The sequence below is a fragment of the Populus trichocarpa genome, chromosome 6, assembly GCF_000002775.5.
Source record: "Populus trichocarpa isolate Nisqually-1 chromosome 6, P.trichocarpa_v4.1, whole genome shotgun sequence".
Lineage (NCBI taxonomy): Eukaryota > Viridiplantae > Streptophyta > Magnoliopsida > Malpighiales > Salicaceae > Populus > Populus trichocarpa.
In genome coordinates this window covers 10,459,838-10,531,421 of record NC_037290.2, presented here as the reverse complement: position 1 = coordinate 10,531,421, position 71,584 = coordinate 10,459,838, and the positions used below count along the sequence as shown (strand labels likewise).

The 71,584-nt window shown below is 32.5% G+C and overlaps 7 protein-coding genes across 9 annotated transcripts; 3 read left to right on the top strand and 4 right to left on the bottom strand.

Moving 5' to 3' along the window:
• Positions 1-2,933: 2,933 nt before the first annotated feature.
• LOC18100211 (polyubiquitin 3) lies at positions 2,934-4,250 on the bottom strand. The gene has a single exon (XM_006381411.3). It carries the CDS (start codon positions 3,928-3,930, stop codon positions 3,010-3,012), a length of 921 nt encoding a protein of 306 aa, XP_006381473.3. The 5' UTR covers positions 3,931-4,250; the 3' UTR covers positions 2,934-3,009.
• Positions 4,251-4,796: 546 nt separating this feature from the next.
• On the top strand, positions 4,797-9,129 carry LOC18100210 (syntaxin-71). Of its 2 annotated transcripts, none has more exons than XM_052453807.1 (9): positions 4,797-5,135; positions 5,320-5,445; positions 5,629-5,788; positions 5,912-5,997; positions 6,100-6,168; positions 6,298-6,342; positions 6,432-6,494; positions 6,600-6,676; positions 8,306-8,823. In XM_052453807.1, exons 1-9 carry the CDS (start codon positions 4,980-4,982, stop codon positions 8,310-8,312), a joined length of 789 nt encoding a protein of 262 aa, XP_052309767.1. In that variant the 5' UTR covers positions 4,797-4,979; the 3' UTR covers positions 8,313-8,823. The 2 variants fall into 2 exon arrangements, with proteins under 2 accessions (XP_052309767.1, XP_006381472.1); XM_006381410.3 differs by lacking the exon at positions 8,306-8,823 and adding an exon at positions 8,838-9,129 and having other exon boundaries at positions 4,798-5,135.
• A 1,741-nt stretch (positions 9,130-10,870) lies between these two features.
• On the bottom strand, positions 10,871-12,310 carry LOC127905462 (NAC transcription factor 56-like). Its single transcript, XM_052453806.1, has 3 exons — positions 12,063-12,310; positions 11,677-11,966; positions 10,871-11,583 (listed from the first exon to the last, which is right to left on the bottom strand). Exons 1-3 carry the CDS (start codon positions 12,232-12,234, stop codon positions 11,032-11,034), a joined length of 1,014 nt encoding a protein of 337 aa, XP_052309766.1. The 5' UTR covers positions 12,235-12,310; the 3' UTR covers positions 10,871-11,031.
• A 26,739-nt stretch (positions 12,311-39,049) lies between these two features.
• On the top strand, positions 39,050-41,563 carry LOC18100208 (zinc finger protein JACKDAW). The gene is made up of 3 exons (XM_006381408.3): positions 39,050-39,576; positions 39,703-40,099; positions 40,297-41,563. The coding sequence occupies exons 1-3, from the start codon at positions 39,435-39,437 to the stop codon at positions 41,294-41,296; spliced, it is 1,539 nt and encodes a 512-aa protein (XP_006381470.1). The 5' UTR covers positions 39,050-39,434; the 3' UTR covers positions 41,297-41,563.
• Positions 41,564-48,994: 7,431 nt separating this feature from the next.
• On the bottom strand, positions 48,995-50,046 carry LOC18100207 (fasciclin-like arabinogalactan protein 11). Its single transcript, XM_024602960.2, has one exon. The coding sequence runs from the start codon at positions 49,920-49,922 to the stop codon at positions 49,203-49,205; it is 720 nt and encodes a 239-aa protein (XP_024458728.1). The 5' UTR covers positions 49,923-50,046; the 3' UTR covers positions 48,995-49,202.
• A 3,599-nt stretch (positions 50,047-53,645) lies between these two features.
• Positions 53,646-61,724, top strand: LOC18100206 (uncharacterized). Of its 2 annotated transcripts, XR_002982349.2 has the most exons (12): positions 53,646-54,067; positions 54,969-55,286; positions 55,366-55,474; positions 55,567-55,660; positions 56,446-56,533; positions 56,643-56,726; positions 58,154-58,250; positions 58,349-58,436; positions 58,668-58,773; positions 58,858-58,950; positions 60,663-61,288; positions 61,453-61,724. XR_002982349.2 is itself a non-coding variant. In XM_024602980.2 (11 exons), exons 1-11 carry the CDS (start codon positions 53,897-53,899, stop codon positions 61,059-61,061), a joined length of 1,647 nt encoding a protein of 548 aa, XP_024458748.2. In that variant the 5' UTR covers positions 53,646-53,896; the 3' UTR covers positions 61,062-61,442. The 2 variants fall into 2 exon arrangements, 1 of the variants encoding a protein (XP_024458748.2); XM_024602980.2 differs by lacking the exon at positions 61,453-61,724 and having other exon boundaries at positions 60,663-61,442.
• Positions 61,725-62,216: 492 nt separating this feature from the next.
• On the bottom strand, positions 62,217-67,161 carry LOC18100205 (uncharacterized). Its single transcript, XM_024602981.2, has 8 exons — positions 66,858-67,161; positions 65,453-65,953; positions 64,457-64,628; positions 63,895-64,189; positions 63,381-63,453; positions 63,222-63,312; positions 63,051-63,130; positions 62,217-62,803 (listed from the first exon to the last, which is right to left on the bottom strand). Exons 1-8 carry the CDS (start codon positions 66,930-66,932, stop codon positions 62,585-62,587), a joined length of 1,506 nt encoding a protein of 501 aa, XP_024458749.2. The 5' UTR covers positions 66,933-67,161; the 3' UTR covers positions 62,217-62,584.
• Between the last annotated feature and the right edge of the window lie 4,423 nt (positions 67,162-71,584).

Here is a 71,584-nt window from a genome sequence, read left to right as displayed (position 1 = left end):
TATGGGGCAACTTGCTTGGTTTTTGAAACCTAGTTTCGCTCCTCTGTGTGTGTGTATAATTACTTAAAATCAAGTTTTGATCGTATTATTATTTAAAAATATGAAGATTCATTAAAAATCCTCTTTTATATATGCAAAATTAATATCTTTAATTAGTATTTTCAAGAACTAGTTAAACTAAAAAGAAATCATAGAAATAATTTTTAAATAAATAAATAAATTTACCAAAATTAAATAGTGAGTTTAATATTGTTCATCTACAAAACCGATAATCATGTCTACAAATATGGAGGGTTTTGTTATATCTAAAAGACTTTTGATCGGTCTCTCCAACTTTATGATATTTCAAAAGTGTTTTATATTATAATTTATGCATAGCTTATCTATATAATCAATGGTGGAGTCTAACGGTTATTTTAAAAAATATTTTTTAATTTAATAAGAATGTTAATTTTTTTAAAATTATTTTAGTATTCTCGTTACAATTTTATTGGATATTTAGCATTAACAATATCGCTTACATATTTTTTAATCAGAAAAACTTTAATTATTAATAAATAATGTTTTTTTTTTTATTTTTTGTCAAAGCTCAATTATATTTTCTCCCCTCTTAAACTAAATTTCTCTCTCTATCACAGATTCACAGCACGCAATGGAAGCGTTCAGAATATCCTGCGATGCAATAAATGGACAGGAAAAAAATCGCGTGCCTCAATAATCTTTCTTTCGACGTAAAATAATTGACACGAGAAATAAACAGGATTTTCTCTATTTTTTTATTATTATTATTGGATTAGACAACGGAGATTTTCCGTGAAGTTTCACCTTAATTTCCTCCTATACACGCGTAGTGAGTGGAAATTAATGATTTTATACAACGGTCAATGCAGCCCAAAGAAACGTCGCCGTCCCTTGACAAGCTTGTAAAGAATGCATGGCTTTGCGAGAACCATCAATTTCCATTCATAATCATATGATTATGATGGGTATATTGGTTGCTTTCATCATTTATTATAATTTCAGGCCAGTAAGCAAAGTATCTATATATCTGACCTTAAGTAATAGCATCCAAAGAAAATTTATATGAGTCGGACTTGAATCATCGTTCATGGATAAAAATGGGTATTTACAAATCAGGTTTTTCTATATTTATTTTTTAGAAATCTGACAATGTTAGATTAGCCTAAAATTATAACTCAATATAAAAAAATTAAGAAATTTTTGATAGAATTTCAGCTCGATCCAATATTCAGATAAAAAATTATGTTTGTTAGTATAAAACTGTGTATTAGTAAAATAAGTCCAAACAAATTTTTGATAAAATTTCAGTTCGATCCAACATTCAGATAAAAAATTATGTTTTTTAATATAAAACTGTGTATTAGTAAAAATAAATCCAAATCACATCTTACTCTCCTTGAATGATAATAAAACCTTACCAACAAGAAAATCAACAAAAAAAAAAAAGAACACAAGTTGATGACATGAAAATCCTTCCCAAAATAATCCTAATTTCTACTGGTTATTTTTTTTTTGGAGAAAAAGAATCTTTGCTGAATAAAAAATCCACAAATTATAAAAAAACAAATAGCAAACCTCATCCAACAACTTATGGCCCGGCTTCAAATACATTATTTTTTATTGTTTGGAGGAATTACTAATTCTACCATATATTAATGAAAAACTTGATATGTTTAATTTCCATCCTAACTAGAGTGGCAACAAAAATCTACCTATAGCTCTATATATGGCTCTAAACAATACACGAAGATCTAGTTTATCATATTTGTAACTAGTTAGTCCAAATATTCATTATCAGTCTGATCAATTTATCTTGAATCATTTTAGTTTCAAATCTTATAATAAGTCCAAATAGTATCTCTAATGGATAATTTAGTGATGTTATTTGATTAATATTGTTTTTGTTCTTTGTTAACTCTGGTCATTATTAATATTGTTTTTGTTCTTTGTTAACTCTGGTCATTATTAATATTGTTTTTTCATATGATCTTCCTATAGTTTCAGTATTACAAAATTATAAAGCAATTATGTCCATATTATGAAATCAGATGGGTTCAACCATGAGGTCAACAATCTTCAATGAGTGACTTGCCAAGGCAATAAGAAACTGGCACAACACCGCAAGAAAACACATAAAACAGAACCGACACCCGAGCACTATAACACCAGCAACGAGTGCACCAGGCATCCCAACGCATGCCATGTCCCCTGTTCATTTACTGCCTAACTACAGAGGCGAGACCGATGGCCTCCAAGCATCACCAAGAAAGCCCTGTGTTGAAAATAGCGGCCGGGAGACAGACAGCCCCAGTATTCCAAGTTCTCACAAAAACAGAAAACATGTTGTAGAAAAAGAGGACAGGGATGCTCTTGAACCGACCACCACTCCCACTCCTCCAATTCAACAGGCCAATATTTTTTGAGCGTGCCATTGACATGGAAGATTTCTACTTCGAAAAACAACAGAGGATGGAAGATTTTGAGTTTGGGCATTATTGTGTTGATTTGGTTATGCAATTCCTATTTTTGTATTTTTCCTTGTAGTTGTGAGCAGTGAACCTTCGTTAGGTGAAAAATGCAAGCCCGATTCCAAGTCACCTTCCCCAGTACCGGTGTAGGCAAAGAAGATCAAACTTGGAATATTATGAATCCTGAAACAGAACACGCCGCTAACAAAAGCAGAGCAGAGGAACACTGGACTCCACATCATGCCCACTTGGCTCTTAAAGCATTCAGCCAGATTCAAGAAGCAACGGGTTGCTAGTTAATTGTTGAATGGCAATTTAAGATCCAGGACCCTTTCACATGTTTTTCTGATCCTATGCTAAATAGAATTAATCGGTGCTTCGAATTTATATAATTAAAAGGTATTGAGATATATAAAATTTAACAAGACGAATTTCAGAGAATAATTTCGAACAAAATATTAATAATTTTTTATTGATAAAAAAGAAAAGAAGAGACATAACCACCAAATTTAAGTTCCGCTTAGAAATCACCACCTCGAAGACGGAGCACGAGATGGAGAGTAGACTCCTTCTGAATATTGTAATCCGCAAGAGTCCTCCCATCCTCTAATTGCTTCCCAGCAAATATAAGCCTCTGCTGGTCCGGTGGAATACCTTCCTTATCCTGAATCTTGGCTTTCACGTTGTCTATCGTATCAGAGCTCTCAACTTCAAGAGTGATGGTCTTCCCTGTGAGAGTCTTGACAAAGATCTGCATCCCGCCTCTCAAACGCAGTACCAGATGCAGAGTAGACTCCTTTTGAATGTTATAATCTGCAAGAGTCCTCCCATCTTCCAACTGCTTCCCTGCAAAGATGAGCCTCTGCTGATCCGGGGGAATCCCTTCCTTGTCCTGAATCTTGGCTTTAACGTTATCAATTGTATCAGAGCTTTCAACCTCAAGCGTGATTGTATTTCCAGTTAAAGTCTTAACGAAGATTTGCATCCCACCGCGAAGCCTGAGGACAAGGTGAAGGGTGGACTCCTTTTGGATATTATAATCCGCAAGGGTCCTACCATCCTCTAATTGTTTCCCAGCAAAAATTAGCCTCTGTTGATCCGGAGGGATACCTTCTTTGTCTTGAATCTTGGCCTTTACGTTGTCAATAGTATCGGAACTCTCGACTTCAAGAGTTATGGTTTTGCCGGTTAGGGTTTTGACGAAGATTTGCATACCGCCGCGAAGCCTCAGAACAAGGTGGAGTGTGGATTCCTTTTGGATGTTGTAATCGGCAAGGGTACGGCCGTCCTCGAGTTGTTTGCCAGCGAAAATCAGGCGTTGCTGATCAGGAGGGATACCTTCTTTGTCTTGGATTTTGACTTTGACGTTGTCGATTGTATCAGAATTCTCGACTTCAAGAGTTATGGTTTTGCCTGTCAGGGTTTTCACGAAGATCTGCATGCTTGCAGGGATTTAAGAAAATATCTGAGATTCTGATAGAACAAAAGAAAAGCAGGCTTCAGATCGAATGAATGTGTGCTAGGATCGCTGATGATGGGAAAGATCAAGGGTGCGGTGCTGTGTCTTTATAAGAGGAGGTAGCCGCCTTAATGCCTTCATGGAATGGAGTCGAATTCTTCAGAAATAAGGCAAGATGGGTCGGTGGAATACTCCGAGGTCTTTCTACACCACGCAAGAACATTCTAGGGAAAAAAACAAAGGAAAACGAAAAGGAAGAAAGAGAAGACAATTTCGCAAAGTCACCGCTTTTTTTTTTTTTTGTTTGCTAAAGAAAAGAAACTTGTTAACAGCCTTTGACTCTTTATAGCCAATTTTTCAGAATGAAATTGAAATTGCATTGATCAGTTGAAATTATTTTTCCAGTTGAAATTATTTTTCTAATATATATATAAATTAAAAGGATATAATTGATCTGGTTATAGTATTTTACTTGATTTTCCACTCATGTAATGTCGCGGGCAATTAATGTTTAAAACTAATTTTTTTATTTAATTTTGCTATAATTAAAATAAATATCCACAAAAGTTTATAGGATTGAAATTATGAAGGAAAAAATATATTTCTTAAATCGAAGCTTATATTTTTTATGAAATATTTTATTTTTTATTTAAAATGTTGTGTTTAATAAAAACTGAAAGTAATTAAGATAATCTCAATAATATAAATGAAGGAGAGAAAAAAAATTATTTCTCGGTTGAAAACTCTCATTTCCTTATTACTTCTTTTTTACATATGGGGTAATGTGATTAGCATTATATTTCACATTCTGTATTGTATTTAATTTATTACTATATTTTAAATAAGAGTATGTGTATAATTTGTGTTTTGGGTCACTGGGAAACCGTTTCGTGCTAAATTATTATCCAAAGCCTCAAAATTGAAACGATTCAACTCAAAATTCTTCTCTTCTCTCTTCCATTCGTTCAAACCTCCACCAACATTCAGTAATTTGAACAACAGCTAATAATTAGATATAATAATAATAAAAAATGAGCGTGATTGACATCTTAACTCGCGTAGACGCGATCTGCAACAAATACGACAAATACGACGTCGAGAAGCAAAAAGATCTCAATGTCTCCGGCGACGACGCCTTCGCTCGCCTCTACGCCGCCGTCGATGCTGACATTGAAGCCGCTCTTCAGGTCTCTTCGATCTCTTTGAAATCAGATGGATTTGTTTCATGTTTCAAAATTAGTGTCTGCTTGTTGATTTGGACTCCTGTTAAGTCCATTTATAGACTTGGAGTGTTAGTTTTTGTTGATTGGAAGGTCAGTTAGCTGTATTTCTGCTTGCATTATTGAATTTGGAGTGATTTGATCTATAAAGAAAGCAGAGCTTGCGTCCAAGGAGAAAAGTAAGGCCTCTGCTGTTGCAATAAACGCAGAGCTTCGTCGAACTAAAGCTAGATTGCTTGAGGAAGTCCCTAAGTTGCAGAGGTTAGCAATAAAGAAGGTTAGTTTTTGATAACTCTTTTAAGTGATTTTTGACTGACTTGGTAGATAAATTAGCTACAGAAAGTGAAATCACTCGCTAATATACTTGGATTTCTCTTTGATCTTCACGGTTTTCTATCATGAATTGGTATTTAGGGTCCAGAGTATAGAATTGACAGCATCAGGGTTGGTGTATTGACAGGTTAAAGGGCTCTCTATAGAAGAACTTGCTGCACGAAATGATTTGGTCCATGCATTGCCAGATAGGATTCAAGCTATACCAGATGGAAGTTCAGCTGCACTCAAACAAACTGGAGGTTGGGGGTCTTCGGCTCCCCGAACCGAAATCAAATTTGATTCAGGTGATTTGTGAATCGTTTGTAGCTTATTTCAATATTTAGAGTGATGTTTGATTTTTCTCCTTGTTAGCTCATGGTTCGTGGATAATTAGTGTATTCTAATTATGTATTTCCTTTGGGTAATAGATGGGCAGTTTGATAATGAATACTTTCAAGAAAGTGAGACATCTAGTCAATTCAGGCAGGAGTATGAAATGCGTAAAATGAAGCAGGCAAGACTGATAAAGTGGCACTCTGTTTGTCTTTCATCCTGTAATTGAAGCAAGCTATTGGGCCCATGGTTTCCCTTGTTATTAACTTTCACATTCCTCCAGGATCAAGGTTTGAGTATGATTTCAGAAGGTTTGGACACTCTGAAGAATATGGCTCATGACATGAATGAGGTACTTATCGTGTGCTGGAAAATATGTTTGAAATGTGGGATATGTAAGAAAAGCTGTTTGTATGTGACTATTGGCAGATATGTAATTGACCATGGCATTTGAATTCAGTGTGTTATGTGATATGTGCAGGAGTTGGACAGGCAAGTTCCTTTGATGGATGAAATTGACACTAAGGTGAGAAGCATTGCTGTATCCTCTAATTTTCAATGCCACTCATATGGAATTTAGAGTTGATATGAAGTGCTCTCTATGCTTCCTTACAGGTGGACAAGGCAGCTGCTGACCTTAAGAATACCAATGTTAGACTTAAAGACACTGTTAACCAGGTGATTGAACTTTCAACTTTACAAAGTTTAAACTTTTATTCTTTTAAGAAGCATCCAGATTTAGGCTTCTTTCTGAATCTGACACAAGTTTCCATTCTATTCCAGTTGAGATCTAGTCGGAATTTCTGTATTGATATTGTTTTGTTGATCATAATCCTCGGAATAGCTGCCTACTTGTACAAGTAAGTTCCTACTTCTTTCATAAGTAGCTTACATGTCTATCATCATTTATATGCAATCAAGTGTTATGCTGCCATTTTCGGCATGTCCCCATTATGTTTGGGTGAGCTTTCTTTGTTTTCTAATTCCACATGAGCGTCGAGCTTAATGGGGCTTTCCTCCATTCCTCGTACAGAGTTAGATCAAGCTCTTTTGTAGGATTCATTTGACAATATAACTCATCGAAGCAATTCTTAAATCAGGATTAGTTATTGTAAGTGAGCAATCTTGTCTCATTGAGTACTTTATTCCACTGTGAATCGATACTATGAGAATCCTTTTTCTGGTAGTTCACATAGTATAGCTAGGATGAACTAACTTTAAAAGCAACATTATACTGGGAAATTTCTCAAAATGGGGGCCAAGGAAGAAGAGTGAAATTTTTTAATTTCACGAGCAAACTTAATTTGACTCCGCTTTACCACACACTTGGGGAGCTACATGAAGTTGCTTCATTTAATTCTGTTGTGGGTGCTCTTTTGGGAATCTGTTGTCATACTAGATCAATTTTTATTACTTCAGCTCATGTCATTTTTTCTCGCACTTGTACCCTCTTGCATCCCAATGTTTTAAGTTGATGTCTTCCTTACCATTGTATTCATAGGTTTATGTTTCATATGGCTACACCATCGCAGACCTCATCCTTAATAGCTGCCATCTTCATCTTCACCCGATGGACTCATTTCTTGACTAATCCTTTCTTTTGTGTACAAACATCTGGTTTAACATCTTCACCTTAGCTGTGTTTATGAGCATGTTATTTCTTCACCTGCAACTCTCACTACTTTGTAGAAGTGAAATAAACAAGAGGAATCCACTGCCTAAATAAGAGCACATAAGAAATCCACCTCAAACGTACATGGAAATCTACCTTTGGTAGCAACTCAAGTTCTCATTTTCCATAAAAAGTAGCTGTCCAAATAAAAAATGCATTTTAATGGGCACACCAAAACTCTAGTTTTATACAAAATATACATGCAATAGGAAAGAAACAAAACAAAATCTTTAGTGAAACTTGAAATATAGTTATAATAATGAATTGAACTTCCTAATGTCAATTCAGTTGGCCCTCCACCAGAAGCTTTATAATTTAATACTACTTTCTTTTATGTGAGTTCTGTTGATCCTACTTCTTCTTTTCCTTTTCTTTTTTGAGGTTTGCACTGGAGACAATTTGATGTACAGGCTGTTAAAATTATGATTACCCATTGAATTCTATTGGTTTTCGTGCTTGTATTTCCAAATCTTTTGAGTGCATTTTGTTCATCTTACCTATCTTCAAGGTTTATAGTTGTGGAGGCTCTAATACCATTAGTTCTTGAGTTATAAGTCTATTAAATGAAAGTATTGGATTTGCGATAAAGGACTGACAAAAAAGGGTATGTTCAAGAATCAGATCAACAAATTCTTAAGAATTTGTGAGATAACTGCCTTCTTGAGGGGGCTTTGCCACTTGGCACAGACGATTTCATGTATATTTTTGTCAAAAATACAATTACCTTGCCATTGAACTCTAAACTTTTAAAGAACACATTGTATTTCAAATGCTTAATTTGGTCTTCATTGTTCTACTGCATGCAAAATCTACACAGTTGTTGACTGGGCCATCTAGCATCTTGTTCTACTGTCCACGCAAAATCTATATAGTTGTTGACTGGGGTCATCTGGCATCTTGAATGCCATGTAACAATTTTGAAGTGTGAACTGTAGAAAGGAGATGGTCCAACATTTACTTATTTTAATATCTAAACATTTTGTATGCCTTTATATGATGAAAACTGGAATTTGGCGTCGAATGAAAAATAAGCCTGGAGAGTGGAATTTGTTTGTCGGGACTTCAGTGTTGGTTTCTGACTTTGAGTGGTGGGGCCGTCAAGCTATTGATTTACCTAGAAAACCTAGGAAAGAATTTGTGCTTGGTTCTTCTAACCCAAGGCAAATTTTTTTGGTAAGGACTTGCTAAATTACTAGTGGTCTCCTCCCCCTTAATTTTCCCTCAAAAGTGAGATGACCGATCATCTTCTTGCATCTCCCTGAAACTTACAGTGATGAATCAGCCGATGCTCTTATTTTTGTTGTTTTTTCAATTGGGAAGTTTCTCTGACAAAGCTTCTTCCTTTGCAGTGTGCTGAAGAAGTGAAGAACATGAAAAATCTACCCTAATCTATTTCCATGGTGTGTTAGTGTTGGCATTTTCTGTATAATTTTGTATTTTGAGGACTTCATATGGTGCTTGCTTTTGCATTTGATTTGTTTCTCATGCTGGGAGTAACTTCTCACACATGGAAATGGATGTTTGTCGTTCATGTATCTTGCAATGGTCAGTCAATTGTTTGGGTCCAAAAAAAATGGCATATTAAGATTGGACCCAAGTACATATAAATCAAATTTTACAAGTTTTTTTTTTTTTTTTTAATTAAGATATGCAACATCCTGTTTACCTTTAATAAATCAAGTTAAAAAAATAAATGAACAATAAACTGAAAAAGAATTATTAATGCTAAATAAATATTAAAATAGAAAGTTAATTTTTCAAAAGACATTTTATTTATTTCATCTTTGAAATTATTTTTTCCAAGAATAAATGAATTTTATTTTTATAAATTCATCATATAAATAAAATTTATTTATATAAAACATAAAAGGAAAAAAAATAAAGATAAATTACACAAACTTCGTTGAAAGATTATAAATTTAAAACACAATTAAAAAATAACTATTGAAATAAAACAAACAATGATTTAAAAATATAATAATATGAGAGATGGTATTAATTAAAATTACCAAAACAAAAGGCCCAAGCGATGAGGCCCTGCTAGGCTAGCGCGCCAGCAACTCAAAAGCTTAAATGCGCCTAGGCTGCACTTTTTTTAATGGAGCATCATCCGCCCATGCTTCTTTTACACGAATAATAGGTCGTCTGCTTTAACAGATGACTTGTCATCCTTTGCAATATTTCTCAAGCACTTATATAGATGAAAAATCATGTCTCAAGTCTTGAAATTCCAAAATCCTATCTTTTCAACTTGTTTTAACTTTAAATTATAAATATATAACACAAATACAAATATAATTTCTTTGAAGCATTGCAGAGTTAAAGAATTAAAAAAATAAAAACTATTTAAAAAAGATAAACTAAACAATTAAAAAGAATAAGAGAGGGAGTGTGAAGTAAAATTTAAATAAAGAATTTTATGCAAAGTAGAAAAACATAAATAAAAAAGAGGGAGAGTATTAAATTTTAAAAAAAAAAACAAAAGAGGTGGTGTTGTTGGGGCATGTAGGCTAATTTAATTCAACAATTTTTTTTTGGTTTATCGGTTCATGTATATTTTTTATCTTGTTTTATTTAATCAATATGTTTGAGGTCTTAATTAAAAAAAATATGATATTTAAAATGCATTTACAATATTAAAATATTTTTATTATTATATTCAAAATTAACCTAAAATTATACTTGTGGTGTGAGAGCGCATAGCTAGGATATTTACGAGGTTTGGGATAGCTAAAATATTGATTCATGTGTGTTTTCATTGTTTGATTTATATGTATAGGATAAAATAAGTTGGAAACAAACTAAGTTTGTAGAGAACAAAAAAGTGGTCATAAAATCAGGCTGAGATTTTTGAGAACTAAAAATTTATTTTTCATTATATTTTCATCTAATAAACATCTTTATTGTGCGATAAACCAATTTTTCAACTCAAATCACTTTAAAATTTTAAAAAAAATCTTTCTCAATCTTGATCTCTTTTTTCTAGCACGTCAAAAATAAAAAATACCTCAATAAAACTTCTCTTATTAAATAAAAATATTTAACACTAAGATAGTTTTTTTTTTTGTTAGAATATAGCCAACAAATAATTTTATTTTTTTTTCTTTATTTTTTAGCAAGTTTCACTTTTTTTTCTCCCAAACTCTAGAAATGAACAAAGTAAACTTTTTGATCAAATAATTTTTGCGTGAATTTCATATTGGTCATGTAGGTTTCTCATGTTTTATGTTTTGGTACAATTTTATTGAATTTTATTTTTCTTTTATTTATTTTAAACCATAACTCATTAAATTAGCCATAAATAGATGCAATCGGAGAAAGAAAAGCTTAAGAATGAAAATGAAAAAAAAAAATGTTACTGTTCACATAACCATAACACCCCAAGTCTTTTAGTGTATTTAGTAGTAATTTATACAAGCTATCCACTAGGAATGAATCACCATATTTGCTAAGATCCTTATACTATACAAATCACCGTACCTAGCTATCTGAATGTATAAATAGCCACCGTGATATTTACAAATATAAACTCTTGATACTGTTCTAATCAAGAGTTAGGTGATTTCCTGTGAAGGTTAGGTGATTACACTCTTGATATTGCATGGGAGAATTCCATTGCTCAGTGCTGAAATTGCCACTCTCAGACTGATCTGTTCCGCTGAAATTCTCATCAGTGCCATCGTTTCTGATAGATACAACGTCCTCCTCTATATCTGCCTTTGTTCTAAGCATCTTGCCGGGTGGAAAACAATTCCCTCGCTGTTGGTTTGTTTCCGCAGGTTTTCTTTTCAGTAGGTTTAACAAATTGTGAAAAGAAGTGCAAGATTTGTCGCTACTTAGGAAGTTTATGCTTGAGGCTCTTTCAGTTGATGGAAAATTCTGGGGAGAAAAGATACAAGGTAACATTGGGCAATCATCGTAAAAATAATTCGTGACCATCTCAGTGTTGGGGTTGATGTTCATTTGCTGTAGCTCATTCACTTTTGGGAACAAGCCGGTGGGTGCAGATGCACAACTTGGAATATTTTGATCTTGCCATGTGTTTCTGGGGATGCTGTTCTTCTGCCTAACTCGACACAGCACCCAATCATCCAACTGCAGCACGCAGAATTGTTGTTAACAATCCGAAAATCGTTATCAAATATAACTGGCAGTTGAATTAGACATGGGTTCGACCCTTCCACTTACCCTCATAGATCCTTTTCTCTTGGAATTGTTCCAAATCATGGCATCTAGCAATCTGTATTCATGCATGTTCCAGTCTGTCTTTAGTCCTTTGGGAGGGCGTCCTTCGTAGAACACGAGAGTCTTCTTGACGCCTATTTTGGCTGTTCCGAAGGAATTAAAAATCGATTTATCTGTCCCTGTTGCCTTCCAATAACCTGAAGCTGCTGCCCTGTTAGGCCGGGCTCCATTGGGGTACTTCCTATCCCTTGGTGTAAAGAAATACCATTCATCCACGCCAAACAAAGCTTTCTCTATTTTGAAAGAAAAGGTGTCTGTCAGTAGGCAATTACTATACAAAAGATGCATGTAAGAAAAATGGAACCAATAGAAACGCAATATATACAGACTTGGTAGCTCCCATGGGTTATACTTATAGAGATCTATCTCAGCAATAATAGATGCAGGAAGTGGACTTGAACTGACTCTGTTCTTCAAATAGTGCACTATGAGCTCCTCATCAGATGGATGGAATCTAAATCCTGGAGGAAGTTGAATGCCTGAGCTGGCTTTGGCCTCCATGTTAAAGAGGCTTTGTTTCTTGATGATGGAACAACCTAGGGAGAAGGAATCAATATTTAGGCCAACGATATAAACGATAAAAAATGGTTTGAAGGTTGGGTAGCAACACTGTGCTAAGTTTATATAGGGCGATGCTCAAGCATGCAGGCGTATAGACATGAATTATGTTTATAAAACAATAATTAAGCTTTGATTATTGCTTGGTGCAGATTCATAGAAAGGAGAGTAGAAAGCAACGCTTTTGTCTTATCTTTTGATTTTGAGGTTTTCTTAATTTTGAGGACAATATTGTTGTATTTTAAATGTCCTTTTCTTTTGATTTTCATATACAAGGCGAGTCCTTTTCAGGAGGAGCAACATCAATGGAAATTGAGCATCACAGTGGATTTGATTCGATAATAACTACATAAAAAGATGATATAATATCCGCTATGGATGCTGTTCTTGGTTCTATTGGATCCTTCCATGCGTTTTCCCATCCCCCATCTGTGAAAAGCTCCGAGATTTGTACAGAATATACAAGTGTTGAGGAACATAAGAAGGCCAACCTGATAGCTTAGGGAATCGGCTGCTTCTTGTTTTCTTCTCGGGGGATCTCTTCATAACCAATTTGTCCGAAATTCCTGATTCATCGTGGATGTCAATTAATCCTAACACCGAATTCTTGGAAGTTCGCTCTTTAGACCTCAACGCTTAGGATAGCATTATCTTCGAACAGACCACCCCACCTACCACCCATTGACAAGCAAGTGGAGGAGGGATCCTGGATTCTTTGTCAAAAGAAGAGAAACAATAAAACCTCATGTGAGTATGAACTTTATCTTTCTTTTCTTGTTTTGAGCTGCATTCTCTCTATCTTTCCTTTCTTGTTTTTATCTCCTACATTTCTTCTAAAACTACACTGTTTTGTTAAGAAAGTTCTTAACAAATTGGTATTGGAGCCTAAAATCCTTGACCAATAATAGAATCTTGCATATTAAACAATTCTAGAGGTAAACCATGATGAGAAATAACAAGATTAAGGCATTGGAAGAGCACAACAGAAGGCTTGATGAACAAATGCAAAGCATGCAACAAGAACTCCAAGATTCCATAGCTGAAAATCAGAAGCAATGACAAGAACCAACCAAAAAGGCTGAGCACAGTATCAATATGCAAATGGAAGCTATGATGGCCACTTTGAAGTCATTCATGGCCATCCAGAGAGAAAGAAGAAATGAACAACTCAGTTTTTGATGGAATAATTCATAACCATGGAGGTTACAGGAAACCATTGGAAATTAACCTTGACATTCATAAAATGGGGTGTAACGTGACACCACACCTTAGGTATAACTACTTACTTTCTGGAAAGAAAATCTAAGAGGACAGATTAGGAAGTACGAGAAACTTTTCAAGATAACACTTTACACTGGTATATCAATGGGTGGGAAATAGAAAGAAAAACAAAAATATGGTATAAAGGTTTTTTATTGGGAGGAGATGATTTCGCTAAGTAGAAAATATTTACAAGGCTCATTTACATGATTTTGTAGTAGAAAAAAATATAGTGGAGGAGCTTAACAAATTAATGTAAGGTATAAAAAAAGTAACAAGGTCGAGGAGCTTAATAAATTAGTGTATATATGATAAGGATGTAAAAAAATTATAGGGAAAGATTTGAAAAACTCGAATCTTTAATGAATGTTTTAAATCTATTATTATAACTTGATTTTGATCTTATTTTATTAATAATGTTTTTTTAAAATAAAAAATAGTTAAAAAATAAAAATATATGTATTTTTGATGCATTTGTATTATTTTCAGCTTTTTTTAAAAGAATTGAAAATTAAAAAATTATATATATATATAGACACACAAGAGGACCAAAAAACAAAAAAAGAGAGATTAAAAAACAAAGTGATTTTTTAGTTGCTTGAAACCGAGTAACCGAGAGAGGAAACTGATAATTTTTTTTTAAAAAAAAAAAAACAGAGAGAGAGAAGGGGGAATTTTGGGGGCATTAAAAAAAGAAAGAAAGAAACGTCATAAATGAGAAAAAAAGGAAGAGAAGCAATAAAAAATAATTAACTCTCCCAGCCTCCATTGATAGTTCTTCTCTGCACAGCACCGTGAGCACCACCATTTCTCACATTACTAATTAACCTCCACACCAGGAATCTCCTCTCAACTCCACCATGAGCTTCAGTCCTGACAGCAGTCCTTGGATACAACCCGTGAGCAGACTTCTCCAGAGGCAACGGTGAGCCCTGTGGTGTTCCTCAGTCAATCCGACCAACTGTCAGCCAAGCACCATAAACACCTCAGCCATGGCAGCCAACAACAACAACAACATTCATCTCATCTTCAATCGACTATAGCAGTGAAAGATTTTCCAACAGCAACTTCAACCGTTACCTTCCAAGCAGCGTCATCAATTCCTCTTTCACTCCCACGGTTGATTGATCCTCAAAACTAGACCAGTACCTCCCAAAACAGAAAAGAAAAACATGACTAATTAACACCAGGGAAGAGAAGATGAATTATTTCTTTGAAAGCAAAGATTTGTGGTGACTGGCTTGGAAGGGAAGAACATATCGTGACCAACAACTCAGCCTCAACCATTCCTGTTCATTAACCGTCAGCCTTTACCAGAAGCTTCAACCGTCACCATCAGTGGAAGCTTCCTCTTTCCAGCTGCGTCGGTTTCTTTGCACCGTGATCTTAGTCGTGAACAACAGCTCCTCCTGTAGCAACAGTTTGAAGAAGCAACAGCAGTGTAGGGTTACATCTGTCCCTCTCAGCAGTGTGGCAACTGACATCTTCCTCAGCTGTTCTTGGTTTCCATTGAAGCATCACAGAAGAGCAGCTCTGCACCAGCAATAGCTTTTCTTCTGCGCAGCCAAGAGCTCCAGTATTCTAGCAGCTGTGTTTCAATTCTAGTAGCCTGCCCCTCCTGTGTTTTTGGCCATTTGAAACAGCTGGAGTCTTCATCAGCAGCAGTTGAAGTCTTTAACAGAGAAACTACTTCTTCTTCATCGAGCAGCGCAGCTTCACTCCAGCAGCAGCAGTGTGCATCGTCATCCTTCAGCACCGCACTAGCTTCAACAGAGCAGCAACTTCTTCCTTCTCCAACAACCACCATGAGCCACCATCATCTCCAGCAGCGCCACCAACCGACGGTCATCACTCTCCTCTCGCCTAGGTAACGTTTCCTTCTTCCTTTCATCATTCATGTATGGTGATAATTGCATGGGGATAACTTGAATCATCCCTTCACGTTGCTGACATTTTTGCCAGAAAATGGAAGCCATTTGGTCGGGCCTGTGTCAGAGTAATTGGGCCCTACCCAAGCCCAGCCCGTGTAGCTGGGCTGGGTTTCATTTAAAACAAAAAAAATAAAGAAAGAAGAAGCATGTTGGGCCGCTTGCTGGCCCAACAAATTCAGGTTGGGTTGGGCCAAGCCCAACCCATACCTAAGGGCGTGTTTGACACATTCTATTTGTGTCCTAGGAAAAGTGCCTTGTTTTGGTTCTTAAAGTGTGTTTGTCAAACATTGTCTTAAATTATTTTTCATGCCTCTAATTTGAAGCTAAGGGTGTGCTTGCCAAACACACCCTACTGCATTCCCATTAGATTTTATTTGTTATTATTTTACTGTTTAGCCAAACAGACTCTAAAATAGTTATAAAAAATTTAGGGATCATTTTTAAATTATTTATGGGTCTTTCGTGTGTTATTTTAATAATTTTACCTAATATCAGGCTATAGACTGACACTGTAAGATACAGATCCAATATTAAAAATATCTGATTTCTCTTTGAAATTTCAAAAAATTCCAAAAATATTTTTTTATTTTTGTGCATACGATCAAATTCTAAAGGTTTTTCGGGCATATTTTCTAAAAAAAATAAAAATACATTTTTATTATGTTTTAAAAATACCAAAATGAATATCATAACTGGTTTATGATTATCTATTAGAATTTGACTAAAATTTCAAAAATACCACAAATTAATTTGTTCAATTAATATTCGGGGTATGAATTTTACAGCATATGTAATGCATACTTTTGGTATTAAATTAAATGAATTAATACAAATAAATATTAGAAACTAATTATAGACTTTATTATTTGAGGATATAAAATTACATTGTAAAATATATCCTCATGTATTAAAGATACAAAGTAGGAAATAAGTGCAATGCTAAAGTTTAGGTCCTAGAATGATTAAAATTTAACCTGATATAGAGACTTCCTTATAAAGAAAGATCTGCCTTGAACCTTAGATGAACCAACAAATAGAAATACAACTTAAAATAACAATCAAGCAACAATGGAACCTTACACGGTCTCTCGCAGACCATTAGATTTTCTAGTGATCATAATACTAGGTGGAAACTCCTGAACCCTATTAATCATATTTTTATGATTATTTCCTAACATTTCCAAAACCCCCATGATCCAGGAGTCATACCCTTTGTCTGATCCTATGTACAACACGACATCCATCGCTACCAAAATCCTATTATATTTCTAGCTTTATAAGTGAACTCAATGATAACATCAAGCCAATGCTCAAGATTCCCAAGCTAATAGTTCTAATGTAGACTTATTTTATTAAGCTAAATGGCAAGAGGAGTCTACTAATACCTTGGCCAAGAAGAACAAACTCATTCAAATAAATGTTCTTTAATATAGCATGACTTGACAACCAGGTAATCCACCATCAAAATCTTTTAACAATTCTAGAATAGAACTACCTCATAGTTCAAAATACCTTTCTGAGACCATATATGAGTGAAGAAGAAGGTTGGGGCAATGTTTTAGATGTGGGGAAAAATACACACTTAGACATCAATGCAGAATAAAAGGAATACATATGATAAAAGAGTTGGAAGAGGATAAGAAAGAGTTTGTGGATATGAAATAATATAATAGTAATGGAATTAATGTTAAAGAAGATAATATTGAGGACCATGACCTACATTTTAATACACTAGTTGAAAGTTATGCACATAACATTATCCGGATCGAAGGAATTTGTCAAGAATGATACATTATCATTTTAATTGATAGTGGTAGTACATATAGTTTCATTGATGAACAAGTGACTAAATAAATTAAAATAGTTATTGAGAAGACCATCATGCTTATTGTAACAGTAGCTAATAAAATTATAATGAAATATAATTCTCGCAGTCCTAGATTCATATGGTTTATGCATGGATTTGAGTTTTAAGCAAATTTGAGAGTGTTGAAACTAGAAAGATGTGATAAGGATTTACCCACTAATTCTATTTGAACATATTAAAATAAAATTATCATTAAAAAAATGGAAGGATGATTGAGTTAAAGGGAATTATAGTAGAATATAAATTACAAATGATCACTAAAATAAAGACACTTAAAAGCTTGAAGGACGTAGTGTATGGTTTTGTGATGCAATTTTTTTTATAAAAGTATGTGAAGAACATAAACAATTAGTGAAAAAATTAAAAGTGAAGGCATTTCTAGAAGAATATAAGTTAGTATTTGTAGAACCTAAACACCTTTCACCTGTTAAAAAGTTTGATCATAGGATTCCTCTCATACCTAAAGCCAAACCATTCAATATTAGGCTTTATAAGAGCTCACTTGTGCACGATAAAGATATAAAAAGTTGTTAAAGAAGTTATAGAATGAAATTATTCAACACATTTACAATATATTTGCTTCTGCATTGTTGTTGGTTAAAAAAAAGGTAACACATAGAGGTAATATGTTGATTACAAATAATTCAATAATTTGACTATTAGCAAGAAGCTTTCCATTCCATTAATTGATGACTTGATGGATGAATTACATGGTTATCAGTTCTTATCAAAGCTAGATCTAAGATCTGGGTATCTCCAAGTAAGAATATATGAAGAAGATGTGGAGAAATAACTTTTAAAACTCATCATAGACACTATGAGTTCAAAGTTATGCCATTTGGCTTGACTAATACACCAACTACATTTCAATCCTAAATGAACAATATATTGAAACCAATTTTTATAAGGTTTATATTGTTGTTCTTTGATGATATTATTATATATAGTTCTACTTTAGAACTTTAGAACTACACATTAATCATCTAAGGATAATACTGGAAACACTAAAGGATAATTAAATATTTTTAAAGCAATCAAAATGTTCCTTTTATGAGCAATAAGTTGAGTATCCTAGGCATATAATCTCAATAGATGGTATGGCAACTAATCCAAGAAAGATAAAGGTTATGAAGAGAAGGCTAACCCCCTCCTCCCCTAGTTAAAGAATTAAGAGGTTTCCTGTGAGTGACAAGATATTGCAGGAAGTTTATTAGAGGATTTAGAGTCATCATCAAACCCTTTACTAAATTGTTAAAAAAAAACAATTTTAGTTGGAATGGAAAACCTTGAGAAGCTTTTAACAAGCTAAAAAATGTCTTATGTAAAACTTTAATACTAGTATTGCCAAATTTTAACAATAATTTTATGCTGGAGATGAATGCATATGTAAATAGATTGGGTATTGTTTTAAGTCATGATGGGAGATCATTAACCTTTTTTAGCAAAGCATTGAGTCTAAGGCATCTTGGACTATTAATTTATAATAAGGAATATGTGGCTATACTAATTGCAATAGAAAGATAAAGACACTACCTGGAGCATGATTTAGTTCATCATTAAAACTAATCATGAGAGTTTAAAGCATATTTTCCAATATCAGAAAGAACATGGATAACTATGGATTTCATAAAAGGACCACCACAATCATGGGGGGAAGATACAATACTGATAATAGTTGGCAGATTCACCAAGTATTGACACTTCAAAGTACTAACATACTCATTTACAACCCATGATATAACTCAAGTGCTTCTAAATTATTTTTACAAACCCCATGCAATAACTATTATAACAAATAGGGATAAGGTTTTAACTGGATTATTTTGAAATGAGTTGTTTAAGTTGTTATAGGTGGAGCTGTTAATGAGTTCATCATATAACTCACATACTAATAGCGAAATGTATGGCAATATACAATATAAATAAATGACATTGTTGGTTGTCATTGGCTCAATGATGATACAATTCAAGATTTTATTTTTTCTATTAAGATGAGTTATTTTCAACCTTTATATGAATACCCTCCACCAAACAAAGAATTAACTATATAAAAAACTACAATATTGTCTATATTCAAAAAGGTAATTCATAAAATGGCTAAAATAGATCAATTATTAAACAAACAATCAAAAACGGCCAGACATGAAATGAAACATATGTTACAAACAAAGAAAGAACAAAAAAGAGAATTTGAGATAGAGGATTCAGTGTACCTCAAACTTCAACCTTATAAGTAGACCAATGTGACTTAAAAAAAAAATATTAAGTTGAATCTCAAGTTTTATGGTCATCCAAAATTATACAAAGAATTAGATTAATAGCATACAAGTTATAGCTGCAGTGGGACCTATCATCCATTTTTTTTTATGCATCTTTGCTTAACAAGAAAGTGGAAAATAATGTAGCATTATCTTCATTATTACCCAAGGTAGATGAGTATAGGAGAGTTAAGGTTAATCCAGTGGCTATTTTTGGACAGAAAGATTATGAAAAAAAGGTAGGTTCTCATGGGGCTCATCCATTGGTCCAATCTGTTTAAGAAATATTCTACTGGAGAAGTTTTGGACTAATCAATTTCCTAACTTTTGTCTTGATTCTTAAAGACAAGAATCTAATAAGAAGAGAGTATGATTACAAGTTTATGTAATCTTGGCTTTGGTTGGCATTAAAAAAGTATCATAAGCTGAGTTATTTCAATTTCTTTCTCGTGAATTTTCAAAATGCTGAGTTATTTGTTGCCTTCATTAATTAACTAAGGTTCTTCTTCAACAAATTCATGGAGAAGTCGAGCAGAGTTTAGAGAAATTTTAAGAGATAATGGTATGTCAACTCCTATCTACGGTGGATTAGGATCATTGAAATAGTCATCTTTGTGCCCCCCCTAAAAAAAAAACTGAAGTTACCATGGAGAAGATCAAGTGGAATTGTTGTAATTTAAAACCATTAATGAACATTCCCTAATCTATCTTCACCTCACCCCTCATATTTCAATTTTCAGGTAACATTCATCGCAACAGGATGATTTTATAGACCGACAGCTGCAAGCCAATTTCATATAGGCCAAGATTCATTAACAGACACCAAGCACTAGAAATAAACTTGGAATCACCAGGTATATTTATTTATGTATAGGTACATGAATGTGCTTACAAGTAATTAATTTCAAATTCAAAATTAAGTGGATTAGGATTGTAGAAATCATAAATCCTCGTTTAGCCTTAAATCTTATGCGGGGGTTACTCCCCAAGCAAAGCTTTGTTTTTACATAGACATAGGTTAATGTGTTTGTGCACTCTCACGCGTCTTTGTGATTCATTAAGGAAGTGGTAAACTCGGAAAAGATTTCGTGTCTTTTTTTGCTCTTTTCAGTGAAAGGGACAATGCCCCCGAAAATTAAGCAAAACTGGGCGAGAGAACATGGTCTCAGTAAAATCATAGTACAGAAATGGAAGCAAATTAACCTGCTCGGGAGCTAGATCATCCATGAAAGGCTCTTAAAAATGAAGAATAGCCGAATTTTGCTGGGACACAGAGCACAGCACAGAACCGAAATAAAAAGAAGACAACTCCACTCGTGACAGACGGACATACACAGCTCTAGCATTCATTCATTTGACGAGACATCTCTCTTTTGTCTTTCTCTTCATTCAATTAGTTTCGTGTGAGGTACCATCATCTGTGTGATAGAGAATTCTTTTCTTTCTTTTTAACGTGAATTATGTGTATTTTGGATGATGAATTATTTTGCTGTTGTTTTAGCTGACAGGGTTTCTTTTGAAAGTCAAGTTTGGATTGGAGAATGGGAGGTGGGGCAAATAAAGTGTTGCTTACTTCAAATGGAGATGAGATTTCACAGAATATTGCCTTCCATTTGGTTAAACAAGGATGCAGGTTAAGAATATGTTTCTTTCTTTCTTTCTTTCAAGTTGTATAGTTTGGTTTGTTGTTCTTAATTTCTTAAAAGCCCTGGCCTATCTGCACGTGAACATTCCACTCTATAGCAAACAAGTCTCTAGTTCTAGTTACCAAAGCCAAAACCGCAACAGCTTGGACTACAGGTGCTTTAAAAATATGGAGCACCACTTAATTTAGAATCTGTATCAAGAACCAATTTCCTGCAATCACATAGCCAATCTTTGGTTACTATTGATCGTTGATCAAACACTACGTAGAATTGCACAACAAATTATAGAGGGGATTTGCCAAAGTGTTGATTTGGTTAATTCCCTGGAATAAAAGCTATAATATCATAAGTCTTGAGTTATAAATAATTAAGAAATACTTGGTTAAGCCTGTGGCGCGATGAGCTTTAGGTTATACTAGTCATTTAACAACTTTAGGTAATACTATCTCCTGAGTTTTGTTGTAGGTTATAAATTAAAAAAAAAAAAAAAACGTTGGATATGTAGGTTGTTTCAATGTTTTTTTTATATAAAAAAAATTCGAAGTGTAAATTGAAAAGCCTATGCAAGCAAGATTAAAATATTTAATGAATTTTTTTATTTAAATAAATAAAAGATAAATCCACACCCTAAAACCAATTACTTAAAAAATAAATACAAATAAAATTGATTAAATAAACTCACGTAATAAGAAATATTACGCAAGGCCGAACACAAAAGCAATATATTTTAAAAACAAATATTTTTTATTTAAAAAAATAAACTTTGTTTGTAAAAAAACAAATATAGATGAATTAGAATAATACATTGAAAAATGAAATAGAAATAGAACAACTAAAAAAAAACTTATATTCAAAAAAGACATGCAAAAATCATGACCTGTGTCATAAAACCGAGATAAACTCATAGAAAAAACTTGAAGATAATCACAAAATCAATATTAAAAACAAACTAATGCAGAACAATAAGATCAAACAAAGTCGAATTCCAAACAATTTAAATGTTGAAAGATAAAACTAGAAAAAAAAATTAATTACACAAAATGATCGAAAAAATGAGAGTGAGAAAAAACATTAATTAGAGGGATGAAAAATTTAATTTGGAGGGTTCAATTGAATTGAAAAATAGCTTAATAAAAGGAAAAAACTCAAAAGAATGAAAATTAAACTGAAAAAAAAATAAAACAACAAAATATTTGTTTAAAGGATGAAATTGAAAGAAAACAAACTTCAACAAAAGTGTCAAAGATAAAATTAGAAATTTAAAAATACAAGGACTAAAATGAAAAATCAAACATATGAGAAATTGCAATTGAAGGACTAAATTGAAAATAATAAAAACTTCTATAAATTGCAAAAGGAACGAAATAAAAAATTAATAGAATGGGGACTGAAATTGAAAAGTAAGAACAAAGAGGATAATAGAGTATATTACATGTCGGGAGAGACAAAAGAAGGAAAAAAAAATCAAACGACCACGAGTGACAATCCGATCACCGTAATTTGCCATACACCACTCTAAACAGAAGATGTACACAACAACCCATCTAGGAAGATGACAGAAGGCCAATTATGTTCACCAGGTGGTGCGACACGGACGCCACACATGCGTTGGGACGTGTCGAGGATGCTGAAACAGATTTAAGCCTTAAAGTTTTTTTTAAAAAATATGAAAATACAAAAATGCCCCCCCAACCCCTGTAATTACACAAAATGTCCATATGAAAGTAAAAAAAATATTCTCAAATGTTAAGCTTATGTTTTGTCTCTTTCAAGGTTAAATATGTAATTGCACTATGCATTAAAAATTGAAAACCCCAAAACACCCTTATCCAATAGCACAATAATTTTTTGACTATGGGGGCAAGTACGTACTTTTATTGTAAAGAAGCTTATGAAAATTTAAAAAAGCTCTTAGTCAACAGTTTTATATTTTGTTGATTTTAGGGGCGAAATAGTATTTTTATTGTGAAAAAAAAAAAAAGATATCAACACCACCACCCAAATCTAAGACACATTTTATTGTGGATTAGGTTACAATAAAACACCAATGCCATTTAGTTTTTTAGGTAATAGGTAATCGTAATGAAGAATGCTCTACTTTATTTGTATTCCTAAATCTCATATTGAACTTGATCAAACTTTAAAAAAATGATTTAATTTTGGAAAATGATTTACAAACAAATTTTTAATATTAATTCATATAAATTGACATGTCAATTTATAAGCTATAAGGTGTAAATATGAGTCCCATTTATTTTAAATGATTGGTCTTTCATGAGAAAGAATATCGATCACATATGTTTGGATGTAAGAAGATTTTTATATAAAAAGTTTATTTGTATAACTTTCTTCCTTAAATTTTGATTATTGGTTTTTCTTTTAGGAGAAACATTATTTAATTAAGTTTTAGAACGTGATGGCATTTGCTTAAATTTGTATAATTAAATCTAAGCTAGTACAAAAATATTTGACCGGACTCCTTTCAAGTTTAGGCTAACATAATGTAACATATTAATTTAATATTTTCTCTTAGTTAACTAAATTGACTTCCTTTTATAATTCAAATTAGCAAACTCTATTTCTTTTTATATCTTAAATGCATATCTTATAAAGATAAAAATATGTCCCTCTCATCTCCCGAGATCATAAAGGAAAAAGAAAAAAGAAGAAGAACTAATCTCTCTCTCAATTTTCCATCAATAGAATCATTAAAATTAAGATCAAGATATATAAAATGTCAAGTAATAGATCAAAGCAAAACTATATGATTTTAGGTGTACAAACCTAGAAAGATAAGAAATTTATCTATCAAAGAGCTTTAGAGAACTTTTTGAATCATTTCAAGACATCCTTTCTTTATCAATAATCACTACCAAAAAATTAGCAAATACAAATGAAAATACTGACAAAAATAATTTCATCGATAAATTACAGTGAAATTTACTAACGAAATATTTCATCGCTATGTCCCTCGGTATACACCAACAAAAATATTTTATTTATCAATAATCATTTTTGACATATCTAGATTGATGAATTTAGAGAATGATAGATTGTATGGAATGAATAGTCATGATTATCATATATTTATGCAAACACTCATTCCACTTGTTTACCGAGATTTATTGCCAAAAGAGATATGAGATGTCTTCACAGAGATCAGTCACTTTTTTAGAGATATATACTCTAACAAGTTACATACCCAACACATGGAGAAACTTGAAATGAATATCATCTAGACAATCTATAAACTTGAGATATATTCCCTCCATCATTTTTCAATTTAATAAAACATCTACCCATACATCTATCATACAAGAAAAAAGTTGGAGGCCTTATCCAGTATAGATAGATGTATTCATTTGAGAGGTTAGGTATTACACATTCATCCTAATTAAATTTCTATTGTCTTTTTTTTTTAATTTTAGAAATTCATTTAATTTCATTCGGATACTTGTTCAGCTTAAAAAAAGAGCATATTGAGGCTTTGATATACAAGGCTTATATTGTGGAAGAAATCTCAGCATTTATTTTGTATAATTTTGACCCTCACTTGAGAACAAGAATAAGTCGCATTCCAAAACACGATGATAGCAGGGAACTACCTTTAAGTATAAATTTGTCAATACTTTCCAATCATGGATGACCTGTATCAAAAAATGCAGTGAGGGGGAAGACACTTGACAGAAATCGAGTTTAGACATGTATATAATTATGTGCTATTTAACTACAATGAATTGAGATATTTTATTCAGTACGTAAAATATTTAAATGTTGTTATTTTCAAATAATTTGTCTCTTATACTCTCATAAACTAATACATTAAATACTTCATTATAGACAACATCATCAATTTTCACTATCTCAAAATTCAAATCTTACTAAATCTAAATTTTCTAGTTACAAGATAAACAATTTACAACGTGGTTCAGAATACACCTTTCTCTTAATAATTCTTATGTCTCGTAATATTTAATTTGATTACACCTTTCTTTTTAACTGTTAATGGTTATAATTATGTACTAAGTTTATCAATTGAGAAGGAATACTAGTGGCAGTTTGAATTTACTATGTTTGGATCTTGAAAGAAAGGTAAAGTGCTCTAATAGGTATTTTATCAATAGAAAATTTTTTCATACTAAAGAGTATGGTTAGGGTAAAAAGATATATAACAATGGATTTTGTGTTAAGTGATGATCAACTTATAATGAGTTTGAAGTTGATTATGTAGGAAGTTAGAAGATGTGATTGAGTTTATTTATTCAAATTTTATTGGTAAGATATCATTGATAGAATAATCATAATAGATCCTTGTTATAAACTAATTTTGACCTCACCTAATTTTAGAAGAAAAAAAATAATAAACTATTTTTTTCTGTAATTTTAGTTAATTTTAATCATTTCATCATTTTCTTTATTTTTATTTATTTTTTTTGTGTCAAAAAATCTTGAAAATAATAAAATATACAAAATGAAAAAAAAATAAAAAAAAATAGTTGGGGTTTGAAATTGCACTAATAATCAAGTATCATAGGGAAAAAATGAGGTTTAGGAAAAACATTTGGGTCATAATTGAAGAGAAAATTTAGAAAATGGCTTAATTTGATTTAATTTTGCTAAGAATGAAAGAAACTTGAAGTTCAAGGATGATTTTGAAAAAAAAAGCCAAGTTAAAAGTCAATTAAGAACCTAATAAAAAAAGTAACTTGAAATTAGGAGTCAATTTGGTTTAAAAATAAAGATTGGAAAAACCAAGGATAATTTTGCAACAAATGGTTAAATCTCGAGGAATAAATTGATTCAATTAGGGACACAATAAAAAAGAAAAATTAGATTAAGGATTTTTAGGGAAACTAAGAACTAAATCAAAATTGAAAAGATCAATTAATTCAATATAGAGCTTAAATTGAAAGAAATTTCAAAATTAAACATCTTAATTGAATGAAATTGAAAATTTCAAGGACCAATTAATCCATTTACATTACTTCAATATTTCAGTCCTAAGATGCATAATTCTGGTAGTGAATCTTGAAAAAAGTGACTAGTTAAGATTTTTGGATAAAGAAATATAGCATTGAATCTTGTTTTTGTTTTAAAAAAAACAAACAAACTAGAGTTGTTTTGACTTGTGTGGGATTATATAAATTTAGAATCTTTTTTAACACCCATAATAAGTTAGATTTAAATGGAAAGAGACTTATATTTAGTATAAATATTATGTGATTAATTAAATTAAATAGTTAAATTAATTTTAAAATCAATAACTATATGAAATAGTACTAATCATCTATTAAACTTTAAGAGATTAAACTAGCATGTTAATTAGCTCAATTAATTAGACAATATAAACCAACATTGTTATTTAGTGAAAACCCATAGCCTTTCATATTAATAGTAAAAATACATTAACATACTAGCTTTTACGAGATATATAGGTGAAGTGATCAAGAAGATTTGCTATTAATTTCTCGACTTCTTAAGTTTAAATATTGAAACAAACATGAAATAAAAGTTATTCTCTTGACTGTATTATAAATCGTACTTGGATGGGGATATGTTCTTAAGATTATTAAAAAATATATATATAAATATAATCTTAATTAATGTGCAAACTTATTTGAGAATACCACTAAGCCAAAATAATAATAATATAACAACAACAACAACAACATTACGATGTAGAGTTTCATTATTGGAGTGTTTTGCGGTGATTCTAGATTACCTAAAACCCTCGGCCCAAAGAGCACAATAATCCAAAGACACTTTTCTTCAACAAATCCCCGTAGTTCAAGATTTCTTTAAATAATATTTTATTAATTTTAATATTCGTAGACAAAACCGAGGAGGAGATTAGAGAATAAAGAAAAGAGGGCGGGCCATTCTCTACGTGCATTACGAAGGGCTATATACGCCTGTACGCAATGGGTAGATGCTGAAAATTTCGTATCTGGTTGCCCACATAATTAATATATCAAGTCATAAACTCATTCTCTTCCTGATCACCTTGGAATTAGCTTGCCTTAATTTTATTCGTATATATTGCCAACTAACACATGGTGTTTTGTTCTCAGTTCAGACTTTAGCATGTGTAGTAGCTAGGAATATATTTTGGTGAGTGTGTGTGTGTGTCTAGAGAGAGAGAGAGAGAGAGAGAGCTTTGGATGCCAAAATGGGGAATGAGGATGGAGGAAGCATCAATGGCTTTGAAGGAAACTCCGTATGCATGGGGCCAAAACACAGGAACATAAAATAATTTGTTCTGAATTAATCTTATCATCCTCGTCAGTATTATTGAATCATGAAAAACGAAACAATGAGTCTGCTCAAAGTCAGTTCAGATTAAGACATCAATATCAAGCAATATCAAGCATGTGGGGTACTTCTGACAAGCATTTGAACCTTTATTTCATCTATAGCTCCAGTTAATGTTCGAGTTTAATTTCTAATCAAGTTAAATTGACATATCATCAATAATAATAATAAAGAAAAACATGAAAATGCCCGCCCTCTAAAGGGTAAATATAATCATTCTGCCTCTACAGGGTAGAATGAATGTTTTTTTGCCCTTTTCTTTTTAACGAACACTGATTTTTCTCCAAAGTTCTTCTCTCTTTTTTTACAGAATTAAACCAGTTTGAAAAGAAAAAAAAAAACTATATGGGTAATTAAATAATTGTTGAAATTAGCTGTGTACTATTTATAGAGTACATGCCGAATGAAAATGCACGTGATGATGGTGTTTACGTACAGATGTTTGCTAGATTTTTCACATTGTAAACTGTACTTCGAAGTTTTAGCTTTGCCAAGCATTAGAAAATCACGTGGTCCGAGCTAATTGAATATATAGCAGAATCCAGATTTACAGTGTATATTTCAAGATTAGTTTGCTAACTAGCTAGACTAAATTTATCTTCGGAAGCCTACCCTTGTAATTTCTTTTAAATATATTCACAGATAGAAGAAGATATATTATCTAGCCGTTTAAAAGGTTCGAATATTATAAATATTAATGCACAATTGCAGGACAACTTGGACCAGAATACAGATAATTTTATGAAAAATCTGGTTAAGTGATCATTTTAATTCAATAATTTAAATATTTTAATGAGGTTTTAAAATATAATTTATATTATTTTATAACATATCTCCTCAACTGAAAGTTTTTAAACTTAAAATTTATACAAACTGATATTATCTTATATTTTATTTTTATTTAAAAAAAAATTAAACTTACTACTAATGAATATTAAGATTATTCTTGAAGAAATCTTTTGGCAACCAAAAATCAAGAACAAAAGCAATTTGTACTTGTCATATATAATATACCTATGGTTAGGTAAAGCTAGGAAATATATGTAGATTGGAAATTAAGTGAAATCAGGAATCATATTATACTGCAAGGGGATGTCCATGTGTTTAACATTGGTTGGCTATCAGATAGGACATAACATTCAACAACAACAACAATTACTTTAAAATATAATTGAAGAATACCTTTATTGTACCAGCTAAGGGATGGGTCTAGAAATTAATGACATGTTTAATACCGTGTAATGCATTATAATATAATATAATTAATTGTGTAATATAATAAGAAATGTATTGGAATGGTTGATTATAAATATTCATAGCAATGTAATAGAAGCATTTTACAAAAATTTACTTCATTCCTTGGATTTTCCAAAGCAATTAGGTTAGTCCCTATATTTTATTTTTGTTTATAAAGCAGTCTTTTTAAAAACATTTTTATCTTTTTTAAAAAAAAATTATAGTTTAGTGATTATGATAAAAAAAAATTATAATTAAATCCTAATATGATTGCTAATACACTACTAGAAAATTAAAAAAGAAAAACAAAATATTCCATTGGAGAGTAAACACTATTCCATCAGCAATTTATATCATTGACAAATTTAACAACGAAAATATGTTGAACAAATTTTTATCAGAGATTTGCTATCCGTCGTTATTTTTATCAATAATTGGTAATGTCAACAGAAATGTCGGTAGAATATTGGTGCTAGAAAATAAAATACACCGACCAGTTTCTATCAACAATTCCATCGGTAAATAAATTATCGATGAAATATTTTGCCGCTTGTTCTGTTGAAAAAAACTAAATGTTGTTGACGGTATCTACAATGGAATATTGTCGATTGAATTTACATCGCTACTTCTATCTAAGAGTTCTAAACCATTCTATAACTTTTTAATGAAATGACACCCATATTGCCGATGGAAACACCAATGAACTTTTTTTTTTCCATCAATGATTTCGTCAAAAGTTAAGTAATTTTATTTTAGTTATGTAGTTGTTAATTACAAAAATAACAAATATCAAAATAAAACCAAACACTATCAATTTTATTGAACATCAAGATTTTATTAATTTTAATATTCATTCAAAAATAATTTTACAACAATAAATATAACGCTACACGGATAAAGGTGGGGGTGGAGGGGGAAATCTTGAGACAAAATGACCAGTATGAGGAGTAGGATAATGTGAAACCATATATTCCATCATTTTCTCTCAATTCTTTCTATTATCTTCTTCTAATATGGCTTTCATTTCTTCTTCTAATTTGGTTATTCACTCTTTAACCTGTTTTAGGACATTCGCTTCAAATTTCAGCATCAACTAGTTTGGGTTGGACTGTTGTGTGCTTAGAGTAGAAGCAATATGGCTCGACCTTATTTTTCTAGCTGATTTTATAGGCATTCCATAAACCTGATTCCTATCGGGTCTATTTGTTACTCCAACCGCAACTGAGGATCGTGAGGAGGATGGGAGGAAACATCTTCTTTATATTTTTCAAATATTGTGGCATTAAATGTTTTCTACAAAACAAAGAAAAAAAACAAGTCCATTATAATTAAAAAAAAATGCAAGAATTAAAAACAAAGACTTACAACGAATGCTTATATATTCTCTACTATCTACAAACTTCTTCACCATTTTTCCCCTATTTATTTTTCTTATATGAGTTTCCTCATATAACTCTATCAGAGTAGGCTTGCACCCAAATTGTTACTGATGCAAAATAAATAAATTGTTAAAAAGTCTAACAAATAAATAGTAAATTAAAATATTGAAGAATACATAATTTGAAAATTGTTGTTATGAGCTTTGCATGGTTGACAAATAAGAGCGATCCACCGATGTTCTTGCTCACCAAACCATTTGTTTCTTTGTTTTGGTCTGTGACTTGAATCGCGAACGCCATTTAAATTCTTCAAATTTTGCCCTAATATCCTCTATGACATGACTCAGTTTATACTTTATTCATGCATCAACATCATCGGAGTCAGCTTGATTTTTTGTATATTTATAGGCATCAATCACAAACCATGCATTAGGGTACAATGTTTTTGTTAAATATACATGTGATTTGAAAATTTAAGGTTATAATTTCAAATATAAAATTTGTCAATTGCTTGATACTTAATTGCATTGTGGTTTTTCCACACTTTCCTGACCACCCCTTCATTTTCCTTTTCCACCATAATTTCCCTAACATTGTTAATTCGTACATTAATTAGATTTTTGAAATAAAAAACTATATATATATTATCTTACCTTAAACAATCCCCAACAAATATCTACATATTCATCCATTCAGATGATCTTGAAGTTGATTCCATTGAAAATGTGGTTCCTTGAACAATGATTTCATTACATTTGTGTTATAACATTCAACTTCAATATATGTAAACCTGCAAAACAAATTCATACAAAGTCAGTCATTTTTATTTAATGTAAATCTTAAAATAACCCAATCAAAATAAATAACCTCAATACATAACTTATATTGAGTGGTCAATCTTCTATTTTACAATAATTTTATCAAGATATGGATCTCTTGAAGATGGGATTCCACCTTTGCTACCCGAAGTGAACAAGCCTTGGTTGGTATCATGTGCATTAGATGTCTCTTCATGTTTGACGCCTAAATTAAAAACATGATCACCGACATCACCAACACTACTGTTGGTTGAACTGGAAGTAACAATAGCTCTCTTTAAACTTCTTTCTCAACATCTCTGAAATATAACACAAGTTAATTTCAGGTTCAATAATATTGTAAAGAATAGGACCGAACAAGTTCAAACAATACAAGCTCAAGCTTAGAAAAAGTTTGAAAATACTAATTATGCAAAATACAAGACAACAACTAATAAACATATAAAACAAAGGGTTTCCATAAAGAGAAATATGGGTGTGATTTTTATATGCAAGGAGCGATTTAATGTACATACATACAAACATTAATAGCACAAATCCCTTATAAAAAATCAATTTACAACCATTAACAACCCTTCATTTCTAAAATCAGCAACCACTAACAACATAAATCTCTTATCAAATAAAATAATCAACAATCAAAATTGATAACCCAATCAATAATCAAAATTTTCTATTCTATTAACACACAAAACAAATACCACAACACTAAAAATAAGAACCCAAAACACCAAACCCACTCTGAAACTAAACACCCTAAACACAAACCATCATAAAAAGATAAAACAAGAAATGACTTTGTAGGGATTAAGAAACTTACCCTTGAAGATTTTGAGAGAGAGATGGGCTAGGCGACTACGAGAAAAAGGGGTTGGGTGGTAAAAGCTGGCCAGCAGAGAGAGAGAGAGAGAGAGGAGAAGAAGAAGAAGAAGACGCTGGGGGTGGCAGGGAGAGAGAAAGGCAGTAACATTTTGTTTATTTTGAGTAGCTGAGATGAAATAGGGAGAAAAAGGGGAATTGTTAGGTTAATACCTGGATTTGCTAATGAAAATTCCATCAGCATATTGACATGTCAACAAATACCGATAAAATTACCAACAAAAATTCAATTATTTTTTTAATATTTTTAATTCCATCAACAATTCCATCACCGTTTCTCTAACCTATTGTAATTTCCTGATGAAATTGCATGTCCATCAACAATTTCATCACCATTTCATAAACTTACTATAATTGTTTTGATGAAATTCCATGTTTGTCGACAATTCCATCACCATTACACTAAACCTGTTGTAATTCTCCAATTAAATTGCATGTCCATCGTCAATGTCATCGGCAATATTTGATGAAATGTAAATATTTGCCAACATTAAACCACAACTACAAAATAAAAAAAATACACTTTAAAAATGTAAAAAATATAATGCATTAGAAAGTTGCAACAAATGTGTTATTCAATGTTAATTTTATTATATAATGATTGTTTTACATTTAAATCAATGCAACACTTTTTAATCATAATCCTTCTTGTAATTTTCATCATCATCTTCGTTGAATTCAAGCTGGTCGATCTCATAATCTTCACCTTATTTTCTATGTCCACTAGTACTCAACATTATATTTAACTCATTAACATCAACATAAATATTTTCAGTGACATGAAAATTTGGATTATTTAACTTAGTAGATGAAGCAACTCGATATGAATCAATTAGCTCATCCATTTGAAATACATTGTCTCCCTTCATTTACTTTATTGTTACCATGTTCAACAACTTCAACTTAGACATGACTTATCGGTTTGGTTTTCACAACAGATAACCAATCGACTTTATTGTGATCTTTTTTAAAGAAAAGAATGTATGTATAATACACTTATTGACATTGTTTGATAAAAACAAAAACATCATTGATATTGCAAAGTGGACCTCTTTTATTTATTTTGATCATACCATAGTGAGGATCTACTCTAATTTATCTATTGATATCATACCAATAATATTTGAATAAAACCAACATATATTGTTCACTGTGATATCGCAATTCAATAACCTTTAGTAACTTGCCATAATAATTAACTTTCAACTCATTGGAAGTTGAACATTTACACAAACCTCACTATTGTATGTCTTTTTATCATCACCATACTTTTCAGTATGAAATACATATTCATTAATGAAAAACTCATTATAACACTGAACTTTTTTTTCAAGACCCAAAGATAGGAATCTCAATCTATCAGTGTTGTCTCTCATGTTAAAAACATGGTTAAAGTTAATTAACAAGCATTAACAATCCAAGAAAAATACAATTAAATCTATTATTAGGATTTATAAATTATTAAATACTTAAATATTTACAAATTGTTCATCTTGTAATTGAAAAATTTAAGCTTTAATAGCATTTGAATTTTGGGATAACAATAATTGATGATGTTACCTATAAGAAAGTTACAGGATTGAATCTATATGAGTTATAAGCAAAAAAGGTTTAAAACTATATAATTGTAAAAATTGACTTATCAAATAAAAGGTTTCAATTCATTACAGTTGAATAACATATAATTATGTACTTGTTTGAATTCAATGTCTATTAAATTTCTTCTCTTTACTACTTTATTTGATAATGGTTGTTTAGGATGGCAAAATATTGACAAATTTTTCCTTGAAGGTGGTTCACCACCATTATCATGTTATAAAATACAGTTGGTTCTTGTTCTCAAATAAGGCTCAAAATAAAATGAGGTAAATGTTTAAAAAAATTTAACAATATAAGTCTTACATGTTGTAGACTTAACACATGCATTTTTTTTTGTTTTTTTTAAGGTTGAATAAGTATTTACATGTAAGTAATTAGAGATAACTGAATGTTTACAAAAAGACAATGGACAATTACTTATAATGCATGCAATCCCTAACCTTTTAAATTGATACATCCATCTGTATTATATAGGCCGTCTAAATTTTGCCTTATACGATAAATGTATAGGCAAATGCTTTATTGAGTTAAAGAAGGGAAAAAAACTCATTTTAAATTTGCAGATTGTATTAATAATATTTGTTTCAAATTGCTCCATGTGGTAGGTATGTAACTTGCTCGAATAAATATCTATAAAAAGGTGACTAATCTCTATTAGTATATCCTATACCTTTTTTGGTAATAAATCCTTATCAATAATTGGAATGAGTGTTTACATAGACACATGACAATCATGACTCTTCATTCTATACATTATATATTCTCCTAAACTTACCAATCTAACTATGTTTGAAGCATATCCATTAGAAAATCATAGTCTCTTAATTCATTCGTAGATAAGAAACTATGCATCATTGTCAAAGGAAAATGTGGCTTTGAGCTTTACAACACATAAGTCATCATTAAGCAACTCTATATTTTGACAATCATAATATAAAGCTAGATCTATTATTGCTTTTATATTGTATTTTATTTTTCATTTTACATCCATAACCGTGTTAAAAATATTATCAAACATATTCTTCTTGATATACATGATATCTAAATTTTTATGGATGGCATAAATCTTGCAATAAGAAAGATCCTAAAATATACTTCGCTTTACCCAATTATAAGTTACACCAAAACTAGAAAGCTTTTATTTACCAGAATGGAAATCAAATACAATGTCTTCATAATGTGAAACCATGTCATATAATTCTTCACCCAACAGTATTAATGGTGTAACATCCCTTTCAAATTTACATTCTAGGAAGTCATTTTTATTGTTTCTATATCGATAATGACTTAGTAAGAACCTCCGATAGCAACCAAAAAATGAAGCTTTATCATCATTTATTAAGGTAAAGGCCTTATTATTTTTTATACAGTATAGACAAATAAACTTTTCATATATGCTCCAATCTGAAATCATCACATACACAGGAAAATGACTTATATTCCATATCAATGTTGTTTTCATCTTAAATTTTTATTTTCTTGAGGCATCATATGTCAAAGCCTCGACTAACCATAACTAATTCAACTCATCAATCAACGATCAAAGACAAACATCTATATTCCTACATGAAATGTAAGGAGCAGATATACCATAGATAATAACATGAATTTTAACTTTATACACATCCCTAAAAGGCAAGTTATAAATTGTTAGTATGACCGACCAATATGAATAAGGTGCAATAAAGGATCCAAATTGATTAATCTATATGTACACAAGCCAAGATGTACATTTCGTAGTTCCATTGAAGATTAAGAATACACATTATTAAATTTCAAGCTTCACTATCAAAATAGAGCATCATGACTTCATCCACTATATCATTTGAATGATATCATGCTATGTTCTTAGCAGACTTTGAAGACATAAATAATTGTTATAATCTAGGAGTGATTGAGAAGTATTTCAGTTTTTTATGTGACAAATGTCATTCCTCTACCTTTATTGAGTTTATACTGAGCACGCTGACAAGTTTTGTACATTCATTGTATTACAACATGAAAAATCTTGGACACGTATCAATTTTTTGATACCCTAGACCAAGAGGTTTCATCATGGATTTTTCAATATAGAAGTTCTTTTTCAACTTATTCCTTTAAGGTAACATGTTTTTAGCCTAATCAATGGTGTTATTATAATTGGCTTCACTCAACCCATAATCTAACTTGATGTTAAACACTCGTGCAATGGTCAATAATTTATTTTGAGTTATACACCATCCTATCAAAATCTTTTAAAAGTTTAAAAAATCTAGATGCATCTACATTTGGTTCTTCATTTAAAAAGATGTTACATGAACCTTCACTTAAAAAGATGTTACATGAACCTTCACTTGAATAATCATAATCCATTTCCATTACATTCATCACTATACTCCAATAATGATTAATATTATTATCCACAAACCTATATATGTTGTGAAAATTAGACGTTGAGCCAACCATCTTTTCTAACATGGTTTCATAAGGAACATAGGGTTTTCCTTGTGCAAACCTATGTAAGTATTTCTTGATGAACCTTTTTTTTAAGTAGATGCATGATAATAACATCTTTATGGTTAAACTTTTTATTTTTACTCTTCATGCATGGATATTAATTTTGCCTGCACTAATATTCTTCAATTTAGAAAGTACAAAATTAGTAAAACTCTCAACCTCTTGAAGATAATCTTGTCTATAGAACCTTTCGAGTAAATCATGATACATCCAAGAGCGATCATTCATTACTTATGAAACATAAAAGAATAATATTGATTTTATCAATTCCATAAAAAATCAATTTCCCCTAAATCTTCAACTTAATAATCAAATTGACAAAATGTGATTGTTATCCATTAAAATAACTCATTATTTCTTTAATTATAACTTATATAAGTTACAAAATCAAACTCAATTTCATCAAATGACAACAAAATTCAATTTCCCTTAAATCCTAAACAAACCTTAACATACAAATCATACATTAATACAAAAAAAATTATCTAGAAAAAAGCTATAAAACACTTAAATATACAAGCAACGTACAAATACTACTAAAAAATTCAATAAATCAACCTAAAACTTAAATGAATTATAAAAAAAAATAGGTGAGTTTGCTTACTTTGTGTATCAAAGCTTCACAAAAAAAATACAATGATGGTTGTTGACACTACTGATAGATGCATATCTACGTTGGGGGTTTGGGGTAGCTGAATTAGTGAGAAAATAGGGGGCTACTCGTATTTTTCTTGTAGGAGGTAGAAAAAAAAAGAGTAAGAGGGATTTAAAAAAAAAATCAAGAGTTTATAAATGAATCGGGACCTAAACAAAGGCTTTAACTACATAGGTTATAGCCATAGCGAAAGAACTAGGAAAAGTAAAAACAAGATCCAAAAGCCTAACAAGAGTAGATGAAGAAAAGAAGCAGCCTGAAGCCTGAAGCCCCAGAGCTACAAGAACTGCAAGAGCATTAGAGACATCAAAAACCAAAAGAGAAACAGAGAAGCCGCAAGAGAGGGACTACACCCAAGGAAGCAGCGAGCAAACAAGGAAAAACCAGCAACGTGAGAAAAACAGGAACAATAACACCTCTATCAAAAGAAAAAAGACCATCCAAAAACTGCACCCCAAAATTATAAGGGCACTTAGCCGAAAAAGAACCACAAACACAAGACCTCTTGCAATGAAGCAAACGCCAACTAAACAAGAACAAAACAATAACAGGGGAATACAAGATATAAGATACAAAGAAGAAATCAGACCAACGTACAAGCAAAAACCTAGACTACCTAGAAGGGATGTAACTGTCAGTTATAACTTATTTACATTTGTCAATAGAATTATTTTTTCAGCAATTCCATTGATAAATAATGACTTGTCAACATTCCGATGGAATTGTCGATGAATTATTTATTTATTCCATCTGTAATTTTATCATAAATTATCTACAGAACGTATTTTGTTGTTATTTACATCAGAAATTTTCAATAGAATTTCTTTGTCGCTATTTCTGTCGGAAAGTAGCCACAAAATATTATCCATCAGAGTTTTTGTTATTATTTGTCAATTTTCTGGTAGTGATACTCCTGTAATGATGCATTGCACACCTTTTATATATATATATATATATATATATATATATATATATATATATATATATATATATATATATATTTTGTGACAACTCATTACATTACAAGCATATTCTGTAATATTGTAATGGTCCATTATATTAAATTTTTAAAAGTTACACAACTAAATATAAGAATATAATGGACTCATTATATCCAACCAAACATATCCTAAAAAGTAAGAAGAGAGGAAATGGCATCTCTTTCGTTAGAAAAATGGAGATTGACGTTTAAATATGTACTTAAGGGATATCTTTTACGCATGAAAACAAATAAATTCTCATTTAATAAAGATTAAAATTAATTTTTGTCTTTTTTTTTTAGAAAGAAGGGAAAATGCAGCTCTATTTATAATAGGATGGAGAAAAGCTTTTCAATCTTGGGCAAATGTATTATCATCTTAAAAAGTAAGTTGCTTCTTTTGACCACTAAAATGGGAAGCACTGGACGTTCTAGCATTTCAATAAAATGCGACAAATAATGAGCAAAATAACTTTTGATTCCTCGACTACATACAGTAGTACTCCTCCCATTTATCAAATTAAACCGCCTTAATTACATATCAAATCATTTTACAAACAAATAATTTTACCGAGGTGCAAGAGAACATTCAACATATCCAGCAATCTCGATGTATAAAGTAACAAATTAATTAATTAACAGGCTGGTGGAATGGTATCAGCATCAACCTCAGTTAAAACAGTGAAGTAAGCATTTATATTGTACCCACATGCACTCAAACTTCTTGGGATGATTAATTGAAGAAGAAGAAGATGACGATGATGACGACGACGATATCAGAATCACAGGAGCTTTGGCCCCCACAGTCACACTCCTGCAGTGAGACAGTGTATCACGGACGGTCCTATCAATGGCAATGCCTAGGGAAACGTAACTAACCTTCTCTCTTTCTCTTTCACCAAACATATACTGCACTATCTCTGACTCTCTGCTATCTAGCCACTGTATGCTAAACTGGGGTCTTAAACTTTAATTATAGTATAATCATTTCTATACTTGTTCATGGACTGTAAAGGCAAACAACTTTTCAATCTTTCCTTTTCATCAGATCATCAATATCATATCATCCTTAAGTAAAACAAACAATCCCATCAATTACCTTTTTATTTTACTTTTCATGCACCCATGCATCACCTTGCTTTTACTTAGTTAATGCTACTCTTCCTTGTTTCTACTATTTTATCCCCAATCATTCTTTTACTCTTGCAGTTACCTTTTCTTTTCCTGCTGATAATTCGAGTTTGAGCTCTAAAGGCTACAAAGAGAGACGCAATCCTACACATTCTTATTATACAAAGTAGCTCATATACTCTCTCTCTTTCTCTCGTGTGTATATATAGATACACCTCTCTTTTTTTACCATTTACCATCGTGCGTGTGGTACCGATGTGTCCTGTGTGTGTGTGAGGGAGAGAGGTGTGGCCCATTATTGAAAAATATATGGCTGACCGACTTTCAGCAAGATAAAAAAAAAAGGGGGGGGACGAGTAAGGCCAAGATAATAAGAGAGAGAGATATTCTCTTTACTCAATGGTTTTTGGTCTTTTCTTTTGAAATCAAACAAAGGCAAACCAGATCTCTGTAACAAGAGTCCGAAGTTAATTTGGACTATATTTCTTTTTAGGAGGGGGTGTTTAGATTCAAGCTTGAGTTGTGTTTTTCTTGTCTTTTGGCAGAATTAGCTAAAGAGTGAAGTCAGTATTTGAATAAACTAAACACTTAGCTGTTTGTGTTGGGAGAAACTCTTGCTTTCTTTTGTTTTCTTACGGTTTTTATCCTTTTTCGAAAGCTTTGTTGCGTTGTTGTGTTTGGTTCAATTTAAGTAGAAATGATGTCTGGTGATGCTTTCTCACTACCATCTTCAATAGCAGGGTTTGCTCAAGACCAGAATAATGCAAACCCTAACCCTAGCCCTAAAACTAATCCTAATCAAGCGGCCAAGAGGAAAAGAAATTTACCAGGAACACCAGGTAAGTAGCATGCTTAATTTCTTATTTTTCTTGGTACCTCATCTCTTAGTTAGTTATCGCGTATGTACAAAACTTACTTTAAATTGAATAGTAGTCAAATAAACTGTTTCTATGTCGTCTTCACAGATCCAGATGCTGAGGTTATTGCTTTATCTCCGAAGTCTCTCATGGCTACAAACCGGTTTATATGTGAAATATGCAACAAAGGATTTCAAAGAGACCAAAACTTGCAACTTCATCGAAGAGGTCACAATCTTCCATGGAAGCTAAAGCAAAGAACCAACAAAGAGGTACGAAAGAAGGTCTATATTTGCCCAGAAAAGACCTGCGTTCACCACGATCCATCTAGAGCTCTCGGAGACTTAACTGGCATAAAGAAGCACTTTAGCAGAAAACATGGGGAGAAGAAGTGGAAGTGTGAGAAATGTTCAAAGAAGTATGCAGTTCAATCAGACTGGAAAGCTCACTCCAAGACTTGCGGGACTAGAGAGTATAAATGTGACTGTGGGACTTTATTTTCCAGGTACTAACACTGTTACTACACACACTTGGTTATTGATTTTCTGTCATTGATTACGTAGCAGATGAAATAAATGTTATCCCTTTGATTTTTCTTTTGAATTAAATGATACTTCATTTATGATTATACTTGCTAGGTAATCATAATAAGTGCTGATAGATCAAATTTTGAATTGGGGTTTCTAATATATACCAAAACAGGAAAGATAGCTTTATCACACACAGAGCCTTTTGCGATGCCTTAGCTGAAGAAAGTGCAAGAATCACTTCCGTTCCAGCTGCAGCCAATCTAAATTTCAGAAATGATACAGTAGATTTGCCTCATGGATTTCCTGACCGGCCGGGAGTTCCAGATATCGCAGGCATTCCACAATTCAATTCAGGTTTTGGACCTGATTTCAGTGGCATGACTCCAGGAAATTCTCTTGGTGCTGATCAACAAAAGCCTGGACTTTCTCTGTGGCTAAATCAAGCCACTTCACCTATTAGTCCCAATTTAAATCTTTACGTGCCTTCGAGTTCTAGTGGTTTGCCTGAAATGGTGCAAATGGGATCAGCCAATCTCTATGGTTCATCGTCCACCGCCAATTTTGGGAATTTAACCTTATCTGGACTCCCTCATGGGCTAAAGGAAGAAGGTAGTAGTAAAGCCAATATGGTGAATACATCAGCTTCTTTGTATTCTGATAGTATTCAGAACAAGCAATCAAAGCCAGCTGCAGTGCCCAATATGTCTGCCACTGCACTTCTGCAAAAGGCAGCTCAAATGGGTTCTACAAGAAGCAACCAATCTTTCTTTGGCAACAATTATGGACTAATGAACTGTTCTTCTTCTTCTCCTACAACAAACCCCATCTCTCTCAACCAGAATCCAAACGAGCTACACCAAGTCTTTCAAAATGTTAAGCAAACTGCAGCCGAGAGCCTAACAACAACAAATAGTACTGTAGCAATGAGTGATGCAATGATGGGTACATCAAGCAACCTTGATCAACTTATGATGCAAACAAGTGGAAAACTACAAAATGACCAGACTCAGTTGAAGCATCAAAGAGGTTCAAATTCTATCGAGAGTGGTTTAACAAGAGATTTTCTGGGTATGAGTAGTGAATCCAGTCGTCCATTTTTACCACAAGACCTAGCGAAGTTTGCTTCAATAAGTTCAGCCATGAGCTTGAACCATTTCACTGTCAATCCTTGATGATCTTGCACGCTACGTGAATTGCATAAGGCCTGTTTTAAAATCCCGGCTAAAACAGCAGAGTTGGGCTCGGTAGAAATGGTGGTGAAGGGAAGGGCAGCTCGTGATTACTGGTGGTGGCCCAGTGCATGAAACATGTCAGAAAAAGACTGAACAATGAACAAACTCCAAGTCATGCATGTTCTCGTTGTTTTTCTTGTTGTTTTTATTTTCTTGTTGTTTTATTTTCTGTCTTAACGCTCTTATCGTATACTCCTACTTGGATCATTTTTTCTTTCTTTATTGAAATTGAAAGGCACGGAAAACAACGACATATCGCTGACTGATCGTCAACGAAATCCGGGTACCTCGTCAACGTTGGTGGGTTTTTGGAAGAAGGAAAAACCAAGTCTTTGCTATAGTTTAAGATCGAAAACAATGTGCACCAACTAATAAGTTGGTGTTCCATTTGTTTAATATATATTATAATAATCGAAGTCTTGGGGAGATTAGGCTTTACACGTCTCTCCCTCTCTCTCTCTCTCTTTTTGGCTAAGATCAAGCTGTGTACACGTGTATTCTAGGGTCTCTTTTAACTAGGGAGAATCTAGGTAGTACTGCGTATGGCGAAACCCTTTTGATTTTTTCTAGTGTTGATTATGGCCGAAGGAAGCCTAGGAAGAAATTTAGGGGTCAAGAAGAAGAAGAAGAAGTATGATTTGTCGAAGGCAGTATGATGGGATTGTGAAAATTCCTCATTGACTAAAATGGAATTAATGGTTTTTTCCCCATGGCAAGTCATTATTGGCAATGAGAGTTAATCAAGTGTTATACGTCAAAATGTCAAGTACAAAACCTATATTATCACCCTAAAAAATCTCGGAAAGTAGACATGGATTTCTATGAAGCAAGTGATATATATGATTCTCGTACGCTAGTTTCCTTCTAATTCATATCATAACTTACTAATTAAAGCAAGGCAAATAATGAAATAATAATTATCTCAAGCATGTTTGGATTAAAAATAATAATTAACTCAGGTATATCCATGAATGAAAATTCCTATAAGAATAAAATATAATTAACTCATGATCAACTTCCTAATTCCTATACATACATGAGAATAAAAATTCGTATATTCTATCTAACAATTCGGTCATCCGATCCATGCACCCAAGGAATTCCATGAAAGTTTGGTAGAATACTGTTGCGTTTCCCTTAGAGATAAAAACAAAATTAAAAAACTGCTCGTTTAGGACAGAGATAATATTATATATGTACTCGTTCAAACAGGTTTTGGGATAATTAAAAAAAAATCTATTTTTTTCAAAAAAAAAGTCCCAATCACCCAAACCAGGACATGGTTCCAAAGCCGCCTCAACAAAATTACTGCTTGAATTTGAAGGTCAGACTGATGGCTTTCAAAGATGCATGGGAAGTGGGGGATTCTTGCACACTGGCAAGGCTGGGTTAATTATACCACTAATTAACAAGTTGCAAGCAAATCTATGCTATAAAGGAAGATAAGTTCATCCATAATCCAGTTAGAAAGCCATTTTAATTACACAATATTTGTGGTTCAATTTTAACTTCGTTGAAAACTGCGTCTGTGAGGTCGCCTTTCCATTTTCCATGTCTCAAACACTTTCATTGTCCCCTTTAGGTTTTGCCTAATAATCCTAGAAAGATGTTTTTTTTTTTTTTTTTGCCCTAACAAGCTAGCTAGAAAGCTAGCGACATAGGTCTCTTTCAGACAGTTTTTAAGGGGACCAGTATTGTATGTGAACTCCTCCTATTGTTTATGGTGCACTGTTAACCCTAACAAACCGTTGGAGGGTCGCTATGAGCAGCAACACATATTTGACTTTCCATTAATGCCTTTTTATGACAGACATTTTGGCAAGGAGATGAAACGGGCATTCTTAGAAAGAATCGAAGTATGTATAGTTAGAGTAACCTTTACCAATATTTCCCATTTACTATAAATTATTTATAACCAGAAAGGGTGTGTATTTTTTAGAGGTTTGAATAAGAGAAAGTACTTTATAGTAATGAGTATCACCTTTTTATTGGTACTTGTCACGACCATGTTTTCGAGACCTGGGCAGAGCTATATCTTTGGAGTTTGAAAACTGTTTCAAAATGACAATCTCTCAGTCTTTATGGGATGTTGCACTAACATCGAACTGGTTTTGGACAACTAAATTTTGATCCTGGCGTTGAATTGTTATTTTTAAAAAAAAACGAAAAAAGAACGAAAAATCAAACCCTTATAGTAAGATTTCTTGTTCTTAGCCTCACAAGAAAACTAATAGTAATACCAACAAGAGAGATCAATCAACTCATTAACTCGTCTTCAAATGGAACCCTCATGAAATTTGTTAATCTACAATAAGATGACAGCGACAAGTGCCATCAAAGATCAATGGTCAATAGTACGTTAAACCTATAGCTAGTTAATTGTTCTGTGCCATCAGTAGGGCAAAAAAAAAAAGCAACCTGACAATAGGCCCAACCAGACCTAACCAAGCCTGGCTAGCTGCAGGTCCAACCAACTTAGAGGTTCGTGGCCCAACCAAGAGAAAAGAAAGAAGAAAGGAGGATAAAGGGAGAGAATAAAAAAGGAGAAAGAAGAGAAAAGGGAGAAGAGGAGGTGAACTGGAAACTAGCCCATCATACCCCACTAGGCCAACCGAGGCTAGATGAAGAGGAAAGGGAAAAGAAAAAGGAAAGAAGGCCAGCCTAACCAAACTCTTTCCCCTGTCAGCCTAACTCAACCTTTCTTATTATTTATTTGGCACAACTCACGTTTTCCCAGCTTGGCATATATTTAATGATTCCTCAAGATTTTCAATACATGCTTCAGATGTTATTTATATTTCATATACAAGCTAAAATATTATCTATAAATACCACCATGAATGTATTTAAATAAGACCAAAAGATTCAATTTATCAGTTTAATATTGAATAATAAAATAAAATAAAAAATTTTAAAAAAAAGTTAACTTGTCGTACCGTCAACATATCCATGAACTTTCTAAAATTTAATAACATGTTTTTTTTTCAAAACTATTTTTTTAACTAAAAGATAAAAATAAAAATAGACAATCACATAATCGAGTTTGGTTGAGAGATTTTTTTATGTTAACTACATTTTTTTTCCTCAATTTCATCCTAAAAATATTTTATTGATCAGTTGAGCTTTCTTTGAACTGACCAAGTCAATTGAGTCATGTCGAGACAACTTTCACATGGTTTAATTTTAAACTTGAATTAGATAAGAAGTTGGGTCGGAAGGTTTTTTCTATCAATTTCATCATCATATTTTTTTTTTATTTGTTGACTAGGTTGCTATTGAATTGACCAAGTCGACCGGGTCACATCGAGCTAACTCTCACATAATTTAATTTTAAAACCCAGCTGATAAATAGTCATATTGAAAGGTTTCAAGGTTGACCAACTAGACCATGTTTAATAACAATGTCAAATAGTTATTTATGACCATGATATTTTTTGTTACGTTAAAAAAATATTTTTACTTATTTGACCAATTAATTTGAATCATTTTTTAATAAATCCAAAATATGATTCAACCTGAGAAAACTCTGGGTTAAATCCAAGTACAATTTGTAATGTCTTTGTTAGAAGGGGAAGCAAGAAGAGTGGAGAAGGATACGATGTTTCCCTGGCTAAATGAATGGAGACTGAACTTGTCTAAGAAGGAATCCAGAAATTTTATAGTATTAAAAAAGAAACTAAAGGGATCCCTGTGTACCCAAACTTATTGCACTATGGATTGGAATAGGGTAATGACATTTTCCCCTTCTTAAAACAAATTATTGGACTGGCTGAAAAATATTTGATAGAGCAGTTATTGAAGGTGGATGCGCATTGTGTCTCCTGTAACAATAGAGAAGATGAAGATGGATTTTTGTTTGTTTACTTTGTTTGTATGGTTGGCAGTTGTGGAGGGAGCTACCGTGCTTGGGTTTGAAAAATAAAGGAGAAATGAATGGAGATTGGGGTTGATGTATAATGATTAAATTACTCTTAAAAGAAAATTTTATTTAGCTAGCTTTTATGAACTTTTTAAAATTTTTATTTTTTAAAGCATAGTAAAATAGCTAAATTACTCTAAATAAATTTCTTTATTGGCATCGAGAGTTTTTATTTTTACTTTTATTCTTGTTTTTTTTATAATTAAGTTGACTAAGAGAAAATTTAATATTTTAATAATTATAAAATATTATTAAAGAAAACTAGCCAGCACGTGCATTGCAAGCACAAGCATATGGGATGTATACATGTTTTTTAAGTGGAACTTGGTGGGGCATTCGGTGGCCAAACAATGGCTTTTAAGGTGGTGATCGAATCGTTTCGGCGGCCCTCCATCCTTAGATGGAGTGTGTGGCTTACGGACCTTCAATTTAGCATTAATGATATTTTTTTCTCTCTCTCTTCCTTGATTTTCATGTCTAACCTTTCAAATTTTCAAAGTAGCCCTTTAATTATTTTTTCAGATTTAGTCCTTATTTTTTTTATTACTATTTGTTTTATTTGAAATAGTTTATAAAATTATTATTTTTTAATTTCATCCTCATTTAATTTTTTCATCTATCAAATTTGATCCTCATTCTTTTGGTTGCTATTTTATTTACTTTGTAAAAAAAATTAAAATGATATTTTTTTTATTTCATTGGTTGGGAATTGAGCCTAGGTATATGATTTGACAAGTTGCAAGTTTGGAAGATTAATTCAGGTTTTGAAGATTTGCTCGGGTTTGCTTGGTTTTTTTCTCTTTCTTTTAAGCTCATGTGTTTTTTAGTTTTATCTTTCAGCATTTATTTAATTGGAGATTGGGTTACATTAATTTTTTTAGTAGTTTTCTATATGATTTTTCACTAATTTTAAAGATGACCTGAGTTATCTTGGGTTTTTTTATTTGTCGTTCTTTATTAAATTTAGCTTTTTTAAAAAGAAATTTTGTTTTTAGATTAAATTAATTGATTAAATATAATCATGAGATGTTCACTTCATGATATATTTTTTATTTGCTTTATGGGTCGTTGTTTTGGTGGCGCATGCGACCTCTTTCAGTGTCATCTTATAGTCTTTTATAATGATGTTAGAACCTATATATTTTAAACTATAATAAGATAGGAGGAGAGATAAATATAAGAGAAAATTTGAAAAAATATTTTTTAAATAAATGAAAGAACTTTTATCTTTTTTTTATGAACCTTAACACTACATTTGTATTCAAAGGAAAACTTATCTTCATATTTAAAGCATAATCTAAGTTTTATTCTTTGCTCGTAAGGATTCTGAGATGATTGTTTGGAAATATTTATTGGTTTCTAAATCTTGAATTAGGAATTGATCTTTGAAACCATTATGCTCCCCCTTGCCAATGCAGCAATAGATTTTTCCTGCCATTTAGCTTGTTCAAAAGCTTACAAAATGATGGACTTAAGGATCTTCAACATTGGTTTAATGAGTTCCTTTAATCCACTAATAAAGCTAGATACATAATATGTCTTTAGAAACATGGGGTTGAGAGCATTCATTTAAAGACTTCAACTCCTTAAATCTCTCAATGTATTCATCAACTCCTTTCTCTCTTGATCTATTTTGTTAAACTCCTCTACTACATCACTGCAAGTGCCAAATCTTACATAAATAGCCTTCGAAAATTCTTCCTAATTGGTTAGGTCATTGTTTCCCAACAAAAGCCCTTCAAACCATGTCACGGTTCTTCCTTCCAAATAAGTTAAAGCAATCACTACCACAATCTTTATATTTATCGACAGAATTTTTGGTCGGTATTTGTACTATCATTCTGTTGGTAATTAATTTACCAACGAAATCACTGACGAAAATACTTCGTCAGTGAATCTTTTGTCGGTAATTTTTGTCTGTTGGTAATAAAAAAATATTATTACCGATGGATTTACTGACGAAAAAAGCGCAAAAAAAAAATTATCCGCTTTATTCTGTTGGTATATCCCTCAGAAAAATACCGTATGTAATTCCATCAGTAATTATTTAAAAATATTTTTAAAAAATCCATTTTACAAAACTATAAAATAATAAAATTAATATAAATCATCACTCTATAATACTCAAAACGCTTGTAAAAAAGAAGAAAAAAATCACATGAAAAAAAAATCCTACAACAATATTGATACAATTATTAAGAAAAAAAACAATAAAAAATAAAATAAAATAACAAATATAGTGAAAAAAAACACAAAAAAAGAAGAAAAAAGAAAAATCTTACCTTAATGTGGTTGCAAGTGAAGCTAAAAAGAGAAAAATAAATTCATAAAGTATATTAATTAAAAAAAACTGAGAAGAAAAAAGAAAAAAAAAAGAAGAATACATACCTGAGCATGGAGGAAAAGAGAAGGAGTTGAGGAGAGAAAAGAGAAAGAAATGGATATTGATGTTTTTTACATATGGAGAAGAAGAACAACAACAAAGGAGCCCCGTCTGTTGTGAAATTAGGGATTATATGTTTCTTATTGGGGTGTTTTACCGACGGTTTTACCGATGGATAATTAAATATTAATATTTTTCATCGGTGATTCCGTCTGTAATATTTAATTTAAATTTTCAATTTAATCAAAAATTTTCAGAAACCGCCAAATATCACCGACGACTTTTCAATCCGTCGGTGATTCCATCTGTAATATTAATTTAAAATTTTAATTTAATCAAAAATTTTCAAAAAACCGTCAAATAACACCGACGACTTTTCAATCCATCGGTGATTTTGTCTATAAAAAACAGTAATTAACAGTGCAATTGGGAAGTGAACAGTTCCAGAGCTCTCTGGAAAATACCGACGGAATTTTCCTTTAGTGATTCCCTTTGTAATTGACATGATGAACATTGTTCACAGTTTACCAACGATTTTACCGATGAAATTTATTTCGTTGGTATCTGTTTGTATAAATGACACATCATTATTTTTTTTGCTTTGTTTTAATTATATTTTTTTTCCAATGTAATTCCCTCGGTATATACCGAGGGAATATTTCCGTCTGTAAAATTCATCGGAAATTTACCAATGAAAATATCCTCTCGATATTTCCATTTATATTTATCAATTTTCTAATAATGAATCTATTAATGTAAGAGAGTCTAATGCATCTCTCGAAGAATTTCCTACATTTCCTCATCCACACCTTTGGATTCTCACCGTCAAATATTGGTAGTTCATTCTTGGTAAAGCTATATTGTATCGTCACTTGAAACTTTATTGCTACTCATTATCTCTCCACGATTGTAGTTTATTTGTGGTAAATGAATCCCATCAGGACAGTAGTTTTCCCTCGTGTCCCTTTATTTTCCTTATTAGTTGCAAAAGACTAGAGAGTAGCTAGCACTGACTCCATCTACTCAGATAATTGATCAATCCTTGTAGTCTGCTCTTCTCTTTGCTTTTATTGTAACATAGTCCTTACACCAATTTGAATAATGATACTAACAGGCACATCATGGCCAATTAAAAGAGGGTTTGTCACGGGATCAGTTTATTCCTCGATAAAGTTTTGCTTCCAAAATCTTCCCAGTTCAATAACTTGAATTGGTTGATTCAATGAAATTATTGAGCTCCGATTCATCTTTCTGTTGCATCCTCCATTATTATATTATCGTTTTGCATCCGATTCTCTATAATTGGTGATTGTATTGATTAGATTTCAATCCAAAATTTCAATCTACAGGATCGGAATTTTATTGCAATTAACTTTAAATTTGAACATAAGATCACAAAATTGAGTGGAGAGGAAGATCTCAGCCAATCATGGTACATTACATAAAAGAGGAGAGGGAGAGTAACCAAAGAATAATCCACCTCAGTTCAAATCACAACAGATCAATAAAACAAGAACTCCTTATCAATTTCCGAAAACAAAAACTCATAGCTTCAATGAAATTGCTGCGATCAGCACGACACTGACAGATACAGTTGCAATGGTTGCACCTGAAGCATCAACAGAGGCATCTTCCTTTGACCCTGCAGGAGCTTTGGCTGGAACATCTTTATCAGGCTTTGAAGGTGCAGGTGCTGGTGCTGCCGCTGTACCAAAGAGATCTAATGGCAGAAGGACCTGATCCACCTGATACACAACTAACTGGCCATCAGTGAATATAGTGTTAGCCACTGTTGCAGTATTAACCCCTGTTGTTATGTTCACTTGATTCCCTGATGTTGTCACATTTAGCGGGAACTCGCCGTCGGCACTGTTACCGGCCTGAGTACGCAAGGGATTACTCACAGTTTGGAAGCTTGACATGGAAAAGAAATTTGGAATGATGTGGAATTGCACCAGTTGGACCTTTTGTTGATCGCTGAGTGAATTCAGCGTGCCTGCTTTGAGGTTAGTAAAGGCGTTGTCAGGTGGTGCAAATACTGTTAGGCCTTGGTTTGAGTTGTTTAGTTGTGTGTTGATTTGGTCAGCCTCTTGGGTGCTTTTCATTAACCGAATCAAGGTTGTGAACTGACCAGCCTTCTCGAGGATTGCGGTGATGTTGGTTGGACCTGAAGGTGCTGGTGATGGGGTTTGAGCAACAGTCGTGGAGCCGTAGAGGAAGAACATCAAGAAAGGAACGAATGGGGAGAGGAGTTGCTTTCTCATCGTTATAGGCTACGTAAGATTCTTGCAAGTGACCTAGCTCGCTGTTTGCTAATTGTGAAGAGGAAGAGTTTGAGTGGCGGAGGAAGGGGGAGGTGAGGGGAGTATATATTGGGGAGGAGATTTGTTTAGTGGTTATTGTTATAGTTAGGTGAAAGGGTACAAATTTAAAGGTGAGGGGAGAACCTCAGTGCTGATCCTACTGGTAAGGTAGGAAAATCCAGGGATATTGCTTTGCAAGGCAGGAAATACAATAAGAAATGACGCAATGGTTGTTGCTTGTGGTAAGGGACAGCTTTGAGAAGCAACCTTCGAGCTCAAGGTTTCAGCGGTCAATAATACCAGTAGTTAAGGTTGTTAATGACCATGACAGCAATGTTGTGGAGGGGCCAATGCATGGTTGCCTTCACTGTGGACATTTCAAAAGCACTTCTCTGCGCAGCTTTCAGATTAGTAACGTGCGTTTGTCTAATTGTCGAAGAAATTTAAACGATTCTACTATATCCCAGGTCCGTATAGAAAATGCTAGAAATATGCTAGATGGATAGAGGCCATGGCATTTGTTGCTCGTCAAGTTTGAGTTTGAGTTCTTCGGAGAGAATTCTATTGCAAGCACTCTAGCATTACTAATATTTGTCTTTTTGTGTCAATACATTTTTTTTAAGAATTTAACTTCCTTTCTCGTACTTTTTTAAAACTATATCATTTACTCAGTTGCAGATAGAATTAATTTTTTAAACAAAGTTAGAAAATATCCTGACATTGGTAACATAATTTTGAAAAAAAAAATTAAATTTTATAAAGATTGATTCAATGTAACTTGATTAAATTGGAAAGTTCAAAGATGACCTGGACAATATTGGATTGATTGAGAATTAGATTTTTTTTATTTTTTAAAAATTTTATCATTTAATATTGAGTTGATTGAAAATTGAGTTTCATAATTTATTTTAATTTGTTTTATACATGATTATCATGGTATCATGATTTGAATCGCAGATTTAAAATATTAACCCAGATTGATATAATATGTTTGTCTTAATATTTTTTTGTTGAATGATATTATCTTGAATTTGTATTTTAATCAAACTATATTTTTACACCATCGTTCAGATTTGTTTTGAATCTATTAAGTTCATCAGGTCATATCAAGTTAATTTTTATATAATTTAATTTATTTTTTTTACTAGAAAAACATTGATATTTATTTTCTTGTTACAAAAAATTGATCCCTTTATTTTCATGCTACAAAAAATTGATCCCATACACAGCGGTGCCACATCCAGTTTAAGCTATTATTAGAAGCTCCAAGCTTGACTATTTTACAACCTTTCTAATGATTTGAGAAACTTTTTTTTCTTGCGGTTCCTCCTGAAATTATCATTTGGGTGAAGATAACAACTACTTTTTAGTTGTCGAAATCATATTTAATTCAGTTAGAGGTTTAAATCGAAGATTGCTTCACGTCTCAAAGAAAGAAGGGTGAAATGGATGAAATTATACAATATTAAAATTTTATTTTAATTTGATATCAATTGGTATTTACCACCAAATCTCCAACTAATGCATGTTATAATTAAGAAGTTGTTCTAATTATGCTTTCAAACATATAGTAATATAGATTAAGAACAAAAAAAAGAAATTCATGTTCTATTATGATCTCTCCTTTATAAACCAAACATGATGAATAAATAATTATTTTATCTCGTATATCATAATCAAACATAATTTAACTCCGTTTTTTATTTTATCTCGTCTTTTCTATTCTAACTGTCTTTATTTTTTTATTCTGAAATGCTAACTAAACTAAACTTTACCTAAAAGATTTGGTTGCATCTTTGAGAAGAATTGTTATTATTCAGGAGAAAGACTAGGAAAAAATCTTATGAATACACTAATTTGTATATGAACAATTTGTTTAAATTTAAGTATAAAGAGACTAATTAACAATACTCTAAAAAACATGAGTAAAGTACTGTAGCTTTCCCCACGTTTTTATTTTAGTTGAACTTATATATTATAATTATAATAATATAATAATAATAACATATACTAAAATACTCTGAGCTGTTTTTTTTTAAAAAAAAAAATTTATGTTTTTATGGTTTTTTTTTTTTGCTTTTTTCTGTGTTTTTTTTTAATGAATTTTTTTTTGTTTAATTTAGTTTGTTAATGTTAAATTTTTTTTATTTAGTTATCATATTTTTATGATACGGATCCCAAGTTTGACGGGTTAACCTGAAATTTTTGCTTTTCTTCTTTTTAATTAATTTTTTTTTCGTTTAGTTTAGTTTGTTAATGTTAAATTTTTTTCTATTTAATTATCAGACTTTCATGACACGTATACCGGGTTTGACGGGTTAACCTATCAATTTTATTTTTTCTATTTAGTTATCAAACTTTCATGACGCGAATCCGGCCCAGGTTTGACGGGTTAACCTAGTTTGAAGGGTTAACCGAGTTAATTCAGATTTTTTTTCCTTTTTCTTCATTAGTTTTTTTTCTTCCTATTGGTTTTTTTTCTTTTTTTCTTTTTTTCATTAATGTTATTATTAATATTATAAATATTACTTTTAAGTCAGGCGTTGCAGTCAAACCTAAGACTCTTAGGTATAGCTTTACAAAAAGACCCAACACTTTTAAATTTTATTTTTTATATAAAAAAAATAACCCGCAGCATCGCACGGTTAATGTAACTAGTTTAATTTATATGAAGGTTCCCTCTCGGATGTCTTTACCATAAACATGAAAACAATGCAACTAAAAAGCTTCACCAATTAGTTTAGCTTCCAAACAATCTGGCAACTCATCACAAATAGCTTTTGAGCCCAAGGCATGGCTAAAATCTTAATCTCACCAAGCCCCAACACAATATGGGCTAGCAATTTTAGGCCCACAAGAATATCCTCCAATCACTGTCTTGCACATACAAAAACAACACCATGATCTGCTTGAGACACAGCTTGATGTATAATATAATATATTTCCCCAATTACATAGTCTAAAGCATTGTTTTAAAAACTGGTCCGGCTTAATAGATCAATCTAGAATTGAACCAATTCAGGATTGAAAATAGGTTGGGTTAAAAAAAAAAAACAGGGGAAGAAAAAACTCAGTGTGACCCGGTGGGTTGACCCGACGACCCGGTCAAAAATTCAGTTGCAACTAGTTGACTTTTGTTTTTTTTACTAAAATAACATCGTTTTGATTTTAAAAAAAAAATGATTCGAGCGACCTGGTGATCCGGTCAAAATCCAGAACCTAAACCTTGAATCGGACCAGGTCTAAAAACTATGGTACAAAGTAATAAACAAACCGAAACAGCAATACTCACTCTCTTTTTTAGGGAGTTGAATTTAGAGCAAGTCTAAGGTAGCGGTATAATTTGACTGGACTTTAGTGAAATTTAAAAAAAAATTTAAGTTTTCATATGTGTTTTTTAATTATTTTGATATATCAATATTAAAAATAAATTTAAAAAATATAAAAATATTGTTTTAATAATTTTTAAATAAAAAATACCACCCCTCAATCTCAACAATTAGATATAGATAAAGACATAATTCAGTGTTTACACATCATTATCAATATCATCTTCTCCTCTCATTGGCAGAAAACTTTCGGACCCAGACACCCTCCTCCTCTATCATCTCCACCGTTCATTTACTTGACTTTTAAACCTCAAAAGTCAAACACAACGGATCTTTAATTAAAAAAAAAACAAAAGCAAAGCAAACATTAACAACAACGTTTCTCAGAAGCCCCAAAACAGAGGATCCAAAACTCCCCCTCTCTCTGTTTGGTCTCCACCGAAGACCCAGAAACAGCATATCAAAAGTAAATAACAAAACTTCTCTCTTTAAAAATCAAAACCCACCAGCAATTCGTTTCTTTTTTTCGAAAAAAAGAAAAGAGATCAAACCCTAGTGTCATGATCAGATGCTTTAAGGTCTACAACAATAAAAGGCAAGGACACCATGATCAACACAAGCAACGGCATGATCTCAACGTCATCTACATCGGCGAACCCGCAATCACCGGGATTAAAGACTTATTTTAAAACCCCAGAAGGACGTTATAAGCTTCACTATGAAAAGACACATCCTTCTGGTCTACTTCACTATGCCCATGGCAAAACTGCTACCCAGGTCTTCTTTTTTTCTTTTTGTTCTTTTTATTAATATCAATTTTGTCAATTTGATTCTTTCGAGTTTTTATGGAGTTAATTTTGGTTTCGAAGCGTTTTGGGGATTGCCCATTTCGTTAACTGCTTGTTTGGAAACACTTCTATGCTAGAATTGATTTTAGCTATTTAAGTAGATTGAATTGATTTGATTTGCTAATTGATTTTTTTTTGTTTGAAATAGGTTTTAAAATTGTGGAATTCTTTTGACTTTAGTGAAAATCCATGATTTATCCAACTTTCCCTCATCTATAAAAAAAACTTATGTCAAGCATGTGTGTGTGTGTGAGAGAGAGAGAGAAGGGTGTGAATGGGATTAAATTTTAATGGGTCAATTTTGAAGCAAATCACACTCCTTGTGATTTGCAAATCTATAAATATCTCTAATTTTAATTCGTTGTAGAACTCATTTATACTACTTAAAGCTCAGCAAACTCTAGAATTGGGTAAATGGTGTTGAAATGATTGCATTCCTACTCAAATCTTAAGTTTCCAAACAGCCTGTAAAAGCTTTATATTTTTTACAACTTTTCGTGTTAGTTTTGGTTGGTGACTCTTAAGTTTTAGAAATTTTTTCTCATTGTCCTTATATTTGTTGTGGTTTTTGGTATTTTGTTTTAGCATTGGCAATTCATTAATTTTCTAGGGGTTTTTTAGCAACACCCTATTTTTGAAATCAGCATCTGATTGGGTTTGGTCAACTATCATGTACTTGGTCAATGCCCATTTATTAGAATCAACATTTACTTGGTTATCTGCTAAATTTTGATATTGTCATTTAGTTAATGTGATAATGCATAACTGTATATTTATCAATGTCTCAATTTGAGTTTTTGATTAGAAATTTGGTTAAATTTGATTATCAGGTAACCCTAGCTAATCTCAAGGACAAGCCTGCCCCATCAACCCCGACAGCCCCACCTTCAAGTTTCAGTGCGAGCAGTGGTGTACGATCAGCTGCTGCTAGGTTGTTGGGTGGTAGCAATGGAAGCCGTGCACTTAGCTTTGTTGGAGGGAATGGTGGGAATAAAAGTATTAGTAGTAGTAGTAGTAGGATTGGATCATTGGGGGCTTCGAGCTCAAGTAATTCAATGATTAATACAAATTTTGATGGAAAAGGGACTTACTTGATCTTCAATGTAGGGGATGCCATCTTCATAAGTGATTTAAATTCTCCAGATAAGGTAACTCGATATCTTTTGTTGATATTTTTCGTAGTGGAAACATGAGGTGGGTATTTAAGAGTTCTTGGTTTGAATATAGGACCCAATAAAATCCATCCATTTTAGTAATTCAAACCCTGTGTGCCATGCCTTTGACCAAGATGCTAAGGATGGACATGATTTTCTTGTTGGCTTGAGTTCTGGTGATGGTAAAATCTCAACTTGAGTTTGGATTACATATTTTTCTTTATTGAAAACTTAAAACTTTCTGATATTATTGGCAATATTTGTGCTATTGTAGTCTACTCTGTGTCACTGAGACAGCAATTACAGGATGTTGGAAAGAAGCTAGTTGGGGCCCAGCATTATAACAAAGATGGTTCAGTTAATAACAGGCAAAATTACTATAGTGCTCCTGACCTTCATATTTTGACTATATTTCTTTATCATGCATGCTTATACTTCCAAGCTTTATCTTATTTAAGTGATGATTTTGTTGTCAAAACAGCACGTATGCATACATAACTTCACTGAGTTGTGAAAATTAGCGTGGCTTGGTCATAATGCAAGTCACAGAGAAGGTTGCTGAGAAATGTGGGAATCCTCGGTGATGTTAGTTGTTGCAAGTTTGAGCTTAAGAGACAGTTTTTTAATTTTCATCATTAAATATTGTAACCTAAAATAGAAACCTAAAGTTGTAAATTCCCAACAAATCTAAAAATTATCAAGAAAAAAAAAAAACTTGCATCATAGAATCGAATTAAAGCACATAAAAAAGTGATCTATTTGTTGTCTGTGTCACTGGGTGCTGCCAATGCTATACCCTGTGAAATCAATTACAGAACAGACCTTAAAATGTCCAATTGCTCATATTGCGTGGGTATGCAACTTTTTTTCCCAACAGTCCTGAACTTTCTATAGGCTACAAGTGAAAAGCTTTCGAGCAATCCAAAGAATATATACTCAAAATGTTTTACTTGTCTAGCTTGATATTTTCTAGAAACTCTGAAATCTTGGCTTTCCTTTTTGTTTTTAGGAGAAAAAAATCCCCTGGGCAGAGGTGTTATACAAAAAGACCATTTTGTTAACAAATCATATTCATCAAGTATATATATTACCCTTATGACCATTGAGTGTTATGTGCAAAACCAATTTAATTAATGCTGCTCATTTTCAACAGCCGTTGTATGAGTATTGCATGGGTGCCTGGAGGAGATGGTGCTTTTGTTGTTGCTCATGCTGATGGTAATTTGTACGTCTATGAAAAGGTAAGCCTCCAACTTGAAAAAAATTACATTTTATCATCTTCCATAAAATTTCAGAGGTCAAGTTGTATCAAGAGATCTTATCTATTTAATTACGCTTCTTTTCCTCTAGAGCAAGGATGGTGCTGGTGATTCTTCATTCCCTGTTATCAAAGATCAAACTCAATTCTCTGTTTCGCATGCCCGGTACAGTAAGGTAGAAGAGTTTGTCTTGTTGCTACTGAAGTACCATGTTGTAGTCTTACTTTGATCATTGCTTCATAATCTTGGTTTCTAATGGTTCAAGCAATCTCTACTTGGGAATTATTTTTAAAATCCAGAAGCAATTATCCTTTGTTGTTATTTACTTGTTTGGTAATTGACACCATAAATCTGTTACTTCACCCTTCATCTGGTAGCTCTTCCTCTTCAATATTTATCATGGCAAAGTATTGTTCAAATGTCCATGATATAAGAAACCATTTTGTTTTTGTTGCCAAGTTAAGTTCGATGTATATACGTAGAAGTTTAGAGATGTGCACATTTTCAGAGCAACAATTAGTCATGGTGTTGCAAATGACACTGTGATTGTGATTTTAAATCTTTCTGAAATATTATGTTTTGTTTGTTTAGGGTCATCGTTTTAGTCAATAATTATTCTCTTTCATGTTTGTTTGAGAATTTATTATGTAACTTGGTGGAAATAGATACAAAGAAGAGAGAGAAAGTTTAGGTAGAGATATGCTTATCATTTTTTGTGGGTCAATGATTCGATTTTCTCTCCTGCATGTGTTTGTCCCTTTTTTCAAAGTGTTCTTAGTGGAGAACTAATAGGATATCGCTAGTTACTCTCTAAGTACAATAACATTTTCCGTTAAATTGTGCTAGTAGAGAGAGTAGTGAAGTAGGCTATGTCGCTCAACCTCATTTGTAGTTTTCCAATTCCCCATGCCTACTTGTGTTATCTTTGTGAGTGTTGGATTTGATTTTCTCTCTCTTACATGTGTCTCCCTCTTTTTTTCAAAGTGGGTCAGGAGTAACTAATAGGATGTCACTAGTTATTCTCTCAGCATCATAAAACTTTTCGTCAAATTGTGCTAGTGGAGAAACCGGTGAAGCATGCTCTGTAGCTCAACCTCATTTGCAGCTTTCCAATTCCCCATGCCTACTTGTGTTATCTTGGTGGGTCCTATATTTGATTTTATCTCTCCTACACGTCTCTCTTTTTTTCAAAGTGGGTCCAGTGGAGTAACTAATAAGATGTCACTAGTTATTCTCTCAGCATCATAAAACTTTTCGTCAAATTGTGCTAGTGGAGAAACCGGTGAAGCATGCTCTGTAGGTCAACCTCATTTGTAGTTTTCCAATTCCCATGCCTACTTTTGTTATCTTGGTGATTTTACTGGGAGGTTATACATATGTGTTTAGATGCTTCTGTTAGATTTGCATGTCATTAGCTCATTTCCCTTTGGCATTATAAGAACATCTTTCACTAGAAGCATGTGCATCTCGAGTGATAGATTATTTATCTCCTTCTTATTCCACAAAATATGCAGTTCTTTCCTTGACTCATTATTTCTTGATTTCTATACTTATGCAACAAAATATGCAGTTCTTTCCTTGACTCCTACAAACTGCATGCAGAGTAACCCAATTGCCAGGTGGCATGTCAGCCAAGGTTCAATAAATGGCATTGCTTTCTCAACCGACGGGACCTATTTAGCAACTGTTGGAAGAGATGGTATAACACTGTACTTATTGTTGCATCTAATGTTTTCTTGTTGTTTTATTCTGTGTTGGGTAGTTAATGTAATTGATCTTAGTCTTTTGCTGATGCAGGTTACTTGCGAGTTTTTGACTATTTAAAAGAACAACTTATATGTGGTGGGAAAAGTTATTATGGTGCCCTTCTTTGTTGTGCTTGGAGGTGACTAGCTTTACCAGTTTTCAAGTCATAACTCATTGCTATTTTTTGAAAATTTTCTTCCAACATTTTGCTGTGGTTGTAAACATGGGAAAGAAGCCATGGCTCTTGACTGATATACCCTAAGACCTTTTGTATTTAAACTTTCAGTCTTTCTTTTATGTTGGTCTTTTGCATTTCAATTATTGATATTGCTTTACAAGAAAACTGATATGAAGAGTGTCGCCCTCTCAGCATGGATGTGAAGTATATTTTGACTGGAGGAGAAGATGATTTAGTTCAAGTCTGGAGCATGGAAGATCGGAAAGTTGTTGCTTGGGGTGAAGGACACAGTTCATGGGTAATATTCTCAAATAATGGTAGTTGATAGTCTATTACATGATTCTGGTCATCTTATACAGTTCTTATCTGATGGAGCTGGCAGGTGAGCGGAGTGGCTTTTGATTCATATTGGTCATCACCAAATTCAGATGGCACAGGGGAGAATGTTGTGTACCGGTTTGGTTCTGTTGGTCAGGTATGCTAAACATTTTTATTGCAATTCATGGTTGACCTGCTCTACAGCTAGCTGAAAGCAATTTTAAGTTCCAGGGCAGATAAAGGCCATATGATTTGGATGTGATATCCAAAAAAATGAAAATTTGGGTGCTGCGCATGATGTATCACTTTGGTTGAAGTTAATAGTGAAGCAAAGGTGCCTGAGTTTTTAGAACCCTGGGAGGGTGCTTTTGAAATGCAATCATTCTAAATAAGCAATATACTTAATATTTAGTGTTTTAGCTCCAGCATAACTGTAGAACTAGGAGAGTATTCATTTTTATGGAAAAAACATATTGATTGCTATAAATAAAAGCACAAGCTATGTTAAAGCATTTAATGCGATGAACATACCTTATTTTATTATTATAACTAATGTGGCCTTTATTGTTTTTTATTCACCACCTTTAGGTATTCTACCTCATCACAAACTAGTAAGTCCTATGTAAACTTTGTGCCATCATGCATGCTAATCTCATCTCAATATGACATTTTACTCATAGTGGAGACAGCAATTGAATTGGTGTTGAGTCTCAGAAGAAGCTCAATTTTTTTTCCTTTTTTATGTACAAGAGGCTAATATTTGGTAGTGGTGATTCTGGGTGGTGGTACACATAGTTGCCAAAACAACAAGGGGATGCCAAGTCTGGTGGTTTCAAATGTGATGTAAATTTTTTATAGGGTTTAAGAAAGAAAACTATCTTGAAGATGATATCCTTTTATTCAATGTAAGTGCTATGTGGCCTTTTCTTTTTCCTGCAAGATCTTGGATATTCAAAATAATGGTTGAAGGGTTTTTTCAGTTTTTTATTCTACAGAAAGAGATACTTTAACTAGCAAGTTAGGAAGACTTGGTCAATGAAAAATATTTTATGGTTTAAAAAAAAACCATAAAACATGGGAAAACAACTTACAGTTCTCAAGATGAAAATATTTTACTAGACTACATTTCATTAAATCCCAGGCTCCCACTAATTAATTCTTACCTTTTCCTTAACAACTATTTTTTCTTAGGAAAATACTTCCCACAGAAGTTATTTTTTATGAAACCAACGGAGCCTTAAATTTTTGTTTTGGGGGGGGGGGGCTTTACCTTTTTCTAAAAAGAAGATGAAAATAAACAGAGCTATGTATTTTAATTTTTGATGACTTTTATATGGTTATTTTTAGTTTGCAAATACATATTAACATGCATGAATTTAATTGTATTATTTTTGTGTTACATGTGCAAGGCACGTGCATAGAAACTAGTTAATGTGGGGAGTTGTTTGAAGACTGGTCAGATTAAAAAGTTGAGTTATTGTGATCATCGTTTTATATGTCAAAAGAATAATTGAAGTGTAATATTAGTTGCTAGCTCAGCTTAAAACTGATAAGATTGATCAGCAGTAAGAGTTTTGGGTTTTTGTATATATGCAATGAATTGGACCTGTCTGTATGTTTATTTTCCAAACACTAAGTAATAAAAGTTGGCTGAAGTAATTTGAACACAGTGAACCAATGCCTGCAGCAGTAAAGAACATGTTGTATGAGTTAAAACTGAGTGATGTGATGGGATTGAGGTGTCTGTATGGTCTCTTATAACATTAACTTCCCAGTTTTCCCCAATTTTTTGATTCCTTGTAGTACGTGTGCGCTTTAAAAAAAGGCTTCATAACTAACCATGTTGCAATTTGTTTGTTTTGTCAACAGGACACACAGTTGCTTCTATGGGACCTGGAAATGGATGAAATTGTAGTGCCATTACGCAGGTGCCCTCCTGGTGGATCTCCTACTTTCAGTACTGGAAGTCAGTCTTCACACTGGGACAGTGTTATCCCAGTTGGTACTCTGCAACCTGCTCCAAGCATGCGTGATGTTCCAAAGCTTTCTCCTGTATTAGCTCACCGTGTTCACACAGAACCTCTTTCTGGTTTAGTATTTAGACAGGAATCTGTTCTTACTGTATGTAGAGAGGGCCATATAAAAATCTGGATGAGACCTGGAACCTCAGAAAGCCAGTCAGGCAACTCTGAAACCATCTTAAGTACCAGTTTGAAGGAGAAGCCATTATTGTCAAGCAAGACTGGCAGTTCTGCATATAAGCAATGACCAAATTGTCATCAGTTTCCTAGGCAAAATGGATCTCATTTTCGTGAATTTGATTTGAATTTGCTGTTGTGGCTGTTGATCCTTATTCTACGGTTGATTTTCTCAGAGGTAGAGCTGGATGAATGTGATCTGATTGCAGGGGAATCCGTCAACTGGGTCCTTTTGTATATGGAGAGATAAAATGCCATTTATGGCTCTAAGAGCTCGGGAGGGAGAAAACCCCCTATGTAAGTACAAAACGGCTGTTGCTAGGATATAACTTATATAATGTTTAATTGCTGACAGAAATAATTGGAAGTTACTCCTTCGAGATTTGCATTTCTGAGGTGATAGAAGTTCATTTGATTCTGCTGGTAATGAAATTTCACAATTGCCTTAAAATTTTTGTCAGGTATCCTGAAGCTCTCCCACAGTAACATGTCATAAGCTTCATGTTATGGCTAGATGATATTTATTTCTCTTGGATGTACCTTTGATTTGGAAGAAAAATTATTCTTTTGGTTCGTATTACCTCTGAGTTTTGACACAAAAGTTATGTTGAAGAACATGGAATTATGGGAGACTAGTGCTGTATTTATATCGATATGGTTTATTCAGGCTAACAAGCTGAACTAGAGCCATACCATGTTAGCAAGAGATGTTTTGTTGTGATTGTTTCTCTCATTTTGCCCTTGTCTGTTTTGTTACCAATCCATCTGGTGGACTCTCAAATCGAAGTTTTTTATGGGGAACCTAGTATGGAAAGATAGTTTTTAAAAATGTTGATATTAAAAATAAATTTTAATAAAAGAAAAATATATATATATATATATTTTTAATATATTTTTTTATAACAGTACTGACTCTTCGCCAAAGTTTCACCTGTTCCAAGAAAAAAAAAATAGTAACAGAATACTGTCTTCCTACAGCTGATTGTTTGCAGGACTTGCTGCGTTACACAATTTCTTCGCCCAGGACATTTGGATGATTTTAATGCTTGATGTACGAGAATGACACGAGTTTTCTTAAATTAAGGTGCGATTTGATCTGTTCCTTTTTATCTTTCCTTCGTTCATTTACTGTGGAGTTCCTACTTTGGCGCCATGAAGTCTAAACCAATGAAGTCAAGCATTTTCACAAGTAAAAATAGAGAGAACCAGAGCCTACAAAATCAAAGACGCCAGAAAATAGCTGCACTAGAGCCAAGAAAGAATTGTATTCCTTACAAGAAGTATTTCACACCTTACAACATCGTAACAACTACGAGACGAATCCTATTCCTACTTCTGGCCCTGACATAGGTCAGTGGGGATCGCTCCAGGTTGTGTGGATATGAAAGACGCAGTGTTCCATGCCAGGTGTGTTGTAAGCCGCCTTGTACAACCATTTCTTATACCCAAAAATAAAACAAAATAAAAAAGCTGACAGACCTTGTATATACTAAAATACAGCCGGAACCCTCCATTTTTGAACAATTGACTGTAACTGATGAATCAAAATGTACAACAGATTAGATGGTATGCATTATTTCTGGACCTCCACTTTCAGCTGGGTAGATGGTTCGGATTTGTCACAGTTTCATCAACCACTGTAGGCTGTTGATGTGGTTGTGCCAAATCCTGAGAACCACGCTGTTCATTTGGCTGATCAATCCATCTTCTCCTCCATCTCATGATCTCAACTATAACATACTTTCCGAACATCGTAGCTCCAAAACCAGTAAATGTGGCAAGGAGAACACATAGAACAGCCTGTATATGAAGCTGAGGAAGCAACAAACAAACCATCAATACAAATCATATTATATCTTTAAGAACGAGGGATTGAACAATTCAAAAGCCTGACTCATCATTGTTTAACCACAAGCAAGTACTATGATCCTTCAGCAAGTCCCTTACTAGAGCTTATTTAGAAACTTAAGACCAAATCCATTTCCCCAGTAAAAGAGTTTGACTTTGAAGTTGAACTGAAAACAGAAATAACAAAACAATGAGTGAAAGAAACACTCACCAATGAATAGAGGAGGTGAGCAGGAAGGACCACTAATCCAAACTGAATAGTTGCATAGACCCAGACATACCTTCTCCTCACTAAACCCAAATTCCAAATAATGAGACAATGAGATCACAAAATTTGCTAGAAGAAAAAGTTTGTCAGAATACAGATACAAGGTCAGCCTACCCATTGTTGTTGAAGTCATGGAAGCAAGCAGGCCCAATATGCAGGAAAAGGGAAGAGAAACGGCAATTGCACCAGACCCCATTTTCCCAACCTGTAAAATGACAATATTAGGTGCTGTGGTAGGCTTGAAGGGCAGGGATAACGAGTTGCTATACTTACCAGAAGCTGCTCAAGAAAACAAAAGTAGGCAAGCATGCTGACAATGACAAGAACAGGAACATCCTGCCAAACCCTGAGAAAATTTGCAACCATCTTCTAAATGAGACAGTGGAATTCAAACATCAGCTGAAAGCTAGAATAATATTTCAAATCAATCAAGAACGAATTGTGACACCACCATCAGCAAAAAGACACATATGAACAACAAGGACACAATCAAGTTTTTAAATTTATTCTTGATAACCTAGCATTGCCTAATTCTGGTCCAAGAAATTAGACAGTCCTACACTTGTGCATTTCAAGTTTATTTGCTTAACCAGGATAATAAACAGAATGCTTTCAGCCCTCGCTCTGATTCATGGAGAGGCTTTGTTATATCTGACATATGATTGCCTAGCTATGGTTAATATATGTTATTTATACAGATAGGCGGAGATTACTTTACATAAAGAAAATGAGAAAACCAAGAACATCTAGTTCCAATGAAATACAGAAAGGGAATAGCTTTAGATGCCTGTGTTGAGGAACCTCCGAATGCTGAGTTTGACCTTGAGAACCAACGGCCTGAGAATTTTGAACTCGGAGAAGGGTAACTGGTAGATTCAAAACATCCTGCTTGCACACCTCACATGTTCTATTACCTTTAACACTAAACCATTTTACAGCACATTCTTGGTGCGCCAATGCAAGTTCACCCTTACAGCTGCATTCCATCTTTAGGGTGTCAGAACCTTCCCCCAGTACAATCAAGCAGATTCTGCAAACAGCTTCTTCTTCGGGAATATCTTCTCCACCATCATCATTTCCATCTGAACCACAAGGCTAAAGATAAGGCAAAGGTTGGTCATCACAAGTTACGTGACAAGAGAAAGCATTGTAGTTGAAAGCTCAAATACCCAAACAATCAATGATATCCCGATTAAAATACTAAAACCAGTCATGCCTTTTTTCAGCCACAAAATCCACAAATTGTATGGGCTCCGTGTCCATGAATACCCCCCTCCTTTTTCTTTTTACAGCCTTCTGATTTTGAGGCGAGAGGGAACAATTTAGAGCAATTAAAAGAATGGCTATACCAGTATCATTCCTGGGTGATGCATTAGATGTTGTCATTATTGAGACAGCCTCCTCAGCCACTCTTGGAGTACTTGGAACCACACGAAACAGGCCACCTAAAGAATCCAACTTCCTTATGCTTCCATCTTTTCTAAAATCAGGGACAGAGTGTGATCGATGAATGGGCCTTTTCTGTAAAGTGAGGAAATCTCCAAGAGTCAGGAAGAAAAATTGCCTTGCACCAAATTGTGTGGGATAAAGGAAAATGGCTAACTGAAAGATTTAGGAGATGCACCAAGTGGGAAAGATGCTTAACAAACCAGTTAACCATTGCAATATCATTCAACAGACTAATTTACTTGCAAAAACCAATATGAATCACCACCAAACTACATTTGATTGATGAAAGTAGGTATGCAAGAATTTATCTATCTGCCAGTAAAATGCATTCAGTGCACAAACAAACTATAAAGAGCTAAGTGGAATTGGCCACATGTAACACCCCAGCATAAATTTGAATGGTTGTATTGTGATAACACCTTTCTAACTATTCAGGATGGCTATAAAAGCAGAGATGTTCAGCTCAAAATACTCAGAGAAGAAGGCAAATAACCCTTCAAAATACACACACATCCCTATTCCCTTGTGACAATTTTGAATGAATAAATTTTTTCAGCTTACAAGAAGATTTAAGGCCATTAAAGTCAGTGATTGAATTGGCAACCTTGTAGCAACAAGTAGGGATAAGTAATGACTAGTCAATAAATATAAACGAAAGATTTTCATCACCAGAAGGATAATGCATGCTGCATGCATTCTGATGGTATGTGGCTGGTTGCGATGTTGTGATTTTTGCAACTATCCATAGATTGATCATGATATGAAAACAATAGATGAAGCGATTCCTTCAAGATTTCCATACATGTTGCTCATAAAGCGCTACCAGAGGTAAAAATGATTAACTTAAATCCTGAACAAAATATGATATTTCAAGTTCAGAAGAGGTTAATACTTACAACAGAACTAGGTGGATTAATCATACTTCCTCCATGCATAGACTCCGGATTTGAGTGAGCAATAGGGGTAACGGGTAAGGATGATGTTCTCGTTGTCCGGAGTGTAAAAAGCTTTGTGAGAGACAATGTCCTGGAAATGAATGGCTTCTGCTTTGTTGTTTCTGATGAACCTCCCTGTGCAAGCATGGCGGCAGCCTTCTCAATATCCAAAGTACTATTCCGATATTTAAAACTTAACTTTGGAAGTAAACTTCTTATGTTTGATTTGATTTTTGATGACAAGGGATCAGGGGGCTCATTCATTTGGGCAAAACTAGGGCTCGGCATTGGTGAAAAAATTACTCTTTTGGGGGTGGAACTTGGTATTGGGGGCGTTTGAATTGTCACAAAATCAAATCTTGCATCCTCTAGACTGTTTGATTGTATCTCTAAGCTGAGCTCTCGGTGCCTCTGGTGCTGTCCCTCTGGATTATCCTCAGTTATTTCTGTGGATCTCCCAACCTAAGAAGGATCAACAAGGAAAGTTGGAGTATCACTCTATAACAGATAGATAGTCCTTCGCAAAACCAACACTTAAGTCAAATAGGTAGCCAGCGACATCAATACACCAACACAAACTCTCCCTATTCAAAGATCATAAATTAATGACAAACTTGAAATATTCCTGATCCAGAACACGGAATTGAAAAGAAAAGAAAAAACAGGATATATTGCAAAGATAATTCAGTATTAACGTGCTATCAGTGACTAAGAAACCCCAGATATTAAGAGGGTTGAGATAAGCTTTAAGAGCAGGTTGAAATTCAATATGATCGTTAATCATGTCCCAAATTACAACATAAAAGTAATACAAAACATGTCTATCCAATTAAAATAATTATGTTGAGACCCATTTCAAGATACTGAGAAAAACGCTACTGTCATTGCCGCAAATGAGCTTTGCAATGAAAGACTTAAGTTGGTAAAAAAAAAAAACTTGTTTGCTTGTTGACCTTCCTAATGTCTTACAGTCTGGCGATCCTTGCCCCTCTAAAGGGTCAAACACAGCATAGCATCATAAGTATGGATTTTCAGTTTTCAGCATAGGTATTTAATGATGCCAGGATCATCAAAACAAAAGCATGGGTGAATAAGCATATAAGGTGCAGCCCTTGCATAAAAAAAAGACACCCAAAATATATATAGGAAGTCTAGAAATTTAAAACCCACAAGGAGAGAGGGAGGATGATGCATGATTCATGATTTTAATAATAGCCCACCAAAAGAAAAGGTTGCCATTAATAAAACAAGTAAAGAAAACTAAGGGGGAAAAAAAAGCTATGAAGTTTTTTGGAGGAAAACATAAAGAACAAGAGCATAGCATGGACAAATAGACAAAAGGCAAAGAGAGGAACAAAAGTAGTGCCTTTGGAATTGGAGGATCATCTGGGTTACTGAAATTTTCTCCTTCTTTGGTGGGTGAGACTTCTTCATTTCCCATGAAAGTGAGTTGACGCAATGAATTCTTGAAAAAACCACAGAATTTGCAAAGGCCGAGTCTTCTTTAATGTATAGTGATCATCAACTGTTGCAAAACACTTGCAAGAGCTGACTTGTTGAGAGAACGACAGAAGCTGTCGAGAAACCAGAGGGAGGGAAAGTTAAGGGGAAAAAAAAAACAGCATTACTGGTGCGTAAGTGGTATCATCACCTCAGAAACTGGCTTTTGCTTTCTTTTCTTGGGTTTTCTTTATTTAAGTAATTCTATTTATTTTTTATTTTTTCGCTGAGCTGTTGTTTCAAAGTCAACCGGTGAACCCGGGACTCGAATGATTTGAAACCTTGATTGGGTCTGTTTTATTAAAAACCTGGACATGTAAGTGGCTCGTAGAAAATTGGTTGACCTACCGGGTCAACTCAAAACCCGGATGACCCGGTAAAATCCAGTAGAAATTATTTTTCTTATTAAAAGTGTTTTTTCTCCTAATCAAATATTCATTTTTTTATATATTTTTCAGTTGGTTATTACCTCATTTCAAAGTTTACTGTATAAATATTAGAAAAATATTTTATTTTTTCAATGTAAGATTTAAAGTTCTTTGGTATATATACTTTATATTTATAAGAAAAAAAAATTATTGTTTTAATGTGGGATATAAATTTTTTTTTTTATTTAAATACTTCAATTTAAAATAATAGAATATTATTTTTTTCAATGTGTGATAAAAAACTTTTTAAAATAATTTTTAAACTTCATTATTTACAATATGTATAGTTTATATCCACGTATATTATTTCTTAATTTTTTTATACAAAATATTGAAATTTTAAATATTTTTTAAAAAAATTTTATATTAACCCAAGTTAACTCGTATAATAAAAAATTTAATTTCTTAATCAAGTCAACCCCGGTAAAATTTAATAACTATAATTTCAGGATGCATAGGCTAGGGAATGTATGTTGGCCGGTAAGGTGTAGAGAGTATATAATTAATTAAATTTAATTTCTAATAAATTCAATGTTGAAGGATGAAACTGGAAAAATTAATTAAAAAAACATAAAAAAATTATCAGAGTCAACCAAGGTTAACCTGTTAATCTCGCAACCCGAGTTATGAGACTGGGATGACCCATTAAAAGTAAAATTCTAATAAATCATGAAACTCAAGTCTCAATAGATCTGGTGTTGAAATATGAAATTTTAAAAAAAAAAATTGATTAAAAAAACACAAAAAACAACCTGAATCAACCAAGATTAATTTGCCAAACTCGTGACCCAAGTCATGAGATGAGAATAACCTCATAAAAAAGTAAATCGAAACATATCAGAAAACTTAATTATCAATCAACCCAATGTTAAATAATAAAATTGACGGGAAAAAAAGAGTCAATTAGAAAAAATGAGAAAAAATGTCAAGTCAATCGAATTAACCCATCAAACTTGCAGTCAGGGTCATCTAGGATAATCTCATAAAAAACAAATTGAAAAATATTATAAGGCACAATCCAAAAAAAAATATAATGTTGAAGAATATAATTGAAGTTAAAAGAAAAACATAGATTAGAAGAAATAAAGATATTATTCCAATTAATAGTGTAATATGAGGAGGGGTTCAATCCTTTATTTTTTTGTAAACTGGACCAAGAATCTATGCTACGCCGCGAGCCGATTTAATTTTTTTAACACAAAAAAGGGATGGTTAGACGATGTTAGTGTTTTTAAACAAGTAAGAAAAACTCAACATCGTGTCATTAACTTGACTATATCCAATAAGATCGGTTAGTTTAATAATTTGATTTAAATTGAAAATAATAATAGAAAACAAACCGTAAAAAAACACCTAAAAATAATTAACTAAAAAAATAAATCATCGATATCATAACTATAAGAAGAAAAAAGAAAATATCATTGGAAACTCACCGCCACTCCACCATAAACATTACCCACAATCAAAATATTTTGCTGATAAGGTTCAAACTTTATAGCATAAGGATGCAATACAACATAGAAAGAAGTCGCATAGTTCGCTAGAGCAATGCCTTGGAAAAGCAAACCGAACAAAACATAATAAATTTAGTTTTTATCTATATTTAATCAATCAATTCTTTTTAATTCATGAAAAAAAATTATTTTGAGAAAATATATTTAACAAAGAACAAAAAAAATAGAAAGACCTAGATAACTCAACCAAAAAAAAAAAAAAACAAAGGATGTAGAAAGCATATAAAGAAAAACACAAAGCTCAATCTCTGATAAAATAAATATTGAAGAATAAAATTGAAATGACATTATCTTAAAAGAATGATAAAAAAAAAAAGCAACTCCTAGCGAATGTCCTTAAGTCGGGTTAGTTTTCCAAACTACAACCCGTGAAATTTCAAAATGAGCTTAACCAAGAAGGTCAAATCCAAATCAACTCTGCTGAAGGAAGGAACTGAGTGTAAGAAAATACCAAACTAAAAAAATTTGACAAAGCAAAAAAAACAATGATAAAAAGAATGAAGATAAAATTTGATAGGAAAGAAAATGATCTAGGGTGAGATTGCCAAAAAAATTAAATTATCTTAGATGACATAAATAGCAATTAAAAGAATGAGTATCAAATCTGACAAATTTTAAAAAAAATGAGGATGAAATTGAAACAAATTTTAATTTTCATAAGTTGTTACAAATAAAACAAATATCAACAAAAAGATAAGAGACTAAATTGAAAATAAAGAGAAGAAAAAAATCAAATGAGGATGAAATTGTAATAAATTTTGATTTTCAAAAGTTATTTGAAATAAAACAAATATCAACCAAAAAAACAAGGACTAAGTCAAAACAAATAGAAGGTAAGGGGCTTATTTGAAAAATTATAGGGCAGGGCTAAAAAATCTAGGGAGATAGAGGAAAGAAAGAAGAAGAAGAAAATGGCCTCTGGAGTCAAACTGGAAATCTGTTTTTTACACATGCCACCATTACATGGAGAAAACACTGAGATGAATCTAAAGACATCTCATAATAATATTTTTGGTTGTCAGAATCAGCCGTACATGTTTTTCAAAGACTGTGGAGTAGATGACGCGCTAACGCGATGGGCACGCGTTAGCGAATTTTTTTAAAATACCTTTAATTTATTAGAAGGCAAAAATAACCTTCACTTTACACAATAACAACAACAAAATCAATAGTGCAATAACAAAAATGCCCTCGGATCCAAAGCATAAAAAGAAAACTCCCCAGGGTCAAGGAAGTATTTTAACCGTGCAAATAAAAAGGATAAGATTAAAACACCACTCTTCTGTAGTCAAAATATTTTTGTATATAATGATAAATTGGTTATTTTATTGTATACTTTATAATTAAAAATACAAATCTACCTCTTAGCACACCCAATAATGTATTAATCTTTAGTATATTTATGATAATTTACCGTGCAATTTAAAAGGTAAATAGCTGTTATGCCCTCGGTCAGATTAAAAATAACAAAATTCTTTAATTGCAAAGACAACCTTACCGTTAACCATTAGCCTCAAGCTTTTTTTCTTTAGGACAAGAAGATAAATTTATTATTTCGTGAAATATGACGAGAGCAACAATGAATTCACCACTCCTTTTTAAGTTTTATTTCTTAATGTGTGAAATAAAATGTTTAATCATTGAAATATATTTAACATAAGAGAGCACAAATTATTTCACATCTCAAATATGTGAAATAAAATGTTTAATCGTTAAAATTTCTTAGTTAATAACTTAATAGAGGTCCATGCTTAGCTGAACAATAAAATAAAAAATAATAATAAATAGAGACGCCTTTTGTATGGAAATGATGACAACCAAGTTCCATTATATAATATATCCACTAACTCAATTCAACCTCACAATCATGGCACTGGGCAATTTCGTTTTAATTTAAAATAAACATTAGTTTATCATATGGTCAATTTTTTTTTTTTTGAATTTGAGGAAACCTTATCCTCTAGAAAGCGTACTTTGTGGGTCTAGGTGAGCGAGTAGAATCCTAACTGTACCAGACTCTTACAAGAAATGCACATCCTGACTCGAACTCAAGACCTGCTATACAGATATTAAATCCTTTACTATCATGCTACTTGAAACCATATAGTCAAGTTCTTCACTCATCGTTGCAACTTGCAATATTTAGTCCCCGATTGGTCCTCTTGTTAGTGTCAAGATAAATAAATGTGTACGAAGTGATAATGAAAATGACCCGTATAAAAAAAATAATTTTTTTATAAAAAAATCAAGAAACTGTTTAGTATTATTATATTAATTATTTTTAAAGTATTTTTTATTTAAAAATAAATTAAAATAATTTTTATTTTATTTTTTTAATGATTTCTCATTCACCCCTCTTATTTTGAGGTGCTGTCTATTTTTATGTTTTAACGGTATGGTATTTAAAAAGAAATTAAAAATTATTTTTATTTAAAATTATTTATTTTATATTTTTAAATTATTTTAACATAATAATATCAAAATTAATTTTTTAAAAATAAAAAAATATATTATTTTAATACATTTCAAAAATAAAATAAGAGAACAATTATTATTACATTTCAGCAACCGAAACATAACACAGGAGAGAAGGGAGTACCCAGCAGATAGAATGAAAAGGAAGCGAGGGAGGCATGTCGGGAAAGAAAATG

Bases quoted from the DNA above. Each gene is read 5' to 3' on its own strand.
- LOC18100211 (XM_006381411.3), bottom strand. From the start codon at position 3,930: ATGCAGATCTTCGTGAAAACCCTGACAGGCAAAACCATAACTCTTGAA.
- LOC18100210 (XM_006381410.3), top strand. From the start codon at position 4,980: ATGAGCGTGATTGACATCTTAACTCGCGTAGACGCGATCTGCAACAAA. The intron at 5,998-6,099 runs GCAAGACTGATA...ACATTCCTCCAG, and splicing joins AAATGCGTAAAATGAAGCAG to GATCAAGGTTTGAGTATGAT. The intron at 6,169-6,297 runs GTACTTATCGTG...TGATATGTGCAG, and splicing joins TGGCTCATGACATGAATGAG to GAGTTGGACAGGCAAGTTCC.
- LOC127905462 (XM_052453806.1), bottom strand. From the start codon at position 12,234: ATGGAGGCCAAAGCCAGCTCAGGCATTCAACTTCCTCCAGGATTTAGA. The intron at 11,967-12,062 runs GTCTGTATATAT...CTTTCAAAATAG, and splicing joins TAACCCATGGGAGCTACCAA to AGAAAGCTTTGTTTGGCGTG. The intron at 11,584-11,676 runs GTAAGTGGAAGG...TGCGTGCTGCAG, and splicing joins AGAGAAAAGGATCTATGAGG to TTGGATGATTGGGTGCTGTG.
- LOC18100208 (XM_006381408.3), top strand. From the start codon at position 39,435: ATGATGTCTGGTGATGCTTTCTCACTACCATCTTCAATAGCAGGGTTT. The intron at 39,577-39,702 runs GTAAGTAGCATG...TCGTCTTCACAG, and splicing joins AAATTTACCAGGAACACCAG to ATCCAGATGCTGAGGTTATT. The intron at 40,100-40,296 runs GTACTAACACTG...ATACCAAAACAG, and splicing joins TGTGGGACTTTATTTTCCAG to GAAAGATAGCTTTATCACAC.
- LOC18100207 (XM_024602960.2), bottom strand. From the start codon at position 49,922: ATGAGAAAGCAACTCCTCTCCCCATTCGTTCCTTTCTTGATGTTCTTC.
- LOC18100206 (XM_024602980.2), top strand. From the start codon at position 53,897: ATGATCAACACAAGCAACGGCATGATCTCAACGTCATCTACATCGGCG. The intron at 54,068-54,968 runs GTCTTCTTTTTT...TTTGATTATCAG, and splicing joins ATGGCAAAACTGCTACCCAG to GTAACCCTAGCTAATCTCAA. The intron at 58,951-60,662 runs GTATGCTAAACA...TTTTGTCAACAG, and splicing joins GGTTTGGTTCTGTTGGTCAG to GACACACAGTTGCTTCTATG.
- LOC18100205 (XM_024602981.2), bottom strand. From the start codon at position 66,932: ATGGGAAATGAAGAAGTCTCACCCACCAAAGAAGGAGAAAATTTCAGT. The intron at 63,454-63,894 runs GCATCTAAAGCT...AAATTTTCTCAG, and splicing joins TCGGAGGTTCCTCAACACAG to GGTTTGGCAGGATGTTCCTG. The intron at 63,131-63,221 runs GTAGGCTGACCT...ATTTGGGTTTAG, and splicing joins CATGACTTCAACAACAATGG to TGAGGAGAAGGTATGTCTGG.